We start from the raw sequence: 72,089 nt of genomic DNA on the forward strand, positions 1-72,089 counted from the left end.
GGTCGGCACATCTAACGTAACTCTATGGCAGCACCCAAGGGGCTAGAATTCTTTTGCTCTCCCCTTAGACTTGGCGGTGACGTAGTGTCCCCATGAGTGACAGAACACTGAGCCAATCACAGTGCAACGCTCTGTAATTCCTGCTGGTTTACCCACCACCACAGAAAGCACTGAGCTAAGCTGAAACACCTTCATTTTGGAGCTGCCTTACTCAAGAAAACAAAGAGACCATGTTGGTATGCGGCTTTATTAACTCAATGATAAACATATTTTACATTGTTTGCAAACTGATGTGACACGTTATAACAGGCAAACAAAAACAGGCAAATAACAGGCAAACAAAAAATGTGGGGCTCAAAACAGGTGTGGCTCTGCTCCACCTGCCCTGATTGACAGGTCGCCACTGCACCTGAGCCGTCCATAGTGTATAATTTTTTATGTATTTTTATTTAACTAGGTAAATCAGTTAAGAACAAATTATTATTTACAATGACGGTCTACCAAAATGCCTCCTGTAGGGATATATAGGTCAAAACACACATCTCGATTTAGTGTTGTATCTCTTGTCGTGAACTAAGATGGCAACATGGTATCATTCAGCCTCACGAAGCCCTGACCTGCCTTCCTTCTGGACAAGAAAGGGAAGGCAGGTCTCGCACATCTCGCGGTTCTAGAAATGACTCGGACATTATGAAAACAATACCAGATTCCCTCGGGGGAACCTTTTAATTACGTCATTTTTGTTTTGAACGGTGGGTTTGAACGGGGCAGCTAACTCAAAAGGTTTCAGAAACAGATTCTTGCCAACAAGAAACTCACTTGGCTATGAGTATGACGATTCCACATTGTTATTTGCAACGTTGGGGGTTTCTGAGATACTATCATGCCATCACAACTACTTTTAGTGTCAGTCAGCATTTTGGGAGGAGCTAATGGTCGATAAAACGTTAAAGAGATTGAGGCATGTGCATTGCTCTGTTAATTCGTAGTTCAAATAATCTCTGTCCCAACAGCTCTTAGATTCCAGTAAACACTACCAGCAAAGATGGCTCATCTCCAAGCACTTTTTAAATATGTGGACGAACACCAGGAGCTATACATTGAGGTAGGGTTTACTCACTACTTGAATTATAATGCATTTAGTCATGTAACGTTATTACTATCTCTGATTTGACTGAGTTTAGTAATGCATCTGCTAGCCATAGTACTATTTTAGCCAAAACATTACTTTCCAGGTGAATCTCATTATATTAACATTCTTTAACTAAATTCTTAAACTTCAGATTCCGAAGGACTTGATAAAATCCTAGCCTGACATGCCTAGGCTATTGCTTTCACTTCTCCAACCCCTTTAGGTCACGAGTAGCAAGAACTGACATGGTAACACAACCTAGTCTCAGAGCATTTCATATTATTCTGTGCATAAATCCGAGACTTCATATAGTATGATATGTTACGTTTTGTATGGTATGTATTAGTTTGTGGATGTCCATCACCCATTTCGTATATGTTACAAAATCCAATTCATATATGTTACAAATTTGCTAAATGTATATTTTACGAGTTTGCTAAACGTTTGATATTTTACGAATTCTAGGCAGCTGGCTAATGTTAGCTAGGCTATGGGTTAGGGTTAAGTTTCGGAGTTAGGTTAAAGGGTTGAGGTAAGGGGAAGGGTTAGCTAACACGCCAAGTAGTTGCAAAGTAGCTAAAAAGTAGTAAGTAGTTGAAAAGTTTCTAATTAGATAAAATGCTAAAGTTGTCTGTGATGAGATTTGAATTTGCAACCTTTGGGTTGCTAGACGTTTGCGTTATACATCCTCCCCGACCAACCACCCTACTTTCGTCTTTAATTTAACCATACCAAACGTAACATATATTAATTTGGGTGTCCCCGATTTACGTTTTCTATGCTTCATCTGGTCTATAGTCATGGCAGGTTCCACCACGCCCATGCAGATTGGGGCATCATAAACCCTCTGCACGGGGGTTGTTGTCTTAGTTTCCCAGATGCCAGGATGATTTAGAGACAATGAAGGATTGTTCTAAACTCTTCCAGGCTATCTATCTCGGTTACACCCACCACATCTTGTCTATGGAATGCAGTCTTTAACTCATTTGTCAGCTCAAGCCATCTCTAGTGAATCATACACCCAGATTAGCTGCAGGGAGTGGAAGCCATCCATTCACAGCATTAATAGAACAGAAATGTCTTACTATTTGCAAAGTATTAATTGTTAACTATTAATATCAGATACATCAGGTAAATATGTATTTTTTTCTCTCACAAAATGTTCCTTGATTACTGCCACTAAAATGAACTGAGTGCGTATGAATTTATGAAATTGGCTTCAAAGCCTCTGTCAATTGAAAATGTATTTATATTGGCATGACAAAAATGTGTGTTGCGTAAGCAACAATGTTGAACGATTCATCATAGCCTACAATTTAAAAACAATAATCAGAATTGGGTCTAATGTTCATCTCTCTCTATCCTCTCTGCCTTTAGCGTCTTGCCCAATGGGTGGCTGTGCAGAGTGTGTCCGCCTGGCCGGAGAAGCGAGGGGAGATCAAGAAGATGATGGAGATGGCAGCCAAGGACATTGAGAAGCTGGGGGGCACTGTGGAAATGGTAGACATTGGCAAACAAAAGGTAGGCCTTTTCACTATGTGCCTTGATACAGTGCCTTCAGAAAGCATTCATACCCCTTGACTTATTCCACATTTTGTTACAGCCTGAATTCAATACCCCATAATGAGAAAGTGAAGACATGTTTTTAGAAATGTTTGCAAATTTATTGAAAATAAAATACAGAAATATCTAATTTATATAAGTATTCACACCCCAGAGTCCATACATGTTATAATCACATTTGGCAGCAATTACAGTGGGGCAAAAAAGTATTGTCAGCCACCAATTGTGCAAGTTCTCCCACTTAAAAAGATGAGAGAGGCCTGTAATTTTCATCATAGGTACACTTCAACTATGTCAGACAAAATGAGAAAAAAAATCCAGAAAATCACATTGTAGGACTTTTAATGAATTTATTTGCAAATTATAGTGGAAAATAAGTATTTGGTTAATAACAAAAGTTTCTCAATACTTTGTTATATGCCCTTTTTTGGCAATGACAGAGGTCAAATGTTTTCTGTAAGTCTTCACAAGGTTTTCACACACTGTTGCTGGTATTTTGGCCCATTGCTCCATGCAGATCTCTAGAGCAGTGATGTTTCGGGACCGTTGCTGGGCAACAGGAACTTTCAACTCCCTCCAAAGATTTTCTATGGGGTTGAGATCTGGGGACTGGCTAGGCCACTCCAGGACCTTGAAATGCTTCTTACGAAGCCACTCCTTCGTTGCCCGGGAGGTGTGTTTGGGATCATTGTCATGCTGAAAGACCCAGCGACGTTTCATCTTCAATGCCCTTGCTGATGGAAGGAGGTTTTCACTCAAAATCTCACGATACATGGCCTCATTCATTCTTTCCTTTACACGGATCAGTCATTCTGGTCCCTTTGCAGAAAAACAGCCCCAAAGCATGATGTTTCCACCCCCATGCTTCACAGTAGGTATGGTGTTCTTTGGATGCAACTCAGCATTCTTTGTCCTCCAAACATGACGAGTTGAGTTTTTACCAAAAAGTAATATTTTGGTTTCATCTGACCATATGACATTCTCCCAATCTTCTTCTGGATCATCCAAATGCTCTCTAGCAAACTTCAGATGGGCCTGGACATGTACTGGCTTAAGCAGGGGGACACGTCTGGCACTGCAGGATTTGAGTCCCTGGCGGCGTAGTGTGTTACTGACGGTAGGCTTTGTTACTTTGGTCCCAGCTCTCTGCGGGTCATTCACTAGGTCCCCCCGTGTGGTTCTGGGATTTTTGCTCACCGTTCTTGTGATCATTTTGACCCCACGGGGTGAGATCTTGCGTGGAGCCCCAGATCGAGGGAGATTATCAGTGGTCTTATGTCTTCCATTTCCTAATATTTGCTCCCACAGTTGATTTCTTCAAACCAAGCTGCTTACCTATTGCAGATTCAGTCTTCCCAGCCTGGTGCAGGTCTACAATTTTGTTTCTGGTGTCCTTTGACAGCTCTTTGGTCTTGGCCATTGTGGAGTTTGGAGTGTGACTGTTTGGGGTTGTGGACAGGTGTCTTTTATACTGATAACAAGTTCAAACAGGTGCCATTAATACAGGTAACGAGTGGAGGACAGAGGAGCCTCTTAAAGAAGAAGTTACAGGTCTGTGAGTCAGAAATCTTGCTTCTTTGTAGGTGACCAAATACTTATTTTCCACCATAATTTGCAAATAAATTCATTAAAAATCCTACAATGTGATTTTCTGGATTTTTTTCTTCTCATTTTTTGTCTGTCAGTTTAAGTGTACCTATGATGAAAATTACAGTCCTCTCATCTTTTTAAGTGGGAGAACTTGCACAATTGGTGGCTCACTAAATACTTTTTTGCCCCACTGTACATCTCTAAGAGCTCTGCACACCTGGATTTGACCATTTTTGCATTATTATTTTTAAACTTATTCAAGCTTTGTCATGTTGTTGATCATCACTAGACAACCATTTTCAAGTCTTGCCAGAGATTTTCAAGCGGATTTAAGTCAACTGTAACTAGGCCACTCGGGGACATTGAATGTCGTCTTGCTAAGCAACTCCAGTGTATATTTGGCCTTGTGTTTTAGGTTATTGTCCTGCTGAAAGGTGAATTTGTCTCCCAGTGTCTGTTTTAAAGCACACCGAGCCAGGTTTTCCTATGGGATTTGACCTGTGCTTCACTGCAGTTCATTTATTTTTATCCCCCCCAAAAAAGTCCTCCCTAGTCGTTACTGTTGACAAGCATACCCATGATAATGCCACCACCATGCTTGAAAATATGAAGAGTGGTACTCGGTGGTGTGTTGTGTTGGATTTGCCCCAAACATAACGCTTTGAATTCAAGACAAAAGTTAATTTCTTTGCTAACTTTGTTTTACTTTAGTGCCTTATCGCAACAGGATGCATGTTTTTAAATATTGTTATTCTGTACATGCTTCCTTTTCACCCTGTCATTTAGGTTAGTATTGTGGAGTAACTACAATGTTGATCCATCCTCAGTTTTCTGGTGTGTTGATACACCATCCAAAGTGTAATTAATAACTTCACCATGCTCAAAGGGATACTCAATGCCTGCTTTAATAAAACAAAAAATACACATCTACCAATATGTGCCCTTTGCGAGGCATTGGGAAACCTCCCTGTGGTTGAATCTGTGTTTGACATTTCCTGCTCAACTGTTGGGTACAGCGATGAGGTAGTCATTCAACAATCATGTTAAGTACTTATTGCACACTGAGAGTCCATCCAACTTATGTGACTTGTTAAGCAAATTTGTACTCGTGAACTTATTTAGGCTTGCCATAATAAAGGGGTTGAATACTTAGACAAGACATTTCAGCTTTTCATTTAATGTATTTGAAAGAGAAAAAAATACATAATTCCACTTTGACATTATGGGGTATTGTGTGTATGCCAGTGACCCACATTCTAAATTGTAATAACTTCAGGCTGTAACACAACGAAATGTGTAAAAAGTCAAGAGGTGTGAATACTTTCTGGAGGCAGTGCATATGTTGTAATGGAGTTAGGGAAAGTGGGATTCCTAGTCAGTTGTACAACTGAATGCCTTCAACTGAAATGTGTCTTCCGCATTTAAATCACTCCTCTGAATCAGAGGGGTGCGGAGGGCTGCCTTAATCAACATCCATGGCGCCTGTGGAACAGTGGGTTAACTGCCTTGCTCAGGGGCAGAATGACAGATTTTTACCTTGTCAGCTCAGGGATTCGATCCAGCAACCTTTCGGTTACTTGCCCAATGCTCTAACCACTAGGCAGCGCGAAGCCTGGAAATAAGAGGCGCGGGCTTCCTACTGATATCTGTAGCCTTATCTCCTGACCTTGAGCAAAGCACTTAGCCAACCCAAGGTCCAATGCATCTGTTTTTATCTCCATATCAAATCATTTCTGGGTAACAATTAAGTACCTTTCTGTAATGGTTTTCAATTAAAATGGTCAAAAATAAACACAAATGGAATATTTAGTAAAGAGCAATTTCTCAAGCAAGAATTTTGCTAAAACTGTCTGGAAGTGGTCTGATTGGGGAGGAGAAACCTGGAAACAAGTTATTGGCAGAGCGGTTTGGAACCCTCTCATTCTTATTGGTCTATTAAGTAGTGGTGATGTCACTTGGCAGGTAAAATCTCCATCCCACCAGAACGGGCTGAAATTTCAGGCGGTCTTTTCAAACCGCTCTTACACGAAAAGGGCAATATCGTAATTTTCACAATTTCACAGTATTATTCCAACCTCATAGTGTGTAAACATAAAAATCACAGGAAAATAAAGTTGTTGACTGCAGTGGGCCTTTTAAGAATTCTTCTTCTTGGTTCTTAAATCAGGAAGGGGTAGATTATATGTTATGGTCGAGGTATGAATTGTGTGCCACAGTCAACATTCTGTGTGGGAAAACAGCCACTACCACTGACTGCATCTTGACACATGACTACAAGCACAGCTTGGAATAGATACGCTTTCAGCAACATTAAACATGAGCAGAAAGCATGAAGAGATTTGTTTTTGTATAGATATTTGTTATGGATTAGTTTTGCACCTTAGTACTACTTGGTCTTTCTTGTATTTTAAATATGTGGCGTTAACATTTTTATCAATCAGTACTTGTTTCCCAGCTACATTGTCTTCATAGATAGTTTCAACCACCAACATGGGTCCCATTATGCCTGGCGATAACCAAACACTGCATTCCAAAATAAGAACCTTATACCAACAGTCAAGCATGCTGGTGATGGTTTGGGGATGCTGTGCTGCCTCAGGACCTGAACAACTTGCCTTAATAGAAGGAACCATGAATTATTATCTGTATCAGATAATTCTACAGGAGTATATCAGGCCATCTGTCTGTGAGCTGAAGTTCAGCTGTGTCATGCAGCAAGACAAAACAATCAAGTCTACATGAAAATGGCTAAAAAGCAACACATTTAAGGTTTTGGAATGGCCTAGTCAATGTCCAGACCTAATCTCAATTGAGATGTAGTGGCAGGACTTGAAACGAGCAGTTCATGCTTGAAAACCTACAAAGGTCGCTGAGTTAAAGCAGTTCTGCATGGAAGAGTGGGACAAAATTCCTCCACAACGACGAGAGATTGGTCAACAACTACAGGAAGAGTTTTGTTGGAGTCATTCCAACTGAAGGTGGGGCACAACCGGGTATTGAGTGTAATGGGGCAATTACTTTTTCACACAGGGGTGTTGGGTGTTGCATAACTGTGTTTATGAAATAAGTATGTAATTGTTATTTGTTCACTCAGGTTCCCTTTATCCAATATTAGGTTTTGGTTGAAGATCTAACATTTATTATCAAAAATATTCAAAAGTAGAGAATGAATAAAGGGGCAAATACACAGCACTAACATTTTGAATTAAACTGCAGCCCATCAAATGAAATGCAACTGCTCCCTTGACTTTCATTGATGTAAATCATTTATCCTACGGTCTTAACTCACTTAGTCCTCTTCACCCCTGTGGAGCATGAGAGGCTTCCAGGGAAGAACACTGCTGCCGATCCTCTGACTGGACTCAGACCCCCTTCATCTTCTTCAACCCTGACTGCTTTGCTGTATCACTGGTTCTTGAAAATCTGTCTCCTTCCCTTCTTTTACCTGGTCATTTCTTTCATGTCGGTGCAATGAAGGAGAAGATGAAAATATGGATTTTTACACCTTTGAGAATGAAACCCTTTTTATATTTGTCCCCTTCAGCTTCCCTCTGGAGAGGAGATCCCCTTGCCCCCCATTGTCCTTGGCTGCTTGGGCTCTGACCCGGGCAAGAAGACGGTGTGCATCTACGGCCACCTGGACGTCCAGCCAGCCGCAATCGGCGACGGTTGGGACACAGAGCCCTTCACGCTGGTGGAGAAAGATGGTGAGAGCAGCTATTTCAAAGCACCTAAAAGAGAACAGTGCTGAAACATCAAAATCCATGCCAACTTTGAGATTTGGACTTGATGTTTCAGTGTTCTCTTATTTTGGGGAAGTATGTTTCTGATTAGCATTTCTCCTTGCATCAGCTTATAGGTGTCATGATTTCTGTTGGTTCTTGACTTGTGAAATATAGGCTTATTGCATTTGTTTTATAATTATTTTTTTTATCAAAAACCATTCCTACATGACATCATGCTGTATGATTACTGAATCAAAAATCAAATCTGCTAACAGACTGCAGTTGTGTGTGGCACACCTTTTAATAATTTCGCTTGTCTATGAAAGCTACAGGACACACTGTATGCAAGGTGTAAAAGAGCTATGAAGGCATGGCTTGCCCATAATTGACTATGTGGTATGTTGTTCTCAAGCCCTTTAGACATGCCCTGGACTATTGGCTATTATCTGCATGTTTTCCAAAAGTCTGCAACAATTTACCTAAAGACTCTAAACTACAGGTTACATGGGTGGCAGTCTAGGCTGTGATCAGTGTCACTCTCGTTCAAATGGGTCTATAATAATTGCATGAAATTAGTGTTTGATAAGGAGCTTTCCTCAATGGTCCAGCAATCAGTCACCTGTCTGTAAAATGGGGCGGCAGGGTAGCCTAGTGGTTCGAGCGTTGGACTAGCAGCCGAAAGGTTGCAAGTTCGAATCACCGAGCTGACAAGGTACAAATCTGTCAATCTGCCCCTGAACAAGGCAGTTAACCCACTGTTCCTAGGCTGTCATTGAAAATAAGAATTTGTTCTTAACTGACTTGCCTATAAAGGTAAGATTAAAAAAATATATATAAACACTGCTCATCACTGCAGATCTGAATGAATGAAATACTCTTATTGAATACTTTTTTCATTACATAGTTGAATGTGCTGACAACAAAATCACACACAAATTTAATGGAAATCAAATGTAGGAGGTCTGGATTTGGAGTCACACTCAAAATTAAAGTGGAAAACCACACTACAGGCTTTTCCAACTTTGATGTAATGTCCTTAAAACAAGTCAAAATGAGGCTCAGTAGTGTGTGTGGCCTCCGTGCCTGTATGACCTCCCTACAACGCCTGGGCATGCTCCTGATGAGGTGGCGGATGGTCTCCTGAGGGATCTCCTCCCAGACCTGGACTAAAGCATCCGCCAACTCCTGGACAGTCTGTTGGTGGATGGAGCGAGACATGATGTCTCAGATGTGCTCAATTGGATTCAGGTCTGGGGAACAGGCAGGCCAGTCCATAGCATCAATGCATTCCTCTTGCAGGAACTGCTGACACACTCCAGCCACATGAGGTCTAGCATTGTCTTGCATTAGGAGGAACCCAGGGCCAACTGCACCAGCATATGGTCTTACAAGGGGTCTGAGGATCTCATCTCGGTACCTAATTGCAGTCAGGCTACCTCTGGCGAGCACATGGAGGGCTGTGCGGCCCCCCCAAAGAAATGCCACCCCACACCATGACCGACCCACCGCCAAACCGGTCATGCTGGAGGATGTTGCAGGCAGCAGAACGTTCTCCACGGCGTCTCCAGACTCTGTCACGTCTGTCACGTGCTCAGTGTGAACCTGCTTTCATCTGTGAAGAGCACAGGGCACCAGCGGCGAATTTGCCAATCTTGGTGTTCTCTGGCAAATGCCAAACGTCCTGCACGGTGTTGGGCTGTAAGCACAACCCCCACCTGTGGACATCGGGCCCTCATACCACCCTCATGGAGTCTGTTTCTGACCGTTTGAGCAGACACATGCACATTTGTGGCCTGCTGGAGGTCATTTTGCAGGGCTCTGGCAGTGCTCCTCCTTGCACAAAGGCGGAGGTAGCGGTCCTGCTGCTGGGTTGTTGTCCTCCACGTCTCCTGATGTACTGGCCTTTCTCCTGGTAGCGCCTCCATGCTCTGGACATTAGGCTGACAGACACAGCAAACCTTCTTGCCACAGCTCGCATTGATGTCCCATCCTGGATGAGCTGCACTACCTGAGCCACTTGTGTGGGTTGTAGACTCCGTCTCATGCTACCACTAGAGTGAAAGCACCGCCAGCATTCAAAAGTGACCAAAACATCAGCCAGGAAGCATAGGAACTGAGAAGTGGTTTGTGGTCACCACCTGCAGAACCACTCCTTTATTGGGGGTGTCTTGCTAATTGCCTATAATTTCCACCGGTTGTCTATTCCATTTGCACAACAGCATGTGACATTTATTGTCAATCAGTGTTGCTTCCTAAGTGGACAGTTCGATTTCACACAAGTGTGATTGACTTGGAGTTACATTGTGTTGTTTAAGTGTTCCCTTTATTTTTTTGAGCAGTGTATATTCCTTACTGGGAACCTAGTGTTGTTCTGGCCAAGTGAGACAAATCATTCTGTTTTGATGTCGTTGCCTGTGGTTGCACAACATCCTGACCGTGTTAGGCTATTTGGTGACATTTGAGTTAGAATTTAATTGTGAAAACTGCCATTTGTGTGGATACACAGATTTTTTTATTTTATTTTTACACTTTATTAGCATATCATTGGAAGGACATGTGTCAGTCAGAGCTATGTTGCTGTATACATGTGAGTATGTCAAATGCAGAGATGTGTAAGCAGCACTTTCCTTTCATCCTGACACACTTTTCTGGATCAAAATGGGACTTAGGTGGTGGGGGCGAGGCCAATGCTGTCGTCGCCCTTCTGCTATCCGCAGTGACAAAATGTAGCTATTTTAAAGCACATTTCCTGCAAATCTACAGATTTCAGATTTTGCCATGGCATATGTTATCTTAGTGACTCAAACATTATCAATGGGGGCCATGCCATGACAAAAATGTTAGATTCCCTGACTGTCTAGTTTTTATTTTGGTGATTCTTAATTCTCAAAGGTGATCTTATAGAAACAATATATATATAGTTTGACCATTATATTTTCTACATACATTATATCTGTTTTTACCAGATATTACCCCCCCCCCCCCCCCCCCCCCCCGTCAGGTGACTGACTCAAGACAGTTTTTTTTTTTACCGCCGAAGACTTTTCTATGCCAACAAAACCCTGTTGATGTCTTGTGACAGTTGCTAAATCCTCATTTCCTTCTTTTGGCTCTTGATGCGTTTCACAGGGAAGCTAGAAATGTTTTTTTTCTCCTTTTAGTAGCATTTTCCACTTTAAATTTATTTTATTTTTTTTATTTTTTATTTTTTTGGTCGATAATGATATCTTTTAAATGACTAAAGGCTGAAATAGTTTTCAAAGATAATATAGTAGATCTGTTTCGGATACAGGTATCCTGTGTGTGTGTGTTCTTTTCTCTCCTTCTCCCCTCACAGGTGAAAATCATCACTCCCCAATCAATCATCAATCACACCTCCTCCTGTTTCCTACCCAATCACAGTTCCTTTCCCTTGGTTTAAAAACCCTGTCAGTTGTTTGCTCTGGAGCTCAATCTCTCTGTAAATTATATGTCTGTAGATCTCTCTGTTTCACCCTCTCCTACTATGGATCTCTATCTCTCTTTATGTATTGAGCTCTCTTTTGTTTGAGCACCTCCATATAACTTTGTCCTCACCGGTGAGTATTGTTTTTGGTGATGGTGTTTGTTTGTTTGCTGGTGGGGAAAGGGGGAACTAAGACAAGTCGCCCATGGGCATACACTACCCGTAGGTAAACTTTGTTAAATACCCTAGTTAGAACTGGGCGGACCACCCACTGTATTTTTGGTTAGTTAGTTAGCTGTTGTTAAAGTAGTCTAGCTTAGGGGTGTTTTTGGATGCTTATTGTTTCTTTCCTTGGGTCCAGCTCAGCCCCTTTTCCTGCTACCCCCATTACCGTGTGTTTACTAATAAACCCTGAGTTTGACAGTAGATTTCAGTTGTCGTGGTTATTTCGTTTGTCACTATTATAAATTGCATGAGTTATGTTACGGGTCTCGTCACCATCTCCCCTAGACTGTCGGGCCAAAAGGGATTCGTAACAAGATCATTATCATTACTATAGATTTTTTTAATGGTTTTAGTCATTAACGTTTAGATTTAAGTAATTTTTTTTTTACTAAGCCACCTACGGCTTGCAGATTGTGTAAATTCTCATCATAAAAAAACATAAATCAGCATCTTAATCCGCTGCAGGGAAGCTCTATGGCCGAGGCTCGACAGACGACAAGGGCCCAGTGTTGGCCTGGTTCAACTGCATTGAGGGCTACCAAAAGATCCAACAGGTAAAGACGCAGCACCACGACTTGATAAGTACCACTCACTCAAGCTAGCCCAGGACAAAGAAAAACCCATGGTATTGTGTTTTCAAAACAGTTTTAGTACATGTGCTCTTTTCTTGGTTAGGCCCCTAATAACAAGCCTATAACCGACAAGCAAGGTTAAAAGGACTTGTTTTTGAGATGTCAGCTCCATGGTAAAAAGCCTCTTGGCTTGAATCAAGACACTTCGTCTTGATGATTACAGTTGATCACATCAGTGTTATGAGCATCATGGCCGTTAAGTCCTCAAGTCATTTTTATCCCCTGTCATCGGCGTTTAATGATTGAGCTGACCTACGTTTTATACTAGCTCCCTGACATAGTAACCATTTGAGGTACAGCCAGAGGAGGATGGGCCTCCCCTCTGAGTCTTATTCCTCCTCTAGATCTTTTTTTGGGGTGTAGGCACTTTGTGACAATGATACTTGAAAGCTAGGGCTATATACATTTTATTTGAATGATTTGATGATCTCTATTTGTCATCAAATTTAAGCACATGACTGAAGAAGTTGAAGTAGTCTTTTGTCAGCCCCAACAGTGACATTCAGTTCGAGGCATAATAGTTTGTGGTTAATAGAAAACAAATGAAAATGACATCTCTACCTGGTTGTAACAGAGACCAGTTGGTTGTAATCTGGTGATATTTTCTCAACGACATCAACAAAGCATTTTACAACCAGAAAATAGTGCCATATTTTGCCCGATGAGATACTCATCCATGCCTCTCATGAAAACAGGAGCTTCCGATAAACATCAAGTTCTGCTTCGAGGGCATGGAGGAATCGGAATCGGAGGGCCTGGACAAGCTGGTGTTCGCCCGCAAAGACACATTCCTGAAGGACGTGGATTACGTATGCATCTCAGACAACTACTGGCTGGGCAATACCAAACCCTGCATTACCTATGGACTGAGGGGGATCTGCTACTTCTTCATTGAGGTGAGGCCATAGCGTTAGAAAAATCTAGAGGGTGCAATTATCAAAATAAACAGTGATTGCATGGGTCATAAAATCAAATTTTATTGGTCACATACATGTGTTTAGCAGATGTTATTGCAGCTGTAGCGAAATGCTTATGTTTCTAGCTCCAACCGTGCAGTAGTATCTAACAATTTCACAACATATACCTAATACACACATGCTAAGTAAAGGAATGGAATTAAGAATATATAAATATATGGACGAGCAACGTCAGAGCGACATAGACTAAGATACAGTAGGATAGTGTAGAATATAGTTGTTACAGGAATTTCATTCCTCTGTTCTAATACCCAATTAAAATTAAACACTGTCAATTCATACGAATTTGTAAGACCCTTATTTTATAGAAATAGACAGAGCCCGGTCTTAAAGTCAAATAGCAGCCTTTATTCACAAGAGTACTGAATATGATACAGTTTACCACAGGTTATAAACTGAAAATGACGTCATTAGTTTCAACACCAACCCGTGCCATCTCCGTTCCAGTACAAAGGCTGTATCTCAAGCCTTCCCACATCCGTCTCCCTACCAATTTAATATAATTTACGAGCCAAGGTTCTCGTGTAGATAAGCATTCTAGCCAGTCTGAAGATATCGTTCATTCATTTGTACCAAGGAACAGACAGTCATTGTTCTAACTCTTGACCACATTCACACACATTATATTCAGTTCTGGGATCAAGAAAGAAAATTCATACATCTACAGTAACATAATAGTATTCTGATTAGTACATCCTGATTGAAATGTATACTTAATTAGTCATTATAGATAAAAATTCCCTTAACAATAGAATATACAGTGGGGAGAACAAGTATTTGATACACTGCCGATTTTGCAGGTTTTCCTACATACAAAGCACGTAGAGGTCTGTCATTTTTATCATAGGTACACTTCAACTGTGAGAAATCTAAAACAAAAATCCAGAAAATCACATTGTATGATTTTTAAGTAATTAATTTGCATTTTATTGCATGACATAAGTATTTGATCACCTAACAACCAGTAAGAATTCCGGCTCTCACAGACCTGTTAGTTTTTCTTTAAGAAGCCCTCCTGTTCTCCCCTCATTACCTGTATTAACTGCACGTGTTTGAACTCGTTACCTGTATAAAAGACACCTGTCCACACACTCAATCAAACAGACTCCAACCTCTCCACAATGGCCAAGACCAGAGAGCTGTGTAAGGACATCAGGGATACAATTGTAGACCTAAACAAGGCTGGGATGGGCTACAGGACAATAGGCAAGCAGCTTGGTGAGAAGGCAACAACTGTTGGTGCAATTATTCGAAAATGGAAGAAGTTCAAGATGACGGTCAATCACCCTCGGTCTGGGGCTCCATGCAAGATCTCACCTCGTGGGGCATCAATGATCATGAAGGTCCCCCTGCTCAAGCCAGCACATGTCCAGGCCCGTCTGAAGTTTGCCAATGAGCATCTGGATGATCCAGAGGAGGAATGGGAGAAGGTCATGTGGTCTGATGACACAAAAATAGAGCTTTTTGGCCTAAACTCCACTCGCCGTGTTTGGAGGAAGAAGGATGAGTACAACACCATCCCAACCGTGAAGCATGGAGTTAAAATATGTTCCTAGAACACATGAGTTACAATAGGATGTCCACAGAACACACGAGTTACAATAGGATGTCCACAGAACACACGAGTTACAATAGGATGTCCACAGAACACACAAGTTACAATAGGATGTCCACAGAACACACGAGTTACAATAGGATGTCCACAGAACACACGAGTTACAATAGGATGTCCACAGAACACACGAGTTACAATAGGATGTCCACAGAACACACGAGTTACAATAGGATGTCCACAGAACACACGAGTTACAATAGGATGTCCACAGAACACCATCCCAGCCGTGAAGCATGGAGATGGAAACATCATTCTTTGGGGATGCTTTTCTGCAAAGGGGACGGGACGACTGCACCGTATTGAGGGAAGGATGGATGGGGCCATGTATCGCGAGATCTTGGCCAACAACCTCCTTCCCTCAGTAAGAGCATTGAAGATATGTCATGGCTGGGTCTTCCAGCATGACAACGACCTGAAAAACACAGCCAGGGCAACTAAGGAGTGGCTCCGTAAGAAGCATCTCAAGGTCCTGGAGTGGCCTAGCCAGTCTCCAGACCTGAACCCAATAGAAAATATTTGGAGAGAGCTGAATGTCCGTATTGCCCAGCGACAGCCCCGAAACCTGAAGGATCTGGAGAAGGTCTGTATGGAGAGGTGGGCCAAAATCCCTGCTGCAGTGTGTGCAAACCTGGTCAAGAACTACAGGAATCGTATCATCTCTGTAATTGCAAACACAGGTTTCTGTACCAAATATTAAGTTCTGCTTTTCTGATGTATCAAATACTTATGTCATGCAATAAAATGCAAATTAATTACTTAAAAATCATGTGATTTTCAGGATTTTTGTTTTAGATTCCATCTCTCACAGTTGAAGTGTACCTATGATAAAAATTACAGACCTCTACATGCTTTGTAAGTAGGAAAACCTGTAAAATCGGCAGTGTATCAAATACTTGTTCTCCCCACTGTACAAATGAGATGAGTAATGCAAGATATGTGAACATTATTAAAGTGACTAGTGTTCTACTCTGTGTGGGTGGACCATTACCATTTGTCAGTGATGTGTACGCCGAGGAACTTGATGCTTTCCACCTTCTCCACTGCGGTCTCGTTGATGTGGATAGGGGAGTGCTCCCTCTGCTCTTTACTGAAGTCCACGATCATCTCCTTTGTTTTGTTGACATTGAGTGAGAGGTTATTTTCCTGGTACCACACTCCCAGAGACCTCACCTCCTCCTTATAGGCTGTCTCGTTAATGTTTGTAATCAAGCCTACTACTGTTGTGTCATATGCTAACTTGATGATTGAGTTGGAGGCGTGCTTGGCCATGCAGTCATGGGTGAACAGGGAGTACAGGAGGGGGCTGAGCATGCACCCTTGTGGGGCCCCAGTGTGGCGGTGGTGTTTTCTACCTTCACCACCTGAGGGCGGCCCGTCAGGAAGTCCAGGACCCAGTTGCACAGGATGGGGTTCAGACCAAGGTCCTCAAGCTTAATGATGAGCTTGGAGGGTACTATGGTGTTGAATGCTGAGCTATAGTCAATGAACAGCATTCTTACATAGGTATTCCTCTTGTCCAGATGGGATAGGGTATTGTGCATTGTATCGTCTGTGGATCTATTGGGGCGGTAAGCAAGTTGAAGTGGGTCTAGGGTGACATGACCCTTTTGACTAGTCTTTCAAAGCACATCATGATGACAGAAGCGAGTACTACGGGCGATAGTCATTTAGTTCAGTTTTTATTTTATTTGTCCTTTATTATACCAGGTAACTTGACTGAGAAAACGTTCTCATTTGCAGCAACGACCTGGGGAATAGTTACAGGGGAGAGGGGGACGAATTAGCCAATTGTAAACTGGGGATTATTAGATGACCGTGATGGTTTGAGGGCCAGATTGGGAATTTAGCCAGGACACCGGGGTCAACACCCCTGCTCTTACAATAAGTGCCATGGGATCTTTAATGACCTCAGAGTCAGGACACCCGTTTTAACGTCCCATCCGAAAGACAGCACCCTACACAGGGCAGTGTCCCCAATCACTGCCATGGGGAATTGGGACATTTTTTTAGACCAGAGGAAAGAGTGCCTCCTACTGGCCCTCCAACACCACTTCCAGCAGCATCTGGTCTCCCATCCAGGAACTGACCAGGACCAAACCTGCTTAGCTTCAGAAGCAAGCCAGCAGTGGTCTGTAGGGTGGTATGCTGCTTGCATACCTTTGCTTTATTGGGTACAGGAACAATGGTGGCCATCTTGAAGCATGTGGGGACAGCAGACTGGGATAGGGAGAGATTGAATATGTCCGTAAACACTCCAGCCAGCTGGCCTGCGCATGCTCTGAGGACGCAGCTAGGGATGCCGTCTGGGCTGGCAGCCTTGCAAGGGTTAACTCGCTTAAACGTCTTACTCACGTCGGCCACGGAGAAGGAGAACCCACAATCCTTGGTAGCGGGCTGCGTGGCACTGTGTTATCCTCAAAGCAGGCGAAGAAGGAATTTAGCTTGTCCGGAAGCAAGACGTTGGTGTCCTGGACATGTCTGGTTTTCCCTTTGTAGTCTGTGGTTGTCTGTAGACCCTGCCACATACGTCTCATGTCTGAGCCGTTGAATTGCGACTCAACTTTGTTTCTATACTGACATTTTGCCTGTTTGATTGCCTTGCGGATGGAATAACTACACTGTGTTTATTCTTCCATATTCCCAGTCACCTTGCCATGGTTAAATGCGGTGGTTCGCGCTTTACGTTTTGCGGGAATGCTGCCATCTATCCACAGTTACTGGTTAGGGTAGGTTTTAATAGTCACAGTGGGTACAACATCATTTCCTGAAACTGTCACCGTATCAGTATATTCATCAATATTATTCTCGGAGGCTACCCAGAACATAGCCCAGTCCATGTGATCAAAACAAGCGTTGATTCCAATTTTGTCAGACCAGCGTTGAATAGTCCTTAGCACGGGTACTTCATGTATGAGTTTCTGCCTATCGGAAGGGAGGAGCAAAATGGAGTCGTGGTCAGATTTGCCAAATGGAGGGCGAGGGAGGGCATAGTCCTGCTTTAAATGTAAATACGAAATAACCTTGTTTTGTCAGATGGAATGCTGTGACAAGGACCTCCATTCTGGGGTGTTTGGAGGCTCGGTCCATGAAGCCATGACCGACCTCATTGCACTGTTGGGTGAGTTGAATCAGGTGTGCTGGAATAGAATTATCAGAGATATGTAGGTATGAAATGATTTGATAGGTATAACAATAACAAGGTTTGAAGCCCTCTGATAGAATCAAATAAAATGCTTGAATGAAATCTACAAAGTGCCTAGGAGGTTCTATAGGGACTGGGGTTTGTTTCCGGACAGGGCATAAGATATCTTTCCGGGGTTCATAATGCACCAAACAAAAGAAAAGACTGAAACTGGGTGGGATTAGTTTTCTTTTCTCGCTGCAAAATGAAATCCGAACACTGTGGTGTGTCCCCGTTCAGGCTCCCTAGTGGACACGAAGGGGAAGATCCTGGTCCCGGGGATGTACGAGGAAGTGGCCAATGTCACTGACGAGGAGAAGAAACTGTATGAGAAGATCGACTTTGACATGGTGGAGTATGCCAAGGACATCGGAGCTGGGAAGCTCCTACATGACACCAAGGTATGGAGAGCATGTCCCTGTTCAAATACTTCAGAAATGAAAAATTCCTCTTTATTTTCTACCTCCCTTGAATCAATCACTGACCTTAATTGTTTGGGTGAAGTAATAGAGTGCTAACCATGCTCTGACTTATCCAATGTGCTTACGTATACATTTCTGAAGAATTCCAACAGGGCCAATGTCTGAAATGACAAATAACTAGATTTAAAAGCAATGCTGGTTGATTCTCAGTCATTTGTAAGTGATTCATTCCCAACATTATCTGGTTCATAATGTCCTTTGACCTTTCCTCTGACCCTTGTCTGCAGGAGGCTATCCTGATGCACCGCTGGAGGTACCCCTCCCTCTCTCTGCATGGCATCGAGGGGGCCTTCTCCGACGTGGGTGCCAAGACCGTCATTCCCCGCAAGGTCATTGGCAAGTTCTCCATCCGCCTGGTCCCTGACATGGACCCCAAAGTGGTGGAGAAACAGGTAGAAACCTCCTAGAATTTAGGTAGAACTCAACTCTATGATCAGGTTTTTAGATACTTTCCTGCTTACTCGTCTTTTAAAGAATAAGCACATTACATGTTCTCGACTGTTGGATGAAATGATAGTGGAGAAACATCTTACCCCAGTGGTCAGTTCCTTACTTTTCAATTAATTCTCAAGCATTAGATCCATCTATTAGTGGTTCCAAATAGAGGGCTGCATTCCCGTCATTTTTCATGCTGCGGTCAGACAGACGATTTTGGGATGAACATATCTTTGTTGTCCCGAAGATTATTTGTATGCGTTAGCCTAACTATTCTATTAAAATGCATTTTTCACATTATTAACACACTTAGAATTCACTTATTTACTTCAGTAGCCTACCTCTCTTCTCCTAGGTGGGCTTGCCTACATGGGCGGAAGTCATGTGGCAGTTAACTTAAATATGAAATTAACTTAACTCAACCAACGTGAGTCGAGATGCAATCAACCCATTTAATCATAAAGGGAAATGCACTTTTATTTCCAAAAGTATTACCCATTTATTTGATTACCCATTTTAGAAAATAAATCTTGATAATGGAAAGAATTGGAGGGCGCTCAACCAACGTGAGTCGAGGTGCAATCAACAAATTTGATCATTGTAAAGGACAATTCCTTTTCATTTTCAGTAAGTATTGATTACCCATCTATTTGCCTCTGCCTGCAAATCATCCCCCCTAAAAAGTTACTGTAGGCTATGTCCTATATGCAAAAGTAGCAACAGTCGCTTTCATCATTCTTGTTGCTTCAACACCTGATCTCATACATGTGACTTCCTAAATATGATTAGGCTATAGGTTACTACATTGCCGAGAAATAAATATTGAGCACCCATATTTCTCCATCTGAGAATCTCCCCAATCCTAAAAGGTAGAGAGAAAGTGCAAGTCGCTCCAACTCTACTCTCTTCAAACCGGATCTAGCGTTTTGGCTGATATAGCCCAGTAATACAGATAACCTAATATAATTGGTCATGTAATAATCTCTGGTAATTTAACCTATTTCTTAAGTTATTTTTGCGCATTTTATGTTGCTTATAGGGCACGGAATTGCTGGGACTACGGCTGGCAAGTGAGCTGTGTCACATACGCCTAAAATAACATTGCAGGATTGTTGGGTTTGGGACCAGTTCTTGCGGTAGCAGGTGGGAGTCAGACAGAAAGCCACCTGGTGCATACGGGGTGGGACAACCTTTTTTGGTTACTATACCAACAATAAATGTGTACCCTCTCGTGCATTTTACCAGTAGGCCTATGGTCTCATGAGTCTTCTCAAGTACCTCCTGTGGATAGGCCAAGTACCCCCAGAGGTCCTAGTACCCCTGGTTTGGATCCACTGGTCTATTAGCCTGTAGTGCTGACATTCATTTTTTAAACAACCAATTGACCCAGTCAGATCAATTGACCGAACTATGCAATGTAGTAGGGAGTCAGCAAAAAAAGAAACGTCCCTTTTTCAGAACCCTGTCTTTCAAAGATAATTTGTCAAAATTCTAATAACTTCACAAATCAAATCCAATTTATTTATATAGCCCTTCGTACACCAGCTGATATCTCAAAGTGCTGTACAGAAACCCAGCCTAAAACCCCAAACAGCAAGCAATGCAGGTGTAGAAGCACGGTGGCTAGGAAAAACTCCCTAGAAAGGCCAAAACCTAGGAAGAAACCTAGAGAGGAACCAGGCAATGTGGGGTGGCCAGTCCTCTTCTGGCTGTGCCGGGTGGAGATTATAACAGAACATGGCCAAGATGTTCAAATGTTCATAAATGACCAGCATGGTCCAATAATAATAAGGCAGAACAGTTGAAACTGGAGCAGCAGCATCATGGCCAGGTGGACTGGGGACAGCAAGGAGTCGTCGGGTAGTCCTGAGGCATGGTCCTAGGCCTCAGGTCCTCCGAGAGAGAGAAAGAAAGAGAGAATTAGAGAGATCACACTTAAATTCACACAGGACACCGAATAGGACAGGAGAAGTACTCCAGATACAACAAACTGACCCTAGCCCCCCGACACAAACTACTGCAGCATAAATACTGGAGGCTGAGACAGGAGGGGTCAGGAGCCACTGTGGCCCCATCCGAGGACACCCCCGGACAGGGCCAAACAGGAAGGATATAACCCCACCCACTTTGCCAAAGCACAGCCCCCACACCACTAGAGGGATATCTTCAACCACCAACTTACCATCCTGAGACAAGGCTGAGTACAGCCCACAAAGATCTCCACCACGGCACAACCCAAGGGGGGGGGGGGCGCCAACCCAGACAGGATGATCACATCAGTGACTCAACCCACTCAGGTGACGTACCCCTCCCAGGGACGGTATGAGAGAGCCCCAGTAAAGCCAGTGACTCAGCCCCTGTAATAGGGTTAGAGGCAGAGAATCCCAGTGGAGAGAGGGGAACCGGCCAGGCAGAGACAGCAAGGGCGGTTCGTTGCTCCAGAGCCTTTCCGTTCACCTTCCCACTCCTGGGCTTGACTACACTCAATCATATGACCCACTGAAGAGATGAGTCTTCAGTAAAGACTTAAAGGTTGAGACCGAGTTTGCGTCTCTGACATGGGTAGGCAGACCGTTCCATAAAAATGAAGCTCTATAGGAGAAAGCCCTGCCTCCAGCTGTTTGCTTAGAAATTCTAGGGACAATTAGGAGGCCTGCGTCTTGTGACCGTAGCGTACGTGTAGGTATGTACGGCAGGACTAAATCAGAGAGATAGGTAGGAGCAAGCCCATGTAATGCTTTGTAGGTTAGCATTAAAACCTTGAAATCAGCCCTTGCTTTGACAGGAAGCCAGTGTAAGGAGGCTAGCACTGGAGTAATATGATCAAATTTTTGGGTTCTAGTCAGGATTCTAGCAGCCGTATTTAGCACTAACTGAAGTTTATTTAGTGCTTTATCCGGGTAGCCGGAAAGTAGAGCATTGCGGTAGTCTAACCTAGAAGTGACAAAAGCATGGATACATTTTTCTGCATCATTTTTGGACAGAACATTTTTGCAATGTTACGTAGATGGGGAAAAAAGCTGTCCTTGAAATGGTCTTGATATGTTCTTCAAAAGAGAGATCAGGGTCCAGAGTAACGCCGAGGTCCTTCAGTTTTATTTAAGATGACTGTACAACCATCAAGATTAATTGTCAGATTCAACAGAAGATCTTGTTGTTTCTTGGGACCTAGAACAAGCATCTCTGTTTTGTCCGAGTTTAAAAGTAGAAAGTTTGCAGCCATCCACTTCCTTATGTCTGAAACACATGCTTCTAGCGAGGGCAATTTTGGGGCTTCACCATGTTTCATTGAAATGTACAGCTGTGTGTCATCCGCATAGCAGTGAAAGTTAACATTATGTTTTCGAATGACATCCCAAAGAGGTAAAATATATAGTGAAAACAATAGTGGTCCTAAAACGGAACCTTGAGGAACACCGAAATTTACAGTTGATTTGTCAGAGGACAAACCATTCACAGAGACAAACTGATATCTTTCCGACAGATAAGATCTAAACCAGGCCAGAACTTGTCCGTGTAGACCAATTTGGGTTTCCAATCTCTCCAAAAGAATGTGGTGATCGATGGTATCAAAAGCAGCACTAAGGTCTAGGAGCACGAGGACAGATGCAGAGCCTCGGTCTGATGCCATTAAAAGGTAATTTCCCACCTTCACAAGTGCTGTCTCAATGCTATGATGGGGTCTAAAACCCGACTGAAGCATTTCGTATACATTGTTTGTCTTCAGGAAGGCAGTGAGTTGCTGCGCAACAGCCTTTTCTAAAATCTTTGAGAGGAATGGAAGATTCGATATAGGCCAATAGTTTATATATTTTCTGGGTCAAGGTTTGGCTTTTTCACGAGAGGCTTTATTACTGCCACTTTTAGTGAGTTTGGTACACATCCGGTGGCTAGAGAGCCGTTTATTATGTTCAACATAGGAAGGCCAAGCACAGGAAGCAGCTCTTTCAGTAGTTTAGTTGGAATAGGGTCCAGTATGCAGCTTGAAGGTTTAGAGGTCATGATTATTTTCATTATTGTGTCAAGAGATATAGTACTTCAACCGGCGCCGACAGAGATGGCCGCCTCGCTTCGCGTTCCTAGGAAACTATGCAGTTTTTTTACGTGTTATTTCTTACATTAGTACCCTAGGTCATCTTAGGTTTCATTACATACAGTCTTGAAGAACTACTGAATATAAGATCAGCGTCAACTCACCATCAGTACGACCAAGAATATGTTTTTCGCGATGCGGATCCTGTGTTCTGCCTTACAATCAGGATAACGGAGCGGATCCCATGCAGCGACCCAAAAAAACGACTCTGAAAAAGAGGGAAACGAGGCGGTCTTCTGGTCAGACTCCGGAGATGGGCACACCGTGCACCACTCCCTAGCATTCTTCTTGCCAATGTCCAGTCTCTTGACAACAAGGTTGATGAAATCCGAGCAAGGGTAGCATTCCAGAGGGACATCAGAGACTGTAATGTTCTTTGCTTCACGGAAACGTGGCTCACTGGAGAGACGCTATCGGAGGCGGTGCAGCCAACGGGTTTCTCCACGCATCGCGCAGACAGAAACAAACATCTTTCTGGTAAGAAGAGGGGCGGGGGCGTATGCCTTATGGCTAACGTGACATGGTGTGATGAAAGAAACATACAGGAACTCAAATCCTTCTGTTCACCTGATTTTAGAATTCCTCACAATCAAATGTAGACCGCATTATCTTCCAAGAGAATTCTCTTCGATTATAATCACAGCCGTATATATCCCCCCCCAAGCAGACCCATTGATGGCTCTGAATTAACTTTATTTGACTCTTTGCAAACTGGAAACCATTTATCCGGAGGCTGAATTCATTGTAGCTGGGGATTTTAACAAGGCTAATCTGAAAACAAGACTCTAAATTTTATCAGCATATTGATTGCGCAACCAGGGGTGGAAAGACCTTGGATCATTGTTACTCTAACTTCCGCGACGCATATAAGGCCCTGCCCCGCCCCCCTTTCGGAAAAGCTGACCACGACTCCATTTTGTTGATCCCTGCCTACAGACAGAAACTAAAACAAGAGGCTCCCATGCTGAGGTCTGTCCAACGCTGGTCCGACCAAGCTGACTCCACACTCCAAGACTGCTTCCATCACGTGGACTGGGACATGTTTCGTATTGCGTCAGACAACAACATTGACGAATACGCTGATTCGGTGTGCGAGTTCATTAGAACGTGCGTTGAAGATGTCATTCCCATAGCAACGATTAAAACATTCCCTAACCAGAAACCGTGGATTGATGGCAGCATTTGCGTGAAACAAATGCAGCTATTCCCTCCGCAATGCTATCAAACAAGCTAAGCGTCAGTACAGAGACAAAGTAGAATCTCAATTCAACGGCTCAGACACGAGGCATGTGGCAGGGTCTACAGTCAATCACGGACCAGGATGTCCTGCTCCCAGGCAGACTAAATAACTTTTTTGTCCGCTTTGAGGACAATACAGTGCCACTGACACGGCCTGCAACGAAAACATGCGGTCTCTCCTTCACTGCAGCCGAGGTGAGTAAGACATTTAAACGTGTTAACCCTCGCAAGGCTGCAGGCCCAGACGGCATCCCCAGCCGCACCCTCAGAGCATGCGCAGACCAGCTGGCCGGTGTGTTTACGGACATATTCAATCAATCCCTAAACCAGTCTGCTGTTCCCACATGCTTCAAGAGGGCCACCATTGTTCCTGTTCCCAAGAAAGCTAAGGTAACTGAGCTAAACGACTACCGCCCCGTAGCACTCACTTCCGTCATCATGAAGTGCTTTGAGAGACTAGTCAAGGACCATATCACCTCCACCCTACCTGACACCCTAGACCCACTCCAATTTGCTTACCGCCCAAATAGGTCCACAGACGATGCAATCTCAACCACACTGCACACTGCCCTAACCCATCTGGACAAGAGGAATACCTATGTGAGAATGCTGTTCATTGACTACAGCTCGGCATTCAACACCATAGTACCCTCCAAGCTCGTCATCAAGCTCGAGACCCTGGGTCTCGACCCCGCCCTGTGCAACTGGGTACTGGACTTCCTGACGGGCCGCCCCCAGGTGGTGAGGGTAGGCAACAACATCTCCTCCCCGCTGATCCTCAACACTGGGGCCCCACAAGGGTGCGTTCTGAGCCCTCTCCTGTACTCCCTGTTCACCCACGACTGCGTGGCCACGCACGCCTCCAACTCAATCATCAAGTTTGCGGACGACACAACAGTGGTAGGCTTGATTACCAACAACGACGAGACGGCCTACAGGGAGGAGGTGAGGGCCCTCGGAGTGTGGTGTCAGGAAAATAACCTCACACTCAACGTCAACAAAACTAAGGAGATGATTGTGGACTTCAGGAAACAGCAGAGGGAACACCCCCCTATCCACATCGATGGAACAGTAGTGGAGAGGGTAGCAAGTTTTAAGTTCCTCGGCATACACATCACAGACAAACTGAATTGGTCCACTCACACAGACAGCATTGTGAAGAAGGCGCAGCAGCGCCTCTTCAACCTCAGGAGGCTGAAGAAATTTGGCTTGTCACCAAAAGCACTCACAAACTTCTACAGATGCACAATCGAGAGCATCCTGGCGGGCTGTATCACCGCCTGGTACGGCAACTGCTCCGCCCTCAACCGTAAGGCTCTCCAGAGGGTAGTGAGGTCTGCACAACGCATCACCGGGGGCAAACTACCTGCCCTCCAGGACACCTACACCACCCGATGTCACAGGAAGGCCATAAAGATCATCAAGGACATCAACCACCCGAGCCACTGCCTGTTCACCCCGCTATCATCCAGAAGGCGAGGTCAGTACAGGTGCATCAAAGCTGGGACCGAGAGACTGAAAAACAGCTTCTATCTCAAGGCCATCAGACTGTTAAACAGCCACCACTAACATTGAGTGGCTGCTGCCAACACACTGACACTGACTCAACTCCAGCCACTTTAATAATGGGAATTGATGGGAAATTATGTAAATATATCACTAGCCACTTTAAACAATGCTACCTTATATAATGTTACTTACCCTACATTATTCATATACATTATCTCATATGCATACGTATATACTGTACTCTATATCATCGACTGTATCCTTATGTAATACATGTATCACTAGCCACTTTAACTATGCCACTTTGTTTACATACTCATCTCATATGTATATACTGTACTCGATACCATCTATTGTAACTTGCCTATGCTGCTCTGTACCATCACTCATTCATATATCCTTATGTACATATTCTTTATCCCCTTACACTGTGTACAAGACAGTAGTTTTGGAATTGTTAGTTACATTACTTGTTGGTTATTACTGCATTGTCGGAACTAGAAGCACAAGCATTTCGCTACACTCGCATTAACATCTGCTAACCATGTGTATGTGACAAATAAAATATGATTTGATTTACTAAAACACTTGAGTGTCTCTTGATCCTAGGTCCTGGCAGAGTTGTGCAGACTCAGGACAACTGAGCTTTGAAGGAATACGCAGATTTAAAGAGGAGTCTGTAATTTGCTTTCTAATAATCATGATCTTTTCCTCGAAGATCATGAATTTATCACTGCTAAAGTGATCTTCATTGTAAATGGTTTAACCTCTCTGATCTCCCAAACCCGGATCCGGTATCGTGACTACAGCCTCAAGCTCATTACCATAACGCAACGTTAACTATTCATGAAAATCGCAAATGAAATGAAATAAATATGCCATCTCGCAAGCTTAGCCTTTTGTAAACAACACTGTCATCTCAGATTTTCAAAATATGCTTCTCAACCATAGGAAAACAATCATTTGTGTAAAAGTAGCTAGCTAGCGTAGCATTTAGCGTTAGCATTAGCGTTAGCATCCAGCACGCAACATTTCAACAAAAACATAAAAGCCTTCAAATAAAATAATTTACCTTTGAAGAACTTCTGATGTTTTCAATGAGGATACTCTCAGTTAGATAGCAGATGCTCAGTTTTTCCAAAAAGATTCTTTGTGTATTAGAAATAGCTCCGTTTTATACATCACATTTGGCTACCAAAAAAACCCGAAAATTCAGTCCTCAAAACGCGAACTTTTTTCCAAATTAACTCCATAATATCGACTGAAAACATGGCAAACGTTGTTTAGAATCAATCATCAAGGTGTTTTTCACATATCTCTTCATTGATATATCGTTCTTGGACACATGGTTTCTCCCCTATATCAAATGGAAAAGTACAAGCAGCTGGCAATTGCGCACCGAATTCCACGCAGGACACCAGGCGGACACTTGGAAAATGTAGTCTCTTATGGTCAATCTTCCAATGATATGCCTACAAATACGTCACAATGCTGCTAAGACCTTGGGGGAACGACAGAAAGTGTAGGCTCATTCCTTGCGCAATCACAGCCATATAAGGAGACAATGGAAAACAGAGCTTCAGAAATTCTGCTAATTTCCTGGTTGATGCATCATCTTGGTTTCGCCTGTAGAATGAGTTCTGGGGCACTTACAGACAAAATCTTTGCAGATTCTGAAACTTCAGAGTGTTTTCTTTCCAAAACTGTCAAGAATATGCATAGTCGAGCATCTTTTCGTGACAAAATATCGCGCTTAAAACGGGAACGTTTTTTATCCAAAAATGAAATAGCGACCCTAGAGATCTAACAGGTTAAACACTGTTTCCCATGCTTGTTCAATGAACCGTGAACAATTAATGAACATGCACCTGTGGAACGGTCACTAAGACACTAACAGCTTACAGACAGTAGGTCGCACTTATGAAAACTTAGGACACTAAAGAGGCCTTTCTACTGACTCTGAAAAACCCCAAAATAAAGATGCCCAGGGTCCCTGCTCATCTTGGGCATGTTGCAGATGTGGCCAGGGCAATAAATTGCAATGTCTGTACTGTGAGACGCCTAAGACAGCGCTACAGGGAGGCAGGATGGACAGCTGATTGTCCTCGCAGTGGCAGACCACGTGTAACAACACATGCACAAGATCGGTACATCCGAACATCACACCTGTGGGACAGGTACAGGATGGCAACAACAACTGCCTAAGTTACACCAGGAACGCGCAATCCCTCCAGTGCTCAGACTGTCCGCAATCGGCTGAGGGAGGCTGGACTGAGAGCTTGTAGGCCTGTTGTAAGGCAGGTCCTCACCAGACTTCACAGGCAACAACGCCTCCTATGGGCACAAACCCACCGTCGCTGGACCAGACAGGACTGGCAAAAAGTGCTCGTTACTGTCTCACCAGGGGTGATGGTCGGATTTGCGTTTATCGTCGAAGGAATGAGCATTACACCGAGGCCTGTACTCTGGAGCGAGATCGATTTGGAGGTGGAGGCTCCGTCATGGTCTGGGGCGGTATGTCACAGCATCATCGGACTGAGCTTGTTGTCATTGCAGGCAATCTCAACGCTGTGCGTTACAGGGAAGACCTCCTCCCTTATGTGGTACCCTTCCTGCAGGCTCATCCTGACATGACCCTCCAGCATGACAAGGCCACCAGCCATACTGCTCGTTCTGTGTGTGATTTCCTGCAAGACAGGAATGTCAGTGTTCTGCCATGGCCAGCGACGAGCCCGGATCTCAATCCCATTGAGCACGTCTGGGACCTGTTGGATCGGAGGTTGAGGGCTAGGGCAATTCCCCCCAGTAATGTCGGGGAACTTGCAGGTGCCTTGATGGAAGAGTGGGGTAACATCTCAGAGCAAGTACTGGAAAATCTGGTGCAGTCAATGAGGAGGAGATTCACTGCAGTACTTAATGTAGCTGGTGGCCACACCAGATACTGACTGTTACTTTTGATTTTGACCTCCCCCCTTTGTTCAAGGGCACATTGTTCAATTTCTGTTAGTCACGTGTCTGTGGAACTTGTTTCAGTTGTTGAATCTTATGTTCATACAAATATTTACACGTGTTAAGTTTGCTGAAAATAAACGCAGTTGACAGAGGACATTTTTTTTTTGTTGCTGAGTTTAGTTTCCAACAGGCCAATATTCTACATAATTTCCACAGAAAACTTGGTAAATAACTACAATGGTCATAATCCATTGTGCTCTTGCTTGTCTGGTCTGTGTTTTGTTTTATGCCTGGTACATAAAAGAGACAGAAGAATGTGCGATCGAGAGGAATAGAACACAGTTGCTTCGCAAGGCATCTGTACCTGAAAATAAATTATCTATGTGATTGATAATTGGTATTCAGCAGTCCTAAACTTATGCCTTCTTGTCTTTGATGAGCTACTAAAATAGTTATTTTGTCAGACAGCATAGCCAGCAGCTCTATTGAGATGATTACTTGGAATGAGGCTTCAAATAAAACAAATGCAGTTTACGCATTCACATATATATATATATATATATATATATATATTATATTATTTATATATATATATAGATATATCTATATATCTATATATATATATATATATATATATATATATATATATATATAATACACACACACACACACACAGTGGGGCAAAAAAGTATTTAGTCAGCCACCAAATGTGCAAGTTCTCCCACTTAAAAAGATGAGAGGCCTGTAATTTTCATCATAGGTACACTTCAACTATGACAGACAAAATGAGGAAAAAAAATCCAGAAAATCACATTGTAGGATTTTTTATGAATTTATTTGCAAATTATGGTGGAAAATATGTATTTGGTCAATAACAAAAGTTTATCTCAATACTTTGTTATATACCCTTTGTTGGCAATGACAGAGGTCAAACGTTTTCTGTAAGTCTTCAAGGTTTTCACACACTATTGCTGATATTTTGGCCCATGGTCATTATGGCCAAACAGTTCTTTTTTTTTTTTTTCATCAGACCAAAGGCCATTTCTCCAAATGGTACCCATGTGGAGTTGCAAACTGTGCTTTTTTTATGGCGGTTTTGGAGCAGTGGCTTCTTCCTTGCTTAGTGGCCTTTCAGGTTATGTCGATATAGGACTCGTTTTACTGTGGAATAGATACTTTTGTAACTGTTTCCTCCAGCATCTTCACAAGGTCCTTTGCTGTTGTTCTGGGATTGATTTGTACTTTTCGCACCAAAGTACGTTCATCTCTAGAAGACCGAACGCATCTCCTACCTGATCTGTATGACGGCTGCATAATCCCATAGTGTTTATACTTGCATACTATTGTTTGTACAGATGAATGTGGTACCTTCAGGCGTTTGGAAATTGCTCCCAGACTTGTGGAGGTCAACAACAACAATTCTGAGGTCTTGGCTGATTTCTTTTGATTTTCCCATGTCAAGCAAAGAGGCACTGAGTTTGAAGGTGGCCTTGAAATACATCCACAGGTACACCTCCAATTGACACAAATTGTCAATTAGCTGATCAGAAGCTTCTAAAGCCATGACATAATTTTCTGGAATTCTCCAAGCTGTTTAAAGGTAGTCAAACTTTTGGTTACTGGCCCAACACTCTATCCACTGGGCTACCTGCCGCCCCAATCTGACTGTGTATTTTCTTTTCATTACTGTTTATATAATATTTTATCTCAATGAGACTTTAATATGAAGGTCAAAACATGTTTAAAAATATATATAATCCTCTCCCATCAAGGTTACTGGCCACCTGGAGAAGAAGTTTGCTGAACTGGAGAGTCCCAACAAGCTCAAGGTGTACACGGGCCACGGGGCCAAACCCTGGGTGTCCGACTTTAACCATCCCCATTACATGGCTGGTAGAAAGGCCATGAAGACCGGTGTGTGGACACACAGGCAAACTCTCTCACACACACACACACACACTGGTCTTACTTAAATATTTATAATAACATGTTGAGCAATAATGTCTGTCTTTCCCTCTTTTCCACAGTGTTCGGTGTGGAGCCTGACCTGACGCGGGAAGGCTGCAGCATCCCAGCCACCCTGACCTTCCAGGAAGCCATCGGCCGCAACGTCATGCTACTGCCCATGGGCTCGTCTGACGACGGAGCACACTCCCAGAACGAGAAATTCAACAGGTAGGCTACCACAAATGTATTTTATTCTATGTCTGGAATGTTTACCATGGGACAACGTGCAAGATTTGACACACATACACCACCCGCTGAGGTCCTGGACTTGACTCTGAGCCATAACTAACAATTAACTCAGTTAAATCAGGTGTGTCACTGCTGGGCTGCAACACAAACTTGCTCACCTGGTGATTCCCCCAGGAACTGTATTTAAGAACACTGCTCTATTGGCAACACATTTCTATAAACCTCAACAACGTATCCAAACTATAAGCAGTAGGTAGCCTAGCCATCCTGACCGGTTGTATCACTGCCTGGTACGGCAATTGCTCGGGCTCCGACCGCAAGGCACTTCAGAGGTACATCACTGGGGCAAAGCTGCCTGCCATCCAGGACCTCTACCCCAGGCGGTGTCAGAGGAAAGCCCTAAAAATTGCCAAAGACCCCAGCAACCCCAGTCATTGACTGTTTTCTCTACTACTGCATGGCAAGCGGTACCGGAGTGCCAAGAATAGGACAAAAAAGGCTTCTCAACAGTTTTTACCCCCAAGCCATAAGACTCCTGAACAGATAACCAAATGGTTACCCGGACTATTTGCATTGTCCCCACCACCCGCCAACCCCTCTTTTTACGCTACTGCTACTCTCTGTTCATCATATATGCATAGTCACTTTAACCATACCTACATGTACATACTACCTCAATAAGCCTGACTAACCGGTGTCTGCATATAGCCTTGCTACTGTTATTTTCAAATGTCTTTTTACTGTTTTATTTCTTTACTTACCTTCACACACATACACACACACACACACACTTTTTCCACACTATTGGTTAGAGCCTGTAAGTAAGCATTTTAAGGTCTACACCTGTTGTATTCGGTGTAAACTTTGATTTGATATATAGCATTGAGCCAGTAACCGAAAGGTTGCTAGTTCAAATCCCAGAGTCAACAAGGTAAAACATCTGCCGATGTGCCCTTGAGCAAGGCACTTAACCTACATTTCTCCTGGCCATGACCCTACTTTCTGAGGGTGCCTCAGGGGGAGTTGGAATATGCAAAAACACGTTTCCCATTAAAATACACACTTGTACATGTGTGAAATATAAGCACCCACCTAAATATTATTGTTGTTATTAGCATCTCCATGTAATCTACAGTGTTTTCCACTACCGTCGGCTATTCAGATGATTTACAGACTCATTTTCAGCCAGATACATTTTCCACTTAAATTAACTAGGCTACTTTTTAATTCGCTTAATCAAAAAAGTCTGCCGAGCCTTCTCCCTCTACAATGAAAGATATGTATCTTGTGATCTATTGATCAGACCGGTGCTTGTCAAAGTGAAGAATGACAGGGCAACACTGCTGGTTTGAGTCTGCTGTCTTGCATGGCTAAATTATATTACACAGCTTTTTAAAACATTTTCAATTTGGCTGGCTAGTCCATGTGGTTGTGGAAAGCACTGGATCTATTGTATGTCTTGTTGTTTAATTCAGTGATGTACACATCTATGTAAATGTATATGAATATATGTCTATGGTTTACTTTCAGGACAAACTACATCCAGGGCATCAAGATGCTCGGCGCATACTTCCACGAGGTCTCCCTGTTGGAGTAAATGAACTAGCCAGACCTGAGTGAGATGTGTCCTTCTACCTCCAGAACTGTGGACCGAACTGTTTAGTATTCTATCCAATGCAAGTTGCATAATGTTTTCCATGAACTGCTGCTGCTGTACAGCAAAATGGAGCCTTTAAGATATTCCTTAGTCATTTGTAATTTTGTCTTCCATCAAGAAGATAAGTAGAGGAAAATAATATAAAAGTATTGATTATTGTACTGTAGATGCGCCATTGTATAGCGTCATCTACTGAATGACAAGATCTAAACCAAACTCGAAGGAATCGTGAACAGTATACCCCATTACACTTCCATGTTGTGGTGTATTTATGAATGTGCTAACAGACAACAGTACACCTACAGAATACACACTCATTTCCTCCATTTGGGGGACTTGGAGATGATTTTATACCTGACTCTTTTCTATCTTAAGATGTTAGCTTGTTTGGGAAACACTCCAACTGTAATGGAAAAATCACACCATCTTCAACTCCTATTTTATTCCTGTTTTAAATATTATGGGTAATCATTTATGAAGCAGAACACTGCATGTCTTAAAACATGAGTAGAACCGAGAAATACACACATAGGACATAGCCATAGACATCTGCAGATATTGGATGCATTTGGAAGTGTTTGAAGTGATGACAATAACTCAATACTTTTGCATAGCGTTGAATATTACAGGATACAAAATCGCTTCTCGATTTATCCATTCAGGGTTCTCTTAACTGGAGCTTGACTTGACTTGTATGCATCTATTTTCTTTTTTTAACATGAGTCTGTCTTTTATCATGCTTCAATATCTTGAATTCCCACATCATGCCAAAGAAAACAGAATCAATACATTTCAAATGTGATTTTGCCTTTATTTTCTACGGTTTTACAAGTGTAATGTGACAACGACCCTTCCCACTTGGCACACTGGTTGAATCAACGTTGTTTTTTGAGTGTGAACCCATTACACCTTTTTGTTTGAATTTGCAGGTTTTGCGCACTAGCCAAGCTTCAGGGAGAGTGATTCTTTTTTTTAAAATCAACGTTTCCACGTCATATCAATGAAATGTCTGTCCAGTGGGCTGAAGCTCAATCCCAAACCGATCACTCCTCCTTTTGGCCCTTTATTTGACAGTCATCATGATGGGGTCAACAGGGGCCTAAGGACAGTGGAGGGATCAGTTAAGGATGGAACCTAGGAGTGACAATGGAGTTGATGTTCCTACCCAAGCTACAGGATGTGCCCTTGGTTGATTTTGTGTGTGCGTGCGTGCTGGGGTGGAAAAAGTACTCAATTATCATACTTGAGTAAAATTAAAGATATGTTAATAGCAAATGAACCAAGTAAAAGTGAGCCACCCAGTAAAATACGAGTGAAAGTCTAAAAGTATTTGGTTTTAATTATACTTAAGTATCAAAAGTTAAAGTATGAACCATTTCCAATTCCTTATATTATGCAAACATCAGTTTTTTTTTGTTGACGGATAGCCAGGGGTACACTCTAACACTCAGACATAATTTACAAAATAAGCATTTGTGTTTAGTGAGTCCTCCAGATCAGAGGCAGTCGGGATGAACAGGGATGTTCTCTTGATAAGTGTGTGAATTGGACCCTTTTCCTGCCCAAATGTAACAAGTATTTTTGGGTGTCACGGATGAATGGAATACAAAAGTACATTATTGTCTTTAACTTCTTATGGCTGCAGGGGCACTATTGGGTAGCTTGTATGAAAGGTGTCCAGAGTAAACGGCCTGCTCCTCAGTCTCAGTTGCTAATATATGCATATTATTAGTAGTATTTGATAGAAAACACTCTGAAGTTTCCAAAACTGTTTGAATGATGTCGGTGAGTATAACAGAACTCATATGGCAGGCAAAAACCTGAGAAGAAATCCAAACAGGAAGTGAGAAATCTGAGGTTGGTATATTTTCAACTCATTCCCTATTGAAATCCCATTGGGATATGAATGGAGATTCACGTCCTAGGGCTTCCACTAGATGTCAACCATCAATAGAAATTTGAATGAGGCTTCTACTGTGTTTTGGGACTGAATAAGAGGGAAATGAGTCAGACTACTGGCAGAGAACCATTTCCCGGTCATGCACATACCACATGATATCTTCCTGCGTTCCGTTCCTCCTCAAGACACAAAGGAATTCTCCGGTTGGAACTTTATTGAAGATTTTTGATAACATCCTAATGATTGATTCTGTACTTAGTTTGAAGTGTTTCTTTGACCTGTAATATAACTTTTTGAAATTTTTGTCCGAAGATATCAAACGCGCTAACAAAAGTATCTAATTGGACATAAATAATGGACATTATCGAACATTTCAAGCATCTATTGTGGACCTGGGATTCCTGGGAGTGCATTCTGATGAAGATAATCAAAGGTAAGGGAATATTTATCATGTCATTTCTGGTTTCTGTTGACTCCAACATGGCGGCTAATTTGACTATTGTTCTGAGCGCCGTCTCAGATTATTGCATGGTTTGCTTTTTTCCGTAAAGTTTTTTTGAAATCTGACACAGCGGTTGCTTTAAGGAGAGGTATTTCTATAATTCCATGTGTATAACTTGTATTATCATCTACATTTATGATGAGTATTTCTGTTGAATTGATGTGGCTATGCAAAATCACTGGATGTTTTTGGAACTAGTGAACGTCATGCGCCAATGTAAACTCAGATTTTTTTATATAAATATGAACTTTATCAAACAACACATGTATTGTGTAACATGAAGTCCTATGAGTGTCATCTGATGAAGATCATCAAAGGTTAGGGATTAATTTCATCTGCTTTTTGTGACTCCTATCTTTGGTTGGAAAAATGGCAATTTTTTTTCTTTCTCTGGCTTGATGGTTACCTAACATAATCGTTTGTGGTGCTTTCACTGAAAAGCATATTTGAAATTGGGCACTGTGTTGGGATTAACAACAAGATTACCTTTAAAACAGTATAAAATACATGTATGTTTGAGGAATTGTAATTATGAGATTTATGTTTTGAATTTGGCGCCCTTCACTTTCACTGGCTGGTATCATACCATCCCGTTAATGGGATTGCAGCCCAAAAATTAAGAATGTAGTAAAGTAAAGTTTGCAAAAATAATAACAGTAAAGTACAGATACCCCCAAAAACGACTTAAGTAGTACTTTTTCAAGTATTTTTTACTTAAGTACTTTACACCACTGTGTGTGTCTGACCAGTGGAATGACATGTAACCAGTGGGGTTGTCCTGTTGTAGACAGGTGGTCAGATGCATCCCACTGGGCATAGATGTCATTTTAAGGTCTTTTGTTTTGATTTGCATTTGGTTGAGAGTTGTCGAATAACGTGAAATCATTGGAATTAAGTTAAAAAGTTGGGTGAAGAAAAAAAAAAACTTAGGTTAATCCAATCAGTTATCCAAGTTGACGCAACATAACACACGTTTTTTTTGTGTGTTGTGACTCAACCAGTTTTTGCCCTGTAGGATCCTCCACACCCCAGAGGTGCAGAAACCATACTGCGAGAGGAGTTTGGTGCCTAATGACAACGACCCTGCTGTAAGGTTGGATCTGGGGATGGGCTAGCACTTGACAATATCAACATAAAACAGATCTTCCCAATGGAAAAACAACTGAAATGCTGAGGTACAGTCTGCATTTGTCCAATAACAACAGTTATTTACCAAACATTTTGCTAGCGTGTGCCCTAATGAGCATGACTCATATCTCTGCCAGTGAGTTTTTTTTTGCTTAAAATAGAAGTTGCCATTGAAAATCTAGGATCAGATTGACCAGTCCCAAATCCCATCCTTGACCACTAGGAGGTAGAGAAAAATCTGATCTTGGACCAGTGGTTTGGGGCAATTTCTACCAACTAGTGTTTTAGAAGGAGGAAAAATGAAGTACCTGTCATGATATTTGTATAACTAAGATAACCAAGGTCCTCACTTCCCCAAGGCGTCCTGCGTTTGTGGCATTGCCATAGACATTACTATTCAGATGTGTTCGCTTGCAACGGAGAAGCTGAACGTGCCCGGGAGCATGCGGTTAGCACTGGTTTTCTTAAAACGCTACTAACGGGAGAGAACATGAATGTTGTGCTAAATTAGTTGATTGCAATGTAAAACCCAGAAGACTTAACCACTGATTTAGCTGATCTCATGTTGATACTAGACCGCTGGAATTTTCTTTATCTAGGTTTATTCCCGCCCCCAATGAAATAACAACCTACCAGGAACATCCAAAACTGATGAATGTAAAATACTAGTAGATGTATGCAGCATAAGAATATGAGTAATAGGCCTATACTTCAGTCAAATTTAGTTACACATTTCAAATATGATGAGTGCAGGGATATCCCCCCATGCTTTCTAGGCCAGCTGTAATTAGATTTGGCTACACAAACATGAGTTTTCCATTAATAAAATGCAGCGCCTTCAGAAAGCATTCATACCCCCTTGACGTATTTCACATCTTGTTGTTACAGCATGATTTCAAAATTGATTAAATATATTATTTTCTTGCTCATCTACACACTTTCTTTAATTTTTTTTATTTTTTTTTATTTAACTTTTATTTAACTAGGCAAGTCAGTTAAAAACAAATTCTTATTTACAATGACGGCATAGAATACCCCTTAATCACAAAATGAAAACATGTTTTAGACATTTTTGCATATTTGTTGAAAATGTAATACAGAAATATGAAATTTACATAAGAGTCAATACATTAGAATCACATTTGGCAGCAATTACAGCTGTGAGTCTTTCTGGGTAAGTCTCTAAGGGCTTTGCGAACCTGTATTGTACAATATTGGCACATTTATTATTTTAAAATTCTTCAAGCACTGTCAAGTTAGTTGTTGATCATTGCTAGACAGCCATTTTCAAGTCCTGACAAATATTTTGAAGCTAATTTTAAGTCAAAACTAACTAGGCCACTCAGGACAATTCAATGTTGTCTTCGTAAGCATTTGTCCTGCTGAAAAGTGAATTTGTCCCCCAGTGTGTTGGAATGCAGACTGAACCAGGTTTTCCTCCAGGATTTAGCCTGTGCTTAGCTCTATTTTGATTATTTTTGTCCTAAACTCCCTAGTCCTTGCTGATGACAAGCATACCCATAAAATGATGCAGCCACCACCATGCTTGAAAATATGAAGAGTGGTACTCAGTGATGTGTTGTTGGATTTTCCTCAAACATAGCGCTTTGTTTTCAGGACATAAAGTTAATTTATTTGCCACATTTCTTGCAGTTTTACTTTAGTGCATAATGGCAAACAGGATGTATATTTTTGAATATTCTGTACAGGCTTTTTGTCACTCTGTCAGTTAGGTTAGTATTGTGCAGTAACTGCAATGTTGTTGATTCAACCTTAGGAGAAAACTATCACAGCCATTACACTCTGTGACTGTTTTAAACTCACCATTGGCCTCATGGTGAGAGGAAGGACGCCTGTATCTCTTTATTGATTGGGTGTATTGATACTGTACACCATCCAAAGTGTAGTTAATAACTTCACCATTCTCAAAGGGATATTCAATGTCTGCTTTTTTTCTATATTTACTCATCTACCAATAGGTGTTGTTCTTTGAGGCATTGGAAAACCTTCCTGGTCTTTGTGGATGAATCTGTGTTTGAAATTCACTGCTCAACTGAGGGAGTTTACATATAATTGTATGTGTGGGGTACAGAGGTGAGGTAGTAATTCAAAAACCATGTTAAACACGGTAAAAATGTCTAAAAACACAATTCCACTTTGATATTATGGTGTATTGTGTGTAGACCAGTGTCAATAGTCAGGCTGTAATACAACTGTGGAAAAAGTCAAGAGGCACATTTGGTTAATTATGTTTGTCCCCCATGGGACACTGTAGCATAATTCACATCCTCAAAATCCCCAGAATGAATCTAAGAATTTGTAATTCATTTGAACGTTTTGGCCTAGTATGTTTTACTTGCACAATTTTACATCTAACTAATATGTTTGGTGCAGTATTTGTCTACTGCACTAAACAGTCAGTCTCACTGTCTATGCTATTAGATAGGGTGAAGAACTGCGGTGATTGCGCTCTATGTTACCGGGCAAATGGACATCATCAAATCATAACCCAGCCTTAATTTACCCAATGTGGCGCACAGATGTTCCAAACTCCCTTTTAGACGAGACTGACTTCATGACCAAAATGATCCTATTTACACCTTGTAGTCAATTTTGACTCTAGAATAACTGTTTCTGACTTACATCGTTGCCACAGGCCATTAAATAAAAGGGATTAGTTGCTTTTTAAAGGAAGTAACTCTTTAAATCTACTGTTTGTCTGCTGAAAAAAAGGTTTACTTTAAACCGATAACCACCAGAGGGCGAGATTGTATTGGTTGCAATTGATGGTTTAATGAGAGATGACTTTGTGTTAGTACACTGGCCAACGCTGGTTGCAAATGACCCATGTAGGCTAATTATGGTACTATCGTGGATATGCATTTGGAAGATGTAGCAAAAACAGCCCAGCTACTCACCCTGTGGAATGATAACCTTGTTGCATTATGGGCACCAGAGGGTGACACACAACCATGTATTTTCCTTGAGTTTACCAGGGGTTGTGTTGTGGCCCAATCAGTAGCTTAACTATAAACTCCAGGAATATGTTTTGAGTAGGCCGCTGGTACGAGTTTTGAATTGGTATTGCTACACCAATTGGTGTTCAAAACAATTGGCCTACCAGTCTAGGCAATCTTGTCTAGGTCAGTGTTTCCCAACCAGGGGTACTAGGAACCCTGGGGGTTCTTGGCCTATCCACAGGGAGTACTTCAAAACTCATGAGACTATAGGCATACTGGTAAAATGCACTTGGGGGGGTACTTCAAGGGTACTCTGGGTAAAGCAAAATGTACTTGGTGGTACAGGAACCGAAAAAGGGAACCACTGATCTAGATCAATGCTATTTAATTTGTGGAATTTCTAACAATTTCAAATCAGTCATGCAGGATTGCCCAAAGTTGTCAGATTGCTTCCCTTAAATCAGCCAGCTGTTAGTGAAGGTTTCTATTTTATTCATAGTCCTGTGATGTAAGTTGCCTACATTTTATTTTAACATTGAACTAATCTGTAGCCAATATTTACAGTTAGTTGCCCCCCAATACCCATGAAAATGTTTACAATTCATGTGAGAACTCCTAAAATATGTTTAGAAACCCCACAGTACCATCATCACCCTCCTTTAATGACAATGGTCACCCGTTAACAAAGGCAGCCTGACCCATAGATGTGAAAAATGTGGTAATCTGTTTAGTCTGTTTTGTCAACACCAGGTTTGTTACAAAATGTAATTCTTACTTGATATGTTTAAAATATCCTTAGTTGATAAGAATTTAGATATTTGTATATATTTTTTAAGTAAAAGTGTTTTGTTATGAAGGTTAAAGAAAATAAATTAACTAGATTAATGCTTCCAAACTAATGGTCAGGGATTTAGGATTCCCTATGTAATGTCTACTCAAGACGTTCAACGTGTAATTGATGTGTCCATTACGTTAAGAATTCGCTGTAATTATAGTCAATAAGTCATGTAAATGGGTTAAAGCTCACTAAAAGCATACCAAATCCCCAAAAGAGAGTCTAATAATTCTAAATAATCAATGCAGAAAGCTGAGTACAGTTAATTTGTGTGTGTGTGTGTGTGTGTGTGTGTGTGTGTGTGTGTGTGTGTGTGTGTGTGTGTGTGCTTTCCATTAAATATATATTCAGTTGGATCTAAAACAAAATAGCTCTGCGCCAATTAGAGATGCTATTCAAGACACTTGGACAGGTTAAGTGTTCATACACCATTATTCTTCCTCTGATATAGGAAAGGTTACCTCTTAAGCCTCATTTGAGAGGGAGCATTGGCTAGCAGACTGTTGCCAAAATGCTTTTAAATTAAAAAATAAAAATAAATGCTAACTGAAATTTATCTGGTGAATTATTTACATGCATTTTTGGCTTGAGGGTTGACTATATTTTATGTACACATACTGTATGTCATAACGTGATTTGATTACTTTCCACATTAAACCACAATGCTTAGTTTTAGGCTAACTAACGTTTGCAATGTATGGGTCCTACTAGTATCCCCAAACAATCGATCACAAACAACCCCAAACACCCACAAACAACCCCAAACAGGTACCCCAAACACCCACAAACAACCCCAAACAGGTACCCAAAGCACCCACAAACAACCCCAAACAGGTACCCAAAGCACCCACAAACAACCCCAAACAGGTACCCCAAACACCCACAAACAACCCCAAACAGGTACCCCAAACACCCACAAACAACCCCAAACAGGTACCCCAAACACCCACAAACAACCCCAAACAGGTACCCAAACACCCACAAACAACCCCAAACAGGTACCCAAAGCACCCACAAACAACCCCAAACAGGTACCCAAAGCACCCACAAACAACCCCAAACAGGTACCCAAAGCACCCACAAACACCCCCAAACAGGTACCCAAAGCACCCACAAACACCCCCAAACAGGTACCCCAAGCACCCACAAACAACCCCAAACAGGTACCCCAAACACCCACAAACAACCCCAAACAGGTACCCCAAGCACCCACAAACAACCCCAAACAGGTACCCCAAACACCCACAAACAACCCCAAACAGGTACCCCAAGCACCCACAAACAACCCCAAACAGGTACCCCAAGCACCCACAAACAACCCCAAACAGGTACCCCAAACACCCACAAACAACCCCAAACAGGTACCCCAAACACCCACAAACAACCCCAAACAGGTACCCCAAACACCCACAAACAACCCCAAACAGGTACCCCAAACACCCACAAACAACCCCAAACAGGTACCCCAAACACCCACAAACAAGCCCAAACAGGTACCCCAAACACCCACAAACAACCCCAAACAGGTACCCCAAAGACACACAAAGAACCCCGAAACAGGTACCCCAAAAAAACACAACCAACCAAAAACAGCCACAAACTGGTATCACAAACGGGCACCCCTAAACAACCACAAACGGGCACCCCTAAACAACCACAAACAATGAGACGCATCCAGCTGCAGATTGTGTGCTAAGGCCACCTGGTCTGCCAAACTCAAAGCGCATGCGCTTGTGTCTCAGACTGTATTTTTATGTCACAGTTGGTATGTGCACATGCAGTGCTCTAATGCCCTGGACCAGAGCTATACTTTTGTTACTCCCTATGCCCTGGACCAGAGCTAGTATCTCTGGCCTAAACTAACTCTGGTCCAGGGCATAGCTAACTAGCTCTGGTTCCAGTTCTCTGCTGCCTGTGACTGGAACAAATTTCAAAAATCGCTGAAGTTGGAGACTTTTATCTCCCTCACCAACTTTAAACATCTGCTATCTGAGCAGCTAACCGATCGCTGCAGCTGTACATAGTCCATCGGTAAATAGCCCTACCTCATCCCCATACTGTTTTTATTTATTTACTTTTCTGCTCTTTTGCACACCAGTATCTCTACCTGCACATTACCATCTGATCATTTATCACTCCAGTGTTAATCTGCTAAATTGTAATTATTCGCCTACCTCCTCATGCCTTTTGCACACAATAAAAATAGACTTTTTTTTCCTACTGTGTTATTGACTTGTTTATTTTTTACTCCATGTGTAACTCTGTGTTGTTGTCTGTTCACACTGCTATGCTTTATCTTGGCCAGGTCGCAGTTGTAAATGAGAACTTGTTCTCAACTAGCCTACCTGGTTAAATAAAGGTGGGGGGTGTACCTATTTGGTTGTTTTTTTGGATGCCCCATTTCTTTCTTTTTTTTCTTTTAGGGGTCACAAAGATCTTTTATTTCACATAATCTACTGTTTTGGCTTTCAGTGTGTAACCACCAGATATCTTGAACTGGCTGCTTCTAAACACTCTTAGTATCAATCTGTGTAGGCGAGATGGCACGCAGGGACTTCTATTTAATGGAGATTACATCCGAGGGGAATCGAGGCAATGAATAAGTCATTCTTGGTCTAATTTCAAACCTAAAAGATTCATACCACCAATTTAGATGACAGTATTAATTTAACATGACACTGCATTAATGGTCAATCTCAGTTTCACGGAACTCATTTAAGTGGATTGGAGTCCCTTAATTTGATGAGATGTGATGGCTGAGCTGTAATGTCTCTCTCTACTCTCTTTCTTTTCCTCTCTCTCCCTTTGGCGTGTGTAATGAAAGCAGGCGTCCCAGCATGGGACGTATGCTGGGGGCTAGACCCGCTGTGTGTGTGTGTGCATGTGTGTGTCGGAGTATCTGACAATGAAGATAGATCAGTATTCCAGATCCCACCACTCAACTGTGAAACACACACCCGGTTTTCTAGACCCTTCAAATCAAATTTGATTTGTCACGTGCCGAATACGACAGGTGTAGATCTTACCGGGAAATGCTTACTTACAAGCCCTTAACCAACAATGCAGTTGAAGAAATAGAGTTAAGAAAATATTTACTAAATAAAGTAAAAAAAATACAATTAAAAGTAACACAATAAAATAACAACAACGAGGCTATATCCAGGGGGTGCCGATACCGAGTCAATGTGCGGGGGGTACAGGTTAGTCGAGGTCATTTGTACATGTAGGTAGGGGTAATGTATAGATAATAAACAGCGAGTAGCAGCAGTAATAAAAAAAGGGGGGGTGGGAGGGGGGGGGTTCAATGTAGATAAAAATAGTCTGGGTGGTCATTTGATTCATTGTTCAGCAGTCTTATGGCTTAGGGGTAGAAGCTGTTAAGGAGCCTTTTGGTCCTAGACTTGGTGCTCCGGTACTGCCTGCCATGCGGAAGCAGAGAAAACAGTCTATGACTTGGATGACTGGAGCCTTCCTCTGACACAGTGTATTATATAGGTCCTAGGTGGCAGGAAGCTTGGCCCCGGTGATATACTGGGCTGTACGGACTACTCTCTGTAGAGCCTTACGGTCGGATGTCGAGCAGTTGCCATACCAGGCGGTGATGCAGCCATTCAGGATGCTCTTGATGGTGCAGCTATAGGACTTTTAGCATGGGTCCTCAGATCCTCAAAATCTTTTCAGTCTCCTGAGGGGGAAAAGTTGTTGTCGTGCCCTCTTCACGACTGTCTTGGTGTGTTTGCACCATGATAGTTTGTTGGTGATGTGGACACCAAGGAACTTGAAACTCTCGACAGCCCTGTAAATGTTAATGGGGGCCTGTTCGGCCCTCCTTTTCCTGTAGTCCACGATCAGCTCCTTTGTCTTGCTCACACTGAGGGAGAGGTGGTTGTCCTGGCAACAGTTGCCATTCATTCTCGGTTAGAGCTTCAGGATCTGATTTGTCACATTCCATACTTGCAGTAAGTACTCGCAGTACATAAAAGTATTAGCAGTCCACTATGCCCGCAGCTCTCCTCAGAAAGAGTTTGTCTTCCAGCATGTCTCCTAGCATTGTCTGCGTAGTTGTTAAAACCTTTTTGCTTTTCGTGTAGCACCTTAACTAAACTGGTATTATGCAGGCCCCAATCATGCTTTGCCATATAGCCCTCTAATGCTTGACTAGTCTGGCTTTGCTAACATTGTCAGTTTCCGCCTAGCCCTATTACGTTCTGTAGTCTAATGACAAGAGCTGAGTCTAGTCATGCCAAGCTAGTACAGTCTGAGGATTTGCTGCTAGTAAGCAGCAATGACCCTCTCATCCCTGTGGTTCATCCTTAGCCATGCTACCCCCAATAACAAGTAGCTGGGCTACAGGCTAGTTAGCAGCAATGACACCCTCAGCCCTGTGGTTCATCCTTAGCCATGCTACCACCAATAACAAGTAGCTGGGCTACAGGCTAGTTAGCAGCAATGACACCCTCAGGCCTGTGGTTGATCTTTAGCCATACTACCCAAATAGCAAGGAGCTAGGCTAGACTAGTTGGCAGTCATGACACTCTTAGGCCTGTGGTTTATCCTTAGCCATGCTAACCCAGTAGCAGATAGCTGACAGTGGCCTGATAATGAGTCTCTTTGCCCCAGGTGATGGATGGCATGCTCGGACGCACTCCCTCTCATCCTGACAGGCCGCCGGCTATCTGATTTATTAATGACAATAATTAGGCGTAAACCTCTACAACCAAACCAGAGTGATTAGTGTCTTAATTACGGAGGGGAGTGGTGTGGGAAACCTGATTTAATGCTCACCATCCTGACCTTTTGCATTCTGCCTTTGCAGAGTTAGAGAGCGAGGCGGAGAAGAGGTGGAGGATGCGAGGAAGAGGAGGAGAACACTGAAGACGTCCGCTACGAGTAAGGGGTGTTCATTGTCACTATCTTCAGTTTTAAACTGAGAGGTTATTGTAAGTCCCTTCCTCCTACATCACTCAACTCTGCATAATATGTGTGATATTTACTTTTGCTTCATTAGTACTGTATAATGTAGTTTGACAGGTTGATACAGCCATTGATTCTTGGAGAATAGAACTTATAAATGAATGCAATAGTGAGCCTAGTTCAATCATCTTACCCCATCAGAAGTGAAAATATAGGCTTGTTTTACTCCTTTGATTGTAAACAATATACTTGTAACATACACTATATAGTCTCAAAACATGGTTAAAAACTATCATTTTGATCTCATGGGATGGTCTATCCTTGCATCAACAGCTCTGTCTATGCATTTGAGAGTCATCACATTTCTCCAGCCCCATCCTTCAGCTATTTACCAAATCAGTGTCAGGGTGCTCACTTTCTTATTGCAGTGCAGATTTAATTCATGGTAAATCAGATTTGAAAAGCAGCTGACAGATCTCCCAACTCAAATAATTAGGAATCGAATTGAGGACGAGCTGAACAACAACTTAAGTTGAGATACAATGTCAGTAGGTGAAGAGACACAATTAAATTCTACAAGTCAATCACAATGTTCACAAGTTAGAAAAGACAAAGCAATGCCACCAGTTTCAATAAAACAGAAGCTTGGTAGAACCATATCACTTGTGCAATAACTGGGCATATGCTCCCCCTTCTCATAAAAGGCAGCATCCAGTGACTGACTAACTGCGAAGAAGACAAAAGGTCGGAGTCTTTATTTGGGTCAGGCTTGAGTTGGAAAAGCTGGCAACTAATGAACTACAGAAAATGGAGATCAAAGTAAGGAGGACTATGGGTGGCCATTGTATGGTGCTGATGTGCTTCAGAGTATACTAGTACTGACTTTATCAGTGTACTCCATCTGTGGGATAAAGCTGTTCCCTAATCACAACACAATCTATGGTGGTTGGATTTGACAACAGCCAAAAATGTAAATGGTGTGGGTTATCAAGAGAATATGACAGATTTCTCACAGTTTAGAAACTGAAATACGAAAACAGTGATGTTGTGCTAGTGTAAAATTAGGTCAATGTAGACAAATACTTGTCATGACAAACTTTGGCTCAAATGAAACTGATGTATTTCCTACAAACATGAGATTTTCCCCCTGGTTATAACATTTAATATCCACTCAAATATACCCAATTCATGTTTGATTTTTTTTTTTTCTCACCGTCTGAGCTTCTTGTTTTCTGTGGCAGAAAATCAAGAGTGGTGCAATCATTCCCCATGTGGTGTGGCGATTCAAAAAGGTGACAAGTCTTTCAATCAAATATACCTGTTCATATCCCTTCACTCTTTTACATTTTCATTTCCTCATCTGATGTAGCCTATCACAAGTAACCTCTTAGGCATGCTTCTGATCCCATGTTAGTATACCATTTCTATCACCAATGTTGCAAAGTTTTTACTGTCCCACGTCTGACATGAACATACTATAGAAACATCTCTGGTATTCCAATTCTAACAATAATGCAGGAAATAGGCTAAATACACAACCGGTCAAAAGTTTTAGGACACCTACTCATTCAATAATTTTATTTGTACTATTTTCTACATTGTAGAATAATAGTGAAGACATCAAAACTATGAAATAACACACATGGAATCATGTAGTAACCAAAAAAGTGTTAAACAAATCAAAATATATTTACATTTGAGATTCTTCCCCCTTTGCATTGATGACAGCTTTGCACACTCTTGGCATTCTCTCAACCAGCTTCACCTGGAATGCTTTTCCAACAGTCTGAGCACTTATGCTGAGCACCTGGTGGCTGCTTTTCCTTCACTCTGTGGTCCGACTCATCCCAAACCATCACTCTCCTTCTTGGTCAAATAGCCCTTACACAGCCTGGAGGTGTGTTTTGAGTTATTGTTCTGTTGAAAAACAAATGATAGTCTCACTAAGCCCAAACCAGATGGAATGGTGCATCGCTGCAAAATGCATCACAGACAGTGTCCCCAAAAAAGCACCCCCACATCACTCCTCCTCCTCCATGCTTTACGGTGGGAAATACACGCAGAGATCATCCGTTTACCCACACCACGTCTCACAAAGACACAGTGGTAGAACCAAAAATCGCAAATTTGGACTCCAGACCAAATGACAAATTTCCACCGGTCTATTTTTTAAAAAATGTTTAACTAGGCAAGTCAGTTAAGAACAAATTCTTATTTACAATGACGGCCTAGGAACAGTGGGCTAGCTGCCTTGTTAAGGGGCAGAATGACAGATTTTTACCTTGTCAGCTCGGGGATACGATCTAGCAATCTTTCGGTTACTGGCCCAACGCTCTAACCCCCCTTGAGTCTAATGTCCATTGCTCGTGTTTCTTGGCCCAAGAAGGTCTCTTCTTTTTATTGGGGTCATTTAGTAGTGGTTTCTTTGCAGCAATTCAACCATGAAGGCCTGATTCACACAGTTTCCCCTGAACAGTTGATGTTGATGTTTCTGTTACTTGAACTCTGAAGCATTTATTTGGGCTGAAATTCATGAGGCTGGTAACTCTAATGAACTTATCCTCTGCAGCAGAGGTAACTCTGGGTCTTCCATTCCTGTGGCGGTCCTCATGAGAGCCAGTTTCATCATAGGCTTGATGGTTTTTGCGACTGCACTTGAAGAAACTTCTTTAAAATTCTCTCTATTAACTGACCTTCATGTCTGAAAGTAATGATGTACTGTCGTTTCTCTTTGCTTATTTGAGCTGTTCTTGCTGTAATATGGACTTGGTATTTTATCAAATAGGGCTATCTTCTGTATACCCCCTACCTTGTCACAACACAACTGATTGGCTCAAATGCATTAAGAAGGAAAGAAATTCCACAAATTAACTTTTCACAAGGCACACCTGTTAACTGAAATGCAACCTCATGAAGCTGGTTGAGAGAATGCCAAGCGTGTGGAAAGCTGTCATCAAGGCAAAGGGTGGTTATTTGAAGAATATCAAATATATAAAAGATATTTATAAAAATACACATTTTTGGTTACTTCATGGTTCCAAAAATAAAGAAAAACCCTTGAATGAGTAGATGTCCTAAAACTTTTGACCGGTAGTGTATATTCCACTTCTGACATCAATGCAGTAAATGTATTTTTTTATTTTACCTTTATTTAACTAGACAATTCAGTTGTAAGAACAAATTCAGTGAACAGTGGGTTAACTGCCTTGTTCAGGGGCAGAACAACAGATTTTTACCTTGTCAGCTCTGGGATTCGATCTAGCAACATTGGCCCAACACTCTAACCACTAGTCTACCTGCCGCCCCAGGTAGCTTGAATCAAACCAGCACAGATCGAAGCCCAGCACACTACAGCTATGCCAGGACAGTTAATACAGTAACAGTGTTAGCTGTGGTTGCCACGGCTAAGTCGACCAGTGAATTTTGTGTCACTGAATTGAATGACTCTCCCTTTCATTAAATCTCTCCAAAATATGAGTCTGATCAAAGGCCCATAAAGTTGCTCAAAACAACATGACCTGCAGAAGTAGCAGAAACAGTTGGCGGGACGACCTGCAGCAAACTGCCAGCAGGCAAATATTAAACCTATCCTTCATCTTTAATGGGGGAAAACACAAGGCTGCATGGGGATTTTTGCACGGCTCTTCCAACGGTGCACGGCCACTCACACTGGACCAAAGCCACTTAATGAGAACATTTCTTTTCTCTTCCATCATGAGTACTCAGCAGCCCAAATGATCCTCCCCACTCGCTGTGTTTCTCTGCACTCGTTAAATTATGTATCAGGTCTTAAAATTCTGTGAAACATTGGTTTAATATGGACACACCACACGTAAACATCCTCGTAGAGTCATTGAAGTTCTCATTTGCATTTGGCTTCTTCTACTCTCTCTCTCTCTTTCTCCAACATGGGAGTTGTTGGATGTAGGGGGCGCCTTAACGACCTCATGCAACTCTTAAACTTTCTCTAAACGTATGAATTTATAGTCTTTTTTTTTTTTCTCTCTTAATCTCAAATGTATTGTGATATCCCTGCATCTTTAAAGCCTAAAGGATGTACATTTCAACTCAAGCCTGCATTTGATATCTCCCTCCTTCTTTGCCCTGTTCAGATTAAACCGTCAATTCTGCATTGTCTGTAATGTGTGTGTGTGTCTGTGTGAGAAGCGTAGTCCTGACAGCAAAGGGCCACATCTCACTAGCTTCTTCTCCCAGAGCAGTCGCCACTTAACTCAGCCTATATCGTTTGGACCTTCCACTGTACCATTTTATAATCCTCAAATGAAATCTAGTTAAAAGTACAGCAGAAACTATTTTTACATTATAATCTCCCCGTTAGACGATTATAATGTCATTCCCATGATCCTCGGCGCCCATTTAATTGTAAATGATGGCCTCATGGTGTGTCAAAGGATGTCGGTAGCATGCAATTAAATGGCAAAATATAATAGATGAAATGATTGGCTGTTAGATTTTGAACAACACATTCGGTATTGGAATTACACTTAATCATTATGTGCATTAGCGGTATCATTGGAATCCTGCTTAAGGATGAACATGAAACAGACTGCATTATTAATACCTCTTATTGCCGTTTTATTTCTGGGTTACAGTACAACAAGCAAGGTTTTTGTCGAACACAGAATTCTTGAAAGCCAACAGCATCCAAAGTCAATCAAGCACATGAACCAAATTGTTAAAAATAGCAAATTTCCTTGGCTTGGGAAATACTTAAAAATGCTAAATTTTGCAGAATATTTTAAAGGAGATATTAAATATTTACTTTTATCCAGCAAGGAGATGAGACCCTTTTTTACATAATTAATTTATCCATACAAACGAGGTTACATTCTGACTAGTAAACCTACTCATCTGTTTTTAATAACGCTTTAACTTTTGGCTTTGGAAGGGATCGTTTCATTTTTGCTCATTAGGACCGAAACAGACGACACTTGCTCGTCTTTCAAAAAGAGAGATGAGACACATGCTATTGATAATGAAAAAGTGCCCCTGCATGCACCAAACATAGTGTTATTTCAGGACAGGGCAAATGTTTTGTCAGCTTGTGATATTGTATCATATGTTACATTTTGTGAAGAGTTGTTAGACACTTGGGTAAGTCTGTTAATGTTTGAGAAACATTATATGATAAAAACAAAATACTCATTTGAATGCCTTACCATACACTCATTTGATTGAAGATCGCATGAATAAGTAATTATTATGATAAGCTTTGTGGCATGCAATATCTAAGATAGGTCCTATACAAAAGACCCCTCCCGGCTGCAATACAAATAGGTCCTTCAATTTGTCTTATTCAGCTTCTTATTATCCAATTGGAGGAAATACGATTGAGCTAGAAGATTTGTTAGAATTCAAATTATCTCACAATCACTGAACTTTTCCCTTGGCCTAATTCAGCATTATGCCCTGGAGCAGTACATTGAACATTTCTCTTATATCGTGTGAACAATTTGATGTAGCTTTGATATTCATCGCAGTTCTTGGGAGAAAAGTGTATCTCGTAATAATTTATGCCCTCGTAACTGCTCCAATGATAACTCACCATATGGGTTTTCCTGCTTGCATCCATTACATTCAACTGTTTGACATCCCAATAAGTCACAGCCCCTGGTGCTCTTGTCTGTGTCCCCCCTAGGACGACATGTAAAGTAGGTTAACTTACACAATGATAAAACAGTTTCTGTTACAATTAAACATTGTCTGTTAAAGACTGTATCTCGCTGTACGATTCCTGAAGAGCCAAATGTTGCAAGCTTGGAATAGAATGCAGATTTAGTTTGGAGAGAGAGGATTTTCACTCTCATATCGTCTAACTCTGTTACCAAACTTTCATCTAACTCTAAACTGAGCAGGGGACATTTTTCCAAACCTACTGTTTTTCCCTTTCCTGAAATCCTGCATGGGCACCCTAGAAGACTTTCCTTCAGAATTGGAACACCTTTCGTTTCCCCCCTGCTGCACTTACAGTACAGGTAGCCGCCAATCATCTTCATTAGCCACAAAAGCGTCTCTCACATGGGACACATACTGTACTTGGCACATGCTAACTACTGTTGTCTCAGCGAATCAGCTAAGCTCACTGATTGTAATTGAACATTTGTGGTAGGGCGTCACGCTCGTCACGAGTGTGTGATGTGAAATGGGATGTTAAGGTACATTTATTTTAAAGATTTTTTGTTAGTCATGGAATGACAGAAAGAAAACTCTTGCCAAACTTTAACCCCTGAATGTGTGGTACACCATCTGTAATGATGGTCTAAATCAAATTCTAATCAGTAAAGATCAAGTCAATAATATGTGTTTCTGTACTTGTTTGACTTTAGCTCATAGGGTTATTTAGTCCCAATGGTAATGTCATAGCTATGCCAGCTCTGTCACGCCCTGACTTTAGAGCCTTTTTATTTCTCTATTTGGTTAGGTCAGGGTGTGATGTGGGGTGGGCATTCTATTTTTTGTTTTCTAGGTTTCTTTATTTCTATGTTTTGGCCGGGTATGGTTCTCAATCAGGGACAGCTGTCTATCGTTGTCTCTGATTGGGACTCATACTTAGGTAGCCCTTTTTCCCTCCTTTCAGTGTGGGTAGTTAACTTTGTTTGTGGCACTTAGCCCTGTAAGCTTCACGGTTGTTTCTTTCGTTTGTTGTTTTCAAATCAAATAAAATGTATGCTCACCACGCTGCACTTTGGTCTACTTCCAACGACACCCGTGACAAGCTCTAAGGAATAAGTCAGGGATTCCCAAACTCTTTTATGTCGGCGCCCCTTTCGTGATACAAAATTTATCAGGGCCCCTCTCATAATATTAGAACACATCTCATTTAGAGTGCGATTAAAAATAGCATAGAAACAGTTTTACTTCTAATAAAGTCTCGGCCCCTGGGAAAGAACATTGTCTTCCCTCCTGGCATCAGAGAGAACATTTTTGCAGTTTTAAAGCACATTTTTTTGCTTTAGCAATTCTACACATTTTGCCAAGGGGCAGAGAGAGAATTTTGCAGTTTTAAAGCTGAAATGACATTGCATTTCTTTTCAAAACAACTCTTTAGTGAATATAAGGACAATTGAGTTGGATAAAAAGTATAATTGATGGAGTACTGTGGATACTAATATCCCCATGAGGCTCCCAAATCCATGTGCATCTAAGGGAACATAAACTATGGATGCATATTACATTGTTTTGTGTTGCACCCTCTAAACTTTTCCCACAGATCCCTGGTCAAAAATATGTTTAAACTGTTGCTAGCAATATTATTATTATTATTATTTTTTAAATGTTATTTTATAAATAACAAATTTAAATAAATTGTGTGATCTGGCTGCAGACCCCCTGCAGTACCTCCATGGACCCCACTTTGGGAACCATTGTAATAGGTTATGAAGCTTTCTACATTAAGCACATTGGCCCCACACGTTATGGCACATTGCTTCAAACCTCTCTCTGTAACACTACAGTATGTGTTCTGAAAGATGGGGCACTGTGACAATGCCGTGTTTTTTGCTCATTCCATTACAATATGCATAATGCATTTAAAGTAATGGAGTGTGCCACTCTTCGAGATGTCTGGATGACTTCGCTCTTAACACACCACCAGTGACTCTTCTGAGTGTGATTGAACTCACTCTGTCAGAACTAATAGTTCAACTGCCTGCCTCCTGTTACCTGGATTTCACATCCTAAGTTACTCTGAACTTTAACCTGGTACAGCCAGAAGAGGATGGGTCTTCCCTCTGAGCCTGGTTCCTCTCAAAGTTTTTTTTCCATCAAGCGTTATTACATTGTCCATATAGCACATGGACAACAAAGTTCTATTCTAGTGTTCCTAGCTAATCTTTGACGTTTGGGATTGGGCCGCAGGGTTAAATTAAAGTCTAAATATCTTTGTGTGTTTCATAACATTTTAATCTGTATCCTTTAACTGAGTTAATGCATTTCAAATAATGTGGAACTAAAGCAAAGCAAGAAGGAAGTTGATATTTTCATTGATTTATCTTCAAGTAACTTTTGGTTCACAGTGGCGAGACTAATACACGCTTCAAAATTACCCTTACTTTAAACGTAGCAAAAATAACATTTTGGTTTATTGGCTGTAGTTTGCCAACTCACTCTTGTAGACTTTGAAGTTCAAGTTTCCTCTCTCCATCTGTAGCACCACCACTCCATGACTAATGTCCTCTCTCTAAATCTGGGTTGTTTAGTAATACTTGTGATTTGTATAACAGGATGTCTGTCTGTCTGTCTGTCTGTCTGTCTGTCTGTCTGTCTGTCTGTCTGTCTGTCTGTCTGTCTGTCTGTCTGTCTGTCTGTCTGTCTGTCTGTCTGTCTGTCTGTCTGTCTGTCTGTCTGTCTGTCTGTCTGTCTGTCTGTCTGTCTGTCTGTCTGTCTGTCTGTCTGTCTGTCTGTCTGTCTGTCTGTCTGTCTGTCTGTCTGTCTGTCTGTCTGTCTGTCTGTCTGTCTGTCTGTCTGTCTGTCTGTCTGTCTGTCTGTCTGTCTGTCTGTCTGTCTGTCTGTCTGTCTGTCTGTCTGTCTGTCTGTCTGTCTGTCTGTCTGTCTGTCTGTCTGTCTGTCTGTCTGTCTGTCTGTCTGTCTGTCTGTCTGTCTGTCTGTCTGTCTGTCTGTCTGTCTGTCTGTCTGTCTGTCTGTCTGTCTGTCTGTCTGTCTGTCTGTCTGTCTGTCTGTCTGTCTGTCTGTCTGTCTGTCTGTCTGTCTGTCTGTCTGTCTGTCTGTCTGTCTGTCTGTCTGTCTGTCTGTCTGTCTGTCTGTCTGTCTGTCTGTCTGTCTGTCTGTCTGTCTGTCTGTCTGTCTGTCTGTCTGTCTGTCTGTCTGTCTGTCTGTCTGTCTGTCTGTCTGTCTGTCTGTCTGTCTGTCTGTCTGTCTGTCTGTCTGTCTGTCTGTCTGTCTGTCTGTCTGTCTGTCTGTCTGTCTGTCTGTCTGTCTGTCTGTCTGTCTGTCTGTCTGTCTGTCTGTCTGTCTGTCTGTCTGTCTGTCTGTCTGTCTGTCTGTCTGTCTGTCTGTCTGTCTGTCTGTCTGTCTGTCTGTCTGTCTGTCTGTCTGTCTGTCTGTCTGTCTGTCTGTCTGTCTGTCTGTCTGTCTGTCTGTCTGTCTGTCTGTCTGTCTGTCTGTCTGTCTGTCTGTCTGTCTGTCTGTCTGTCTGTCTGTCTGTCTGTCTGTCTGTCTGTCTGTCTGTCTGTCTGTCTGTCTGTCTGTCTGTCTGTCTGTCTGTCTGTCTGTCTGTCTGTCTGTCTGTCTGTCTGTCTGTCTGTCTGTCTGTCTGTCTGTCTGTCTGTCTGTCTGTCTGTCTGTCTGTCTGTCTGTCTGTCTGTCTGTCTGTCTGTCTGTCTGTCTGTCTGTCTGTCTGTCGATGTACAAAACATTAGGAACACCTTCCAAATATTGAGTTTCACTCCCCCCTTAAGCCCTCAGAACAGCCTCAATTCATCGGGGCATGGACTCTACAAGGTGTTGAAGGCTTTCCATAGAGATGCTGGCCCATGTTGACTCCAATGCTTCCCACAGTTGTGTCAAATTGGCTGGATGTCCTTTGGGTTGTGGACCATTCTTGATACACACGGGAAACTGTTGAGTGTGAAAAACCCAGCAGTGTTGCAGTTCTTGACAAACTCAAACTGGTGCACTTGGCACCTACTACCATACCCCGTTCAAAGACATCTTTTGTCTTGACCATTCACCATCTGAATGGCACACATACACAATCCATGTCTCAATTGTCTCAAGGCTTAAAAATCCTTCTTTAACCTGTCTCCTCCCCTTCATCTACATGGATTAAAGTGGATTTAACAAGCGACATCGATAAAGGATCATAGCTTTCACCTGGTCAGTCTATGTCATGGAAAGAGCAGGTGTTTCTAATGTTTTGTACACTCAGTGTACTTTTGAGTTGAGTTACTCATGTCAGCATTAACTCATGTTAATGTAGTGTCATCTGTGTAAAAAGTATGAAACGCTCGTTACAAGTGTTAAAAGTGTTACCTAGCAGTACCTTTTTCTTGAGCACTACCTGTAGGCAGTAGTACCTTTGCCACAAAAAGCACGGGCCTCAGCCAGTAGAAGAGGCAGTTGAACAATCATATACGCTAGATCGTTACAGCCACATTGATCATATAGTGTGAAGAATCCCCTGAATAATGGAAATAGTGTTTTGCCTTGCTTGGAGACAGCTCCCAAAGAACATCTGTTTCTTTTCAACTGGGGGGGTGGTAGTGGTGGGGGGGATTTTTTGAGAAACAAATAAACTGTCTGTTTGCGGGTGCATCCTCGCTCATATCGAGTTTCCTTGCGTGCGGGACAGGTTGGAATTATGGAGAGAAGAGTGAGAGGGGTGGGGAGAAGACGACCCCTATAGCTCTATCACCATTGTGCGGAATCATTCAGCACTTATGTTAGCCAATCACCCGGGCACAATGACTCCCATCCTGCGCCCTTATCGCGCCTTCTTGAATTACTTTCCGTCTTGATAGAACCGAGATGGATCGTTTAAATGCAAGTTATGATTAAAAGCCTGTTACTGTCAACCCCTCAGAGAACAAATAACAAAAGTCCCCCTGTTTGGGTGACAGCTTTAAAAAATATATGAAATGATGCAGTGGGGCTGGGGAAGAGCAATGAAATGTATTGCGCTGAAATGTGTGGTGGGGAGATTGAGGAAGTGAACCCCGTAGGGGGAGGAAGAAGTTAATGACTGATTAACAACAGCAATTATAAGATGAGGGGAAGGTATGTAATTAAAATTGCACTGCTTGCCTGTCAGGTGCGGATGTCAGCCCATTGTTCAGTCTTGTTAAAAAAGCACAGGAAAAAGAAACCTCCACTTAATTCCAGGCCTTGGTTGAGAGGATGGGATGGGAGTGTGGGTGAACGCTCGCCCATAGACACGGAGCTCTTGAAGGCTGTAACTCAACGTTTTAAGAGATGCCCCGCTTCGTTAGAAGTTCACAGCCATGCATTTTGTGTTGACAGTTATCGGCACAGAATATTCTGCAGTCAGGGAGTAATTTAACTTAGTTAATGGGATGCATATTTGATGGCGGAATAAAAGCTCACCAAAGTGGAAAAAGAGAATGATTTAGTGGGAGAGAAATGCAAGGTACGTAATGTGTGCATTCAATTCTCCAATGTAGATCGAGAGAGACTTCCACAGTGCCAGAAAGGGACAAAAGATCTCAAGACAGAGTCAGATAGACTTACATAAGGACAAAACACAATGGGGAGAGAGGTTATGACGTGTCTATCCAGGTGACAAATAGCCAATCGGAAACCATACTGTCTGTCAGCAAGCTGCCATGGGGGGCAATCTTATACCAGCGCACGGCAAGTGCGGAGGACCTCTTTAGAATTCACAGGGGCCATTTAAAAAGGCTCACTACACCGAGGCCAAGAAAGCAGCCAGCACGCAGAGTTGCAGACATACAGGCAAAGGAGCTGTCATAAATGGCCTAGTATCTTCTGGCAGTTTTTAATAGACTTCCTGCCGCTCGACAGGATTTTCTGGTGGCTTTGCAGGGATGATCATGGGGTATCATGGAGGAAAGTGGGTGGTCAGGTTTCTGCGAGCATGTAGTGTAATAAAGCAATAATCCTTGATGTTTACTGTTCAAAAGTGTGAAGTGTCTAGGAGATATAAAAAAGCTCAGGAAATATTAGTTTTTTGGACAAATATTTAACCCCTTTATTTGTTGGCACAAAACTACTTCCATACTTCGTTTTTTTTTACCGGTACCGTGTAACCTTCAGACGAGTCCCATAACAATTGTTTTGCTTTACAGACCCCCACAGAGAACAACATGCTCCCAAGAATCAAATAGTTCCATAGAGTGCTCATATTATACTGAACTAAAAAATAAATGCAACAAGCGTCAAAAGTTTGGACACCTAATGATTCCAGTTTATTTTTTACAATTCTATATTTTAGAATGAAAGTGAAGACATCAAAACTATGAAATAACACACACAGAATCATGTAGTAACCAAAAAAAGTGTTAAACAAATGAAAATATATTTTATATTTGAGATTCTTCAAAGTAGCCACCTGTTGCCTTGACAGTTTTGCACACTCTTGGCATTCTATTAAACAGCTTCATGTGTCACGCTGTATAATGATAGGAGACTGGTGCACAAATCTGTACGTTTTTTTTCTTTCTCCATCCTTAAATAAAGTACGCCATGAAAACGATGGGGACGAAGCCCAAAACAATATATAGATGTACAGTGGGGCAAAAAAGTATTTAGTCAGCCACCAATTGTGCAAGTTCTCCCACTTCAAAAGATGAGGCCTGTAATTTATCATAGGTACACTTCAACTATGACAGACAAAATGAGAAAAAAAATCCAGAAAATCACGTAGGATTTTTAATTAATTTATTTGCAAATTATGATGGAAAATAAGTATTTGGTCACCTACAAACAAGCAATATTTCTGGCTCTCACAGACCTGGAACTTCTTCTTTAAGAGGCTCCTCTGTCCTCCACTCATTACCTGTATTAATGGCACCTGTTTGAACTTGTTATCAATATAAAAGACACCTGTCCACAACCTCAAACAGTCACACTCCAAACTCCACTATGGCCAAGACCAAAGAGCTGTCAAAATTGTAGACCTGCACCAGGCTGGGAAGACTGAATCTGCAATAGGTAAGCAGCTTGGTTTGAAGAAATCAACTGTGGGAGCAATTATTAGGAAATGGAAGACATACAAGACCACTCATAATATCCCTCGATCTGGGGCTCCACACAAGGTACAGGTCACATTTCAGAAAGAATCCCTTGCATCTCACTTGCGCTCCGCCAAAGCCCTCGGGGAGGGACAGAGGTATTTCATGGACTGGCTCAGATGGGACGGAGGCAGGTAGTGGTAGTGTGGGGGTTGGTGCCGGAACCGGTGATGGAGACTGGAGGGACTGCACGTTACCCTCCAAACGCAGGATGGTTGTCAGCACGCTGTCCAAGGCACTGCCGGGTTTGGAGAGAGAGTCCTCGTGATGCTGGACTGTTTCTACGATGGTCGCCAGCTCAGCCTTTCCCGCTGTCTCCACTTAGATGGGTTGATTATTCTGTCACGCTGTATAATGATAGGAGACAGGCGCAAGAATACCCAATAGGGGTTTTTCTTTCTCCACCCAAAAATAAAATATGCCATGAAAACGACAGGGACAAAGCCCGACGCAAACGTGTGTGTGTTATATCCAAACAAAACAGCGAGGTGTAAACCTCTAAATAATACACGTGGTGAGACCTGTAATAATAAACGCACAGTAACACACAGCACGAAAGCCGATACAACAGAGCACAGGTACTCACAAGATCAACGGACATGGGACAATAATCGGCAAGGACAATGGGGAACAGAGGGCACATATATACACATACTAATCAAGGGGAATGGGAACCAGGTGTGCGTAATGAGACAAGACAGTCCGGGGTTGGTGGTAATGAATCCAATTCAGTGACGCTTAGAAGGCAGGTGGCGTAGACCTCCGGAGCTGGTGAACGGAATGAGCAGCAGGACCGGGTGATCCCTGACATCATGAGTTAGTCACCTGAAATGTTAGCAATTTCAATTAGCAGGTGTGCCTTGTTAAAAGTTCATTTATGCTCGACAACATTCCGCTGAAAAGGAGAAGAAGAAATTCACAAATATTTTTTTTAAATATGTAACTTTCATACATTAACAAGTGCAATACACCAAATTAAAGATGCACTTGTTAATCTAGCCATCGTGTCCGATTTCAAAAAGGCTTTACAGTGAAAGCACAACATATGATTATGTTAGGTCAGAGCCAAGTCACAAAAACACACACAGCCATTTTTTTCCAGCCAAAGAGACAAAAAAAAGCAGAAATAGAGATAAAATGAATCACTAACCTTTGATGATCTTCATCAGATGACACTCAAGGGCTACATGTTACACAATACATGTATGTTTTGTTCAATAAAGTGCATATTTATATCCAAAAATCTCAATTTACATTGGCGCGTTACGTTCAGTAATGTTTTGCTTTCAAAACATCTGGTGATTTTGCAGAGAGCCACATCAATGTACAGAAATCGTCATCATAAACTTTAATATAAGATACAAGTGCTATTCACAGAATTAGAGATATACTTCTCCTTAATACAACCGCTGTGTCAGATTTCAAAAAAACTTTACTGAAAAAGCAAACCATGCAATAATCTGAATACGGCTCTCAGACAACAAATCAAGCCATACAGATATCCGCCATGTTGGAGTCAACAGAAGTCAGAAATAGCATTAAAAATATTCACTTACCTTTGATGATCTTCATCAGAATGCACTCCCAGGAATCTCAGTTCCACAATAAATGTTTGATTTTTTTGATAAATATGGCCCCATAGACACTGTATATTCAATAGGCCAATAGTTGAAAAACTACAAACTTCAGATTTCCCACTTCCTGGTTGTATTTTTCTCAGGTTTTCGCCTGCCATATGAGTTCTGTTATACTCACAGACATCATTCAAACAGTTTTAGAAACTTCAGAATGTTTTCTATCCAAATATACTAATAATATGCATATATTAGCAACTGGGACTGAGTTGCAGGCAGTTTAGTCTGGGCACGCTTTTCATCCAAATGTGAAAATGCTGCCCCCTATCCCAAACAGGTTAAAGTTAATTTGTGGAATTTCTTTCCTCCTTAATGCGTTTGAGCCAATCAGTTGTGTTGTGATAGGGTAGGGGTTGTATACAGAATATAGCCCTATTTAATAAGAGACCAAGTCCATATTATGGCAAGAACAGCTCAAATAAGCAAAGAGAAACGACATGCCATCATTACTTTAATTTGTACATTGTAAAATAATAGCGAAGACATCAAAACTATGAAATAACACATTTGGAATCATGTAGTAACCAAACAAGTGTTGAACAAACCCTTTGCCTTGATGACGGCTTTGCACACTCTTGGCATTATCTCAACCAGCTTCACCTTGAATGCTTTTCCAACAGTCTTGAAGGAGTTCCCACATATACTGAGCACTTGTTGGCTGCTTTTCCTTCACTACGCAGGCAGACTCATCCCAAACCATCTCAATTGGGTTGAGGTCAGGTGATTGTGGAGGCCAGGTAATCTGCAGCAGCACCCCATCACTCTCCTTCTTGGTCAAATAGCCCTGACACAGCCTGAAGGTGTGTTGGGTCATTGTCCTGTTGAAAAACAAATGGTACTAATTGCAAACCAGATTGGATGTCGTATCGCTGCAGAATGCTACGGTAGCCATGCTGGTTAAGTGTGGCTTGAATTAAAAATAAATCACTGACAGTGTCACCAGCAAAGCACCACCACACCATCACACCACCTCCTCAATGTTTCACGGTGGGAACCACACAGAGATCATCCGTTCACCTACTCTGCGTTTCACAAAGACACGGCGGTTGGAACCAAAATACTCTACTTCAGTGGTTAGTGCTTAAATTGTGCAGTACTGTGCAGCCGTCTTCATCGACCTGACCAAGGCTTTCGACTCTGTCAATCACCATATTCTTATCAGCAGACTCAGTAGCTTCGGTTTTTCTAATGACTGCCTTGCCTGGTTCACCAACTACTTTGCAGACAGAGTTCAGTGTGTAAAATCGGAGGGCATGTTGTCCGGTTCTCTGGCAGTCTCTATGGGGGTGCCACAGGGTTCAATTCTCGGGCCGACTCTTTTCTCTGTATATATCAATGATGTTGCTCTTGCTGCGGGCGATTCCCTGATCCACCTCTACGCAGACGACACCATTCTGTATACTTCTGGCCCTTGGACACTTTGCTATCTAACCTCCAAACGAGCTTCAATGCCATACAACACTCCTTCCGTGGCTTCCAACTGCTCTTAAATGCTAGTAAAAACCAAATGCATGCTTTTCAACCGTTCGCTGCCTGCACCCGCACGCTTTACTAGCATCACCACCCTGGATGGTTCCGACCTAGAATATGTGGACATCTATAAGTACCTACGTGTCTGGCTGTAAACTCTCCTTCCAGACTCGTATCAAACATCTCCAATCTAAAATCAAATCTAGAGTCGGCTTTCTATTCCGCAACAAAGCCTCCTTCACTCACGCCGCCAAACTTACCCTAGTAAAACTGACTATCCTACCGATCCTCGACTTCGGCGATGTCACCTACAAAATAGCTTCCAATACTCTACTCAGCAAACTGGATGCAGTTTATCACAGTGCCATCCGTTTTGTTACTAAAGCACCTTATACCACCCACCACTGCGACCTGTATGCTCTAGTCGGCTGGTCCTCGCTACATATTCGTCACCAGACCCACTGGCTCCAGGTCATCTACAAGTCCATGCTAGGTAAAGCTCCACCTTATCTCAGTTCACTGGTCACAATGGCAACACTCACCCGTAGCACGCGCTCCAGCAGGTGTATCTCACTGATCATCCCTAAAGCCAACACCTCATTTGGCCGCCTTTCCTTCCAGTTCTCTGCTGCCTGTGACTGGAACGAATTTCAAGAATCGCTGAAGTTGGAGACTTTTATCTCCCTCACCAACTTTAAACATCTGCTATCTGAGCAGCTAACCGATCGCTGCAGCTGTACATAGCCCACCCATTTTACCTACCTCATCCCCATACTGTTTTTATTTATTTACTTTTCTGCTCTTTTGCACACCAGTATCTCTACCTGCACATGACCATCTGATCATTTATCACTCCAGTGTTAATCTGCTAAATTGTAATTATTCGCCTACCTCCTCATGCTTTTTGCACACAATGTATATAGACTCTTTTAAAAAAAATGTCTACTGTGTTATTGACTTGTTTATTGTTTACTCCATGTGTAACTCTGTGTTGTTGTCTATTCACACTGCTATGCTTTATCTTGGCCAGGACGCAGTTGTAAATGAGAACTTGTTCTCAACTAGCCTACCTGGTTAAATAAAGGTGAAATAAAAAAAAAAAAATTGGCTTGATCAGGGGTGGACAACCCTTCTCCTGGAGTACTACTGGTTGTGCAGGCTTTTGTTGCAGCCCAAGACCACATACAACAGAACCACTGCCCTCTTGAATCAGAGGGTCCAGAGAATATGGGGGAGCTGAATATGACAGAGGCAAAGGGTATGGTCGAAGGACAAACAAGCCCCTTGGGGCATAGATACGAGGAGACTAAGATAAAGCTCAGATACAGCCTTAAAAAGATGACTTTGTGTTATGCAAGGCAGACTAGAGAGGGGACACCTCCTAACTCTGCTAAACTGCCTCCTTACATCAACACTGACAGTTTAGGAGTAGAATAGATTTTTTAAAATTACACTTGGAGTGAAGAAGAGAAAATGTAGTGTGTGGTTGTGGGTTGATTCCTTATCTATTCCAAAAGCCAAATGATCGGGATGGAAATGTATGTAGAAGCAAAGTTATGTCTGATACCGTAGATGTTTTAGTTGTAAAGATGTCGAGATTACATTTACCCACATAGATTAAAACCATTTTTGAACTGCAGGCTAGGTCATTGAGTCCTCTCTTCAGATGGGTAGTTAGGACTAAAAACATGGACCCCAACCCTTAATCCTCTTGCAGACACAAATGTAGAAGACTGTTTAAATGCTATAAAGGACTGACCAGACTCTGTCGTCAAGCCCCAGTGCCAATTGGACATTGTGCATTGAAAATAGAAAACTGCTGTAATTGTGTAGTTCTTCACAATCATTCTAATTGTATGAGGTAATCTAAAATAAAGAATATTGGGTGAAATTTTTTTTTACAAAAAAACAAAAAGATATGTTGCTTCACATCTAAAGATATTCTTAAATATAAATTCCGGACTGACCAGCTTATGTTTTTAAGCAATTTGGTTAACACAAGAAGCTCTCAAACTTGCAGTGAAAAGCAGAAAGGCTAACATTCTAGCACACAGTTTTACTGTTTTATTCCTGGCATGACCGGCTTCTATACTAGCCAGCACATATCAACTAGGCCTCCTTTCACACTTCCACTGGCCCTTGCTCCTCTCCTAGGCCTACAATGTGTTCAGTAGCTGAGGCGTTGACACACCATAACACTTTGGTGGAAAGTGGAGAAGCACTGCTTCCCCCAAACCCAAGAGACTCCCACTCTTCCATCGGATAATTGGTCAAGCTTTGTCTTCCCTCCCCTTAATTGAGGCACAGTATTTGCACAAATGTATGTTCTTTTGCCACAGAAAAATAAAGTCTTTCAAGAGCATGGCTTAATTTAAGTTCCCCCCCCCGCCCTTTTTTTTCTCTCAAAAAAAAAGGAAAAGTGAAATAAATGTTAAGGGGATGGCAATGAGATCTCCTTTGAAAGATATGCAACTATTTCCCAATTAAGGAAAGTTGTGGTGGACTTGATGTTGTTGGATTTTATTTGGACAAATGTGCTCAGTAGATGGCGCCAGTGACTTTTCAAGCAGCATGGGAAATTTAAACGTACGTGCTACTTTCCCAAATACCTGTCCATGTCTGTCCCTTGGAGGGAATTCTGATTTGATAATACAGTTCTCATAGAACACATTGGAAATAAAACTTAGAATAAACATACACCATACCGTATTCTTAGATGTCTATTTTACAATTTGTGTTTCTGTGCTCTAAACTTGTATTTTCACAGTACTTTTATACAGCTATCGACATCACACATTTAAAAGCACATTTAAGAGTGGTAAAGCAGAAATGACATGTTATATAATTAGAAAATATAGAAATTTAAGAATAAGCTAAAAGGGAATAACTTATTTCAGTGGAAATTGTAAACAGTCAAGCAAAGATTAATTAAGATGTGTAATTACTTAAATATAATTTTAAGACATTTGGTGTCATTCCCATTCTTCTAATTCATTTCATTTGATTGATTAGAATATCATTTTCTGCATAGAAAACACTTTTTGGGGGGTTTATGCATTTAAATAAATTAAAACTGAGATCCACCCTGATTAACACCATTGCACCAGAGTCCATCTCCTAATGTAGTTTGATGAACCAGAGAGATCCAGGAGAGCGGGAGCAAGGGTGTCTCGAGTCCCTCCCGACACTACTCTTACTGGGCCGCGGTGGAGCTGCTGCGGGGTCCCTGGTGGGGTGGTGGAGGTGGTCACGCACTGTCTGGGTCTCCCCTAGAGACCTCCACTGGTGTAGCCTAGTGCCCACTAGCTGTCATAGACGAGGACAGCCATGCCGAGAGGGCAATTACGATAAGGACAAAGACCAAACCGTAAGAAGTCCCCAATGCTAGTCTAATAAACAGGAGTAGGTGGGTAAAATTAGCAGGGATGATGATGTGTATGTACATGTTTAACCTTTATTTAACTAGGCAAGTCAGTTAAGAACAAATTCTTATTTTACAATGACGGCTTACCCCGGCCAAACCCTGACGATGCTGAGCCAATTGTGCTCCGCCCTATGGGACTCCCGATCATGTCCAGTTGTGATACAGCCCAGGATCGAACAAGGGTCTGTAGTGACGCCGCTAGCACTGAGATGCGGTGCCTTAGACTGCTGCGCCACTCGGGAGCTTGTATAGTTTACTAGACCCTACCTAACAGACTTGAGAGGTCTGGACTGTAGTTAAAGTGCAGATGACTGTCTATGCTCCCCCTTCATATTAATTAACCATTCAATCAATTAAATAAATGAAACACATGACCATGGGCTTATAGGGAAATCCATTGGACAGTATGCATTTCACAGGATGACTCAAACATAGGGATATACTGTTTCTCACAATCTGATATGCGATCTATGTAATAGATTTGTCAGAACCCTTCTTGAGGTGTTGATGTTTGTTTTTTGTGCATATTTTTGTGACCCATGACCTAAAAAAAGGTTGGATACATACATTGATAATGTGAGTATCAGGATATTTACATTCTCTATTCATAATACTGAACATTATATACAAGCATAGCATCTGAACAGAAATGTTCCTGTATATGTGTTTAAAAAAATGTTTTATTAAATGTGCTTGTAAATGTATGGTCTGATATATTGGTAAAGAGTGGGAGCAATGATTTTCAACACTACTCTTCACATGCATCACTTGAAAGCAGCACAAACTCTTAAACCACCAATACATTATGTGTGACGTGGATAAAGGTTTCTATAAATGGTAAATGTGAACGTGAAATACTTTCAGACTGTCTGTCTGTCTCGATCAGTGAGACAGATTCCTGGCTCGATTTTCACAGTGTTCCATTTATCTCCCAACGGAACTTTGACCTCTCTTTCTCTCTCCCTCTCTGTGCCTGAGATGTAGCCTTGACGACACTGGCCAGATCAAAACACACACACACACACACACACACACAGGACTGTTTCTATTTTTTTAACAATATTAGTGAAATTAAAAACTGAAGTTGAATAAAATAGGGTATTTATAGCACCTTTGATGAAATGAATTGTTCGTTTTCATTATTGTTATTATCTTGAGTTAAAAAATAAATAATAATACTGGTAGTAGCAGCAGCATTTCAAAGCTTTACACATTTGAAAATCAGACACGCTTTAGCCTAATTTCTTTAATCACAGAAATTAAAACCTCAGAAGGAGTCACACTCATAAATTATTCCCGGCAATCACATAAACCTACCTCAGCAAGGGCTTGTCCCAGTATGACAGAAAGCTTTCCCCCCTCTTACTCTCTTTCACTCCTTCTCTCTCAAATCAATGTGGGATTAGGGGTGATTACATGCACACCCTTTGGGACGCTTTATTCCAATGAATTAACCGAGTGAATGAGCAGCAGCACCGCAACAGAACAGTATTTTGTACCAGACCATATAAATTATGCATATTCCATAGATATTAACCTCGCTTGATCTTCTTTTTATCATTACATTTTTTTTTTGATGTGGAGGGAGGGAGAGATCATTAATTGCCCTCATTGTGTAGTTGTCTTCCCTATGCTGCTGTGGTACAGTATGTGGCTAATGATAGTTATTCATTGGAATTTTCTTTATTTGATGGTAGAAAGATATTTCATAAAATATAAGCACTCAAATGAACGACATACACACCATAACAATTTGTGTTACAATTTGTACTCTATATGGTCACTTTTGATAAATATGTCTGATGTAGAAATAGCTTGCATTTCCGTGCCAGTAGACGATTATTGGATGACTGTTTCCTTTTCTTTCTTTCTTATTTTTTATTGTTTACACAACAAAGGCAATCGGTGAAATGGCCTCTAAGGCCATGCCTAGAAAGGACATATTTCCCTGACGTTGTTGACTACAAACACTGGTAGATGTCAGCCTCTCTTTATTAGGATATTTTGATCTTTTCTGGCTGTATTTTTGCCATTGGAGAGCAAATACATCGTGTCAACTGGAATGAAGTGATGTGGCAGAGGGGGAAACTTTCACTGTTAGGATGGGGACGAGGAGGGAGATAACATGGGACGTGAGTGTGGAGAAGTGGGGGACAGTTTTTGCATCACGGGAATAGAAACTCCTCAACCCCTGTGATTGAATTTGTCATGAAGGTGTGTCATGATGGATAAAGTGTTAGGCTAGCGTGCTAAGTCCTCTTTATTTCTAGGTGGACCACTCAGGCCAAGTCGACAATAGAGCAGGAGTGAAAGGTATTGCAGAGAGAGTGGGGTAAAGTAGACTCGGGCATTGAAGAGAAAACACACTTCCTTTCCCCTTACACACACACACACACACACACACACACACACACACACACACATTCTTCACTCTTTTTTTTTTGTCTGAACACCCTGGAAAAAATGATGATGATGCTTTGAGGATGTAATTAGGCATTTTGTTCAAAGAGTATGCCCGCGCATCCTTGAATTATTACTGTCCCTAAAATCGCACAAATATGGAAATATGATTGCTAGGAGCGCATAAATCAATGATCAGCATGCCCTGAAAATCCAATAAATATGGGGGCTTGAAATACTTAAAAATGCAAATTGCATGCAGGGATTTGCATATGGCAGTATTTAAAAGCAATGTCCTTGCCTAAAGAGCCTTTGTGGGTAGACAAAGAGAAGATTGTGAGTAGACAGACACCCACTTGCGTTGTTATCAACCCAACACCGGTCCAGTCACAATTTTTTTAAACAATATCTTACTCAAGTGGTTGATGAAGATGACATACTTAGAAATACAGAAAGTGCCTCCAAGTGATGCAAATAAGTCTACGTTAACTATTCGGCTTCCTCCGTCTGAATCGGGGGAAATGGACGGATTCAGGGAAGGAATTTATCATATTTGCCCGCTGTACTGTCTTGTTGCAATGTGATAAATTAGAGTGACTTGAATAATGCACTGTGACCTTATGGTGATTACAGCTTACAAAGCAAACCATAATTGAGGTTATTGATTCATATTAAATAGCATATGCTTCTCCTTTGTAAATGTATTATTAATGCATGCATATTATACTGTATTGTCTGTATACAGAACACACAGGTTAGGATAGGGTGCAATATTTTCATTTTGTCTGCAATTAAATACCCTCTTCTTGTACCCATTGCCTTTACTTCATCCAGGTTATTGGGGCAGTTCTGCTTTTGCAATGAATAGGCCTAAAAGCCAAATCATTGAGCCACATCCAACTTTTGTTTTTAGAAATCACTTTCCATTTAAAAACATTGCAATTCTGAAATCTCCTCCTTTGAGGCAAATACTACTACCCAAATGCAGGTAAGTACAATACTAACTGTACACAAGTTGTTTGGGACTAATCGATGGACATGACCGCTCTGCCATGTTCTATCGCTGCGGCTACATTGTTCGGTTAAACACCAGCCAGATCCTCATCATTAAAAATCTATTGCTGTTGTTCAAGTGAGACAGGTGACGGGGGGGTGCATCGGTGGCCGCATAGGAAGCCACTTTTTTTGGCATGTCCTGGGCTTTTTTTGTGCTGTGGCGCCTGCGACTATTGACCTGGATAGAGAAGAGCTCCGGGGATAGAGCGGAGGGAATCTGTCACCTAGCTCTTTGCCTGCCTCGCAGGCCCTCAGAGAGAAGTTCCATTCAAATTCCATTTTTATGGTGTCATTTGAATAGAGTGCTGAAATGCAGCGGACATGAGCTGTGTAGATATGAGGTCAATGAAACCTTGCTATAGATGAGTCATGCAGAATATTTTTTGTCATAGCTTGCATTGGGACAAACGCAAACATAAACTTTCCGAACCACAGTTGACTTGACCTTTTTTGACGAAGACGACACGTTTATGCTCTTGCACTTGGTTTTTACACCCAACCCTTTCAGACTTTTCTGGTTGTTTCTGTCAAGTCCACCAAAGGATGGAACATTCTTGATACACACAGGAGACTGTTGAGCATGAAAAACACAGCAGCGTTGCAGTTTTTGACACACTGAAACCAGTACGCCGGGCACCTACTACCATTGAGGCACTTACATTGTTTGTCTTGCCCATTCACCCTCTGAATGGCTCACATACACAATTCCTGCCTCAAAAGGCTTAAATACCCTTCTTAATCCCGTCTCCTCTTAATCTACACTGATTGAAGTGGATTTCACAAGTGACATCAACAAGGGATCACAGCTTTCACCTGGATTCACCTGGTCAGTCTATGTCATGGAAAGAGCGCTTGTACACTCAGTGTATATTGGGCTTTAGAGGTAGATCCACACAGGAAACGGTAAAAAGTATTGTCTTCTGAAAGCTAATTCCATTAATGTGACTGCCCCATTTCCTCTCTTTGGTTTTTAATCGACCAGGATTTCATAATATTGCACTGCTTTTATCGTGTGTGTGTGCGTGTGTGTGTGTGTGTGTGTGTGTGTGTGTGTGTGTGTGTGTGTGTGTGTGTGTGAAGAACCAGAAGTCCTCACAAGAATAGTAAACCACCTAAAATCTGTTCCTCACTTGTGAAAAGGCTAAGGGACTTTGAATGGGAATCAATTGATGGTCCCCAAAAAGTCCTCACAAGTATAGTAAGACATAGCTGCGTGTGCGTGCGGAAGTATCTGCTGAGTTTCTCCACTCCTCTCCTCCTGCTCATCTTGGATAAGATGCTATGGCGCTAGCAACAACATAATTGGATGATTACACAGTCTGTATGATGTTATACCACATTACACATAAGTAAGGAAATAGGAAGAGGCCTGTCAGTACATTGTAGAGTATGAGATTCTCCGTAACCCCCCCTATTTTCCATCCCCTCTGCCCCAACCACCTCTCTCCATCATTACACCTCCCTTGCCTCCCTTTGTCCTTTTGCTCACTTCAGAGACGTCAAGGACAAAAAAAAGTGACTTCACTGTTTTGCTAGCATGTGTCTCCTGTTTCCCAGGAGACAGGAGATTATTGCTGTAGTTGGGGGGCCAAGGTGCTGCTGGTGATGTAAGATAATCGCAAAACAAACAGATAAGTTCGGATAAGTCCCGTCGACGCCGGGCTCGTTCCAATTCCCAAGCGGCATGACTGTTAAACGATGAGTAGAAAAAACTGAAAACATCGGTAAGAACCCCCTAAAAAATGTCCGTTACTAAAATCTAAACCATAATCTTTTTAATCAAATGTTAATACAGGGCGCTGTGGACAATTTTTATGTTTGGGGCGTCTCAAAAATGGACAGCGGCCTCTAGGATTGAATGGGAGTGATAAGCCCACAAAATAAATGGTGGAATAAATATATACAGTCAGGTCCATCATTATTGGCACACTTGATAAAGATGAGCAAAAAAGACTATCAAATAAATAATACAAATACTGAGCTGTAATGTATGCATAATATTTTTTTGTGTAAATTGTATTATTTTATACTAAAAACAAATCCCCAAAATGTAAATGGAACGCTTTGCCCACACACACCAGTGATGGGTTTTGTGTCTAAATGAGGATGCATAATCAGAAAAGAACCCCATACCTACTGTAAAATATGGTAGTTGATCTTTGATGTTATGGGGCTCTTTTGTTTCAACTGGTTCTGGGGCCCTTGTTGAGGTTAACAGCATCATGAACTTTACCCAGTACCAGGACATTTTAGCCAAAAACCTGGTTGCCTTTGCCAGGAGGCTGAAACTAGGCCACAAATGGATCTTCCAGCAAGAACACTTACCCAAAACAAACATCAAAATCCACAAAGAAATGGTTAATTGTCCAGAAAAATCAACATTTTGCAATGGTCATCTCGGTCTCTAGACTTGAAAACCTGTGATTTGAATTGAAGAGAGCAGTCCACACACGCAGATGAAGGATCTGGAAATATTCTGACTGGAGGAATGGTCTAAGATCCATTTCAATGTGTTCTCCAATCTCTTAAAACATTTTAGAGAAAGGTTCAGTGCCATTATCCTCGCAAAGTGAGGTACTGGTTAGAGCTTTGGGCCAGTAACCGAAAGGTTGCTAGATCAAATCCATGAGCTGACAAGGTCAAACTCTGTTGTTCTGCCCCTGAACAAGGCAGTTAACCCACTGTTCCGTCATTGTAATTAAGAATTTGTTCTTAACTGATTTGCCTAGCTAAATAAAGGTTTAAAATAAAATTGAAAGGTATTGAAAACAGAGTTGGCAATAATTTTGACCACTATCTTTTTGAGACAAAACATTTATTGGTATAAAATTACATAATTGTCCAATTTTATGAGCAGACAATGTAGCTCAGTATTTGAGTTCTTTATTTTACACAGTCAGCTTAATCAAGGGTGTTAATTTCAGACCACAAATATATGTGTGTGTGTGTGTGTGTGTGTGTGTGTGTGTGTGTGTACACAGTACATGACCAAAAGTATGTGGACACCTGCTCGTCTAACATCTCATTCCAAAATCATGGGCATTAATATGGAGTTGATCTCCCCTTTGCCGCTATATCAGCCTCCAGTCTTCTGGGAAGGCTTTCCACTAGATGTTGGAGGAACATTGCTGTGGGGACTGATTTTGGGCAATTAGGCCTGGCTCGCAGTCGACCAATTCATCCCAAAGGTGTTTGATGGGGTTGAGGTCAGGGCTTTGTAGAGGTCAGGGCTTTGTACAGGCCAGTTAAGTTCTTCCACACTGATCTCAACAAACCATTTCTGTATGGACCTTGCTTCGTCCATGGGGGCATTGTCATGCTGAAACATGAAAGGGCCTTCCCCAAACTGTTACCACAAAGTTGGAAGCACAAATCGTCTAGAATGTCATTGCATGCTGTAGCGTTACAATTTCCCTTCACTGGAACTAAGGGGCCTAGCCCGAACCATGATAAACAGCCCCACACCATTATTCCTCCTCCACCAAACTTTACAGTTGGCACCATACATTTGGGCAGGTAGCGTTCTCCTGGCACCCACTAAATCCAGATTTGTGCGTTGGACTACCAGGTGGTGAAGCATGATTCCTTACTCCAGAGAACGGGTTTCCACTGCTCCATAGTCCAATGGCGATGAGCTTTACACCACTGCAGCCGACATTTGGCAGAGCACGTGGTGATCTAGGCTTGTGTGCGGCTACTCGGACATGGAATCCCAAATCATGAAGCTCTCGACAAACAGTTATTGTGCTGGCGTTACTTTCAGAGGCAGTTTGGAACTCAGTAATGAGTGTTGCAACTGAGGACAGACGATTTTTAAAAGCAAGGTGCTTCAGCACTCGGCGGTCCCGTTCTGTGAGCTTCTGTAGCTTGCCACTTCGCGGCTGAGTCGATGTTGCTCCTAGACATTTCCACTTCACAATAACAGCACCTACAGTTGACCAAGGCAGCTTTAGCAGGGCAGAAATTTGATGAACTGACTTGTCGGTTGGCATCCTATGACAGTGAGTGCAAAGCTGTCATTAAGGCAAAGGGTGGCTACTTTGAAGAATCTCAATTGTACCATGTATTTTGATTTGTTTTAACACTTTTTTGGTTACTACATGATATGTGTAAGCTGTAAGATGGCGCCAGAGAAGAAGGCAGACGTTTTACGTGCCCCCAGCCGATTGTGGTTTTTTGTTTGTTTATTTGCGTTGTTTGCAACTTTTTTTTAAAACGTATTTTGTACATAATGTTGCCGCTGCCGTCTTTTATGACCGAAAATAAATTCTAGACATCAGGACTGTGATTACTCACCACGGACTAGCAGAATCCTTTTTGACTTTGATGAGCCTGATGCATAGGATGTACTGCTTTCTCTGGAACAGGCCCTGATCCCCGGGATCTGCGTGAAGAGGCGGAAAAAGAAGGGCAGAAGGTCGGGCTGCCTTCTGAGAATTTGTAGGCGATCGAATAAACCCCCACTTCCC

At 41.9% G+C, this 72,089-nt stretch overlaps 1 protein-coding gene across 2 annotated transcripts; it reads left to right on the top strand.

The window, feature by feature from the left end:
- Positions 1 to 549: 549 nt before the first annotated feature.
- Positions 550 to 33,438, top strand: LOC110488252 (cytosolic non-specific dipeptidase). 2 transcript variants are annotated; one of them, XM_021560401.3, is made up of 12 exons: positions 550 to 752; positions 1,014 to 1,105; positions 2,510 to 2,653; positions 7,830 to 7,992; positions 12,146 to 12,234; positions 13,008 to 13,208; positions 17,938 to 18,022; positions 18,326 to 18,486; positions 18,795 to 18,959; positions 30,568 to 30,709; positions 30,823 to 30,970; positions 32,522 to 33,438. In XM_021560401.3, the coding sequence occupies exons 2-12, from the start codon at positions 1,046 to 1,048 to the stop codon at positions 32,586 to 32,588; spliced, it is 1,425 nt and encodes a 474-aa protein (XP_021416076.2). In that variant the 5' UTR covers positions 550 to 752; positions 1,014 to 1,045; the 3' UTR covers positions 32,589 to 33,438. The 2 variants fall into 2 exon arrangements, with proteins under 2 accessions (XP_021416076.2, XP_021416077.2); XM_021560402.3 differs by having other exon boundaries at positions 624 to 829.
- Positions 33,439 to 72,089: the final 38,651 nt, after the last annotated feature.

Source organism: Oncorhynchus mykiss, chromosome 30 (genome assembly GCF_057628025.1).
Source record: "Oncorhynchus mykiss isolate SJ-2025 chromosome 30, ASM5762802v1, whole genome shotgun sequence".
Classification (NCBI taxonomy): Eukaryota; Metazoa; Chordata; class Actinopteri; order Salmoniformes; family Salmonidae; genus Oncorhynchus; species Oncorhynchus mykiss.

Excerpts from the sequence above, each read along its gene's own strand:
- LOC110488252 (XM_021560401.3), top strand. The coding sequence starts at position 1,046 with ATGGCTCATCTCCAAGCACTTTTTAAATATGTGGACGAACACCAGGAG. Across the intron at positions 2,654-7,829 it reads TAGACATTGGCAAACAAAAG|CTTCCCTCTGGAGAGGAGAT; the intron begins GTAGGCCTTTTC and ends TGTCCCCTTCAG. Across the intron at positions 13,209-17,937 it reads TCTGCTACTTCTTCATTGAG|ATGGAATGCTGTGACAAGGA; the intron begins GTGAGGCCATAG and ends TTGTTTTGTCAG.